The sequence below is a fragment of the Xenopus tropicalis genome, chromosome 7 (assembly GCF_000004195.4).
Source record: "Xenopus tropicalis strain Nigerian chromosome 7, UCB_Xtro_10.0, whole genome shotgun sequence".
NCBI lineage: Eukaryota > Metazoa > Chordata > Amphibia > Anura > Pipidae > Xenopus > Xenopus tropicalis.
Window position 1 is genome coordinate 40,770,215 of NC_030683.2, and position 72,089 is coordinate 40,842,303.

Consider the following 72,089-nt stretch of genomic DNA (forward strand, 5'->3'; position numbering starts at 1 on the left):
GGTGAGACACTGGAATATGAATAGGAAGATATGGATTAAAAAGTAATAATAAAATTGTAGCCTTGAGAAGCAATTATCTTTTTTTGGCCTCATGTTTGTAATCATTATCCTGCTGAAAGATTTACTTTCACTCCTGCTGATGTAGAGCAGCCCCATAAGATGCTACCATATAGCGAACTGAAGGCTTGGGTCAAGCATATCAAAAACAGTGTATATGTAAAACAGTGGCCTGTAAAAAAAAAAAAAGCAGAGAAAGAACCATGTTTTCTGGAGATGCCAAAAACCATTAGAATGACTCGGATGCAATGTGCAAAAAGGTGACATAAAAAAAAAGCTTTTTTAGGTCAAAATTCCTAGAAATGCGTGTGGTGCAAATCTACCTCTGCCATCAAATCAAAAACACAAGTAATAATGTTTTTGTCTGCTAAAAACTCATAGGGGAAAGTTTCTCTTCCAGCGGTAGTAATCTAGAATGCAGAGCTCAGGAACAAAACGTGATTGTCCTGCAATAGCCCAATCAAAGCTCTGATCTCCAATCCACCTAGAAGAGAAGCTAAACCAGTAACCCCAAACCAGTGGTTTATGAGCATGAACATGTTGCTCACCATCCCCTTTAGGACCCCTCTAAAGTTGTTCCCAGTGGCCTCAAAGTAGGTGCCCATGTTCATGCTCATAATCCACTGGTTGGGGATTACTGGTTTAGCTTCTTAGCTGGATTGGAGATCAGAGCTTTGATTGGGCTATTGCAGGGCAATCACCTTTGTTCCTGAGCTTTTTGTTCTAGATAACTCTCTCTTGCTTGGGGGCAAGTTTGCAGAGACACAATTTTACTCCAAGCAGGGCCTCCTGCAGACTAGCAGTCCACATGGGGTTCCCCAAAACTTTTTACAAAAAGGTTGGGGATCCCTGCTCTAAACCATTTAAAAACGAAGGTGCACAAGTGTCATCTAACCTGGAGCTAAAGTGACTGGAAGAATGGGCTAAAAATCCCTCCCAAGCCATGAACGTACCCTAATAGAGTTAAAGCTGTTATTGCTGCAACTGGTGGTTCTCAAATACAGGTATCTGGATAAAGGGTCTTTCAGTAAATAAACCCAATAGGAGTGTTTTGCCCCAATAAGGATTAATTGTATCTTAGTTGGGATCAAGTACAAGGTACTGTTTTATTATTACAGAGAAAAATTAAACCATTTTTAAAAATTAGAATTATTTGATTAAAATGGAGTCTATGGGAGATGGCCTTTTTGTAATTCGGAACTTTCTAGATAAAAGCTTTGCAGATAATGGATCTCAAACCTGTATCGAATATTGCAATATGTATCCAAACAGCAGATTGATTTGTTTTTTTCTAACAAAAAACTTAAATCACAAAAATCTTTCAGGCTGCAAATAATTTCTGGTGCGAAAAGTTTAAGAAGCAATGCTAGTTTTCAAGCTAAAAACCTCTTAAATGTAGAATCAGAGAAAAAAACATTGGTATTTTCTAATGGACAGTTACATATATTAGAATGTAATAATAGAAAAGAATAGACAAGCAAATTGATTTTATGATTTTAATAGAAATATAATTTGGGGAAGAATGCAGCACATGGCATTAGGAAATGGTATTGTGATCATAACAGGGACGTAATCTCAATATCCTTCAGTTATGTGTTATAATGCAGCAAACTTCATTTCCCCCCAAACTACAACAATACAAAAAAAAAAAAAATAAAATAAAAAAGCATTTAAATTGGATTATAAATAGGTCAAATTTCATTGCCACAAAATGCTCTGAAATACAAATAAGATCTGTTCTCTGATGGAATGAAGAAAAAAATGGCTGTATTCAATCAAAGCTCAGTTAAAGGAACAGTAACACTAGAAATTGAAAAGTGTTAAAGTAATTAAATATAATGTAAGATTGTCCTGCACTGGTAAAACTCAGAAAGAGAACTTATGCAAATAATCTGCTGTGTAGCCACGGGGTAGCCATTCAAGATGAAAAAAGGTACAGGTTACACAGCAGATAACAGATAAGCTCTATAGGATACTAAGGTATTTTACAGAGCTTACCCATTATATGCTATGTTACCTTGGCCATTCTATCTCAATTTGAATAGCTACCCACATGGCTACACAGAAGATGTTTATAAAACCATACTTGGATTTTTTAAACTAACACACAGCAGGGCAACAGTACTTATTTTTATTACCTTGTTACATTTTCATTATTTTGTGTTACTTTTCCTTTAAGTCGATGGAACACGCGTAATTTAGAATAATGAAGGATCCATTGAAAGGTGCAACAAAAGGAAAATGTAATGAAAGGAATGGGTTTGTGGCCCAGTCTCAGGAAAGCTAAGGCACAGAATTGTAACAAATAGCAAAAAAGCCAGTAATCTGCACCAGTGCATTCCCTTGTTGCCAAATAGCAATACAAATGTATCACTGAGTATTTATAAGTAAACTGGATTCCCTTAAATATGTGATTGGGCTTTGTTTGGCATTTGGCTGGTCATATGTCTCAACCAAAAGCATTGAACAACGCTTCCCGCTGGCCACGGAACATGCACATTGCAGGTTATTGGCTCTTTAAAACTAATGTACAGAAAGGGATGCTTTCCATTATAGCAGACTGGAGCTTGCACGGGACAGCTTTATAGATTGCACATTATTTAGGCTGACACAAACTTCAGAGCACTTTAACAAGCAGAAGTCTCCTGGCAGTGAGTAACACAACAGTAACTTGCCTGGCCTTTTTCCATTTTTCTTTAAATGCTGCACCATTACATAGCAGATCCCTACTCAGAGTTAAAGCTGCAAAAATGCAAAAGCAATAAAGTCCTATGGAAGGTACAGGGGAGTAGAGAAATTAGATGTGCAAATGACCAATATACTGTTGAAGTCCAATTCTCATGGCAAATTGCTTCAAGCCTCATAAAATCAAAATCCTGGTTTGCAACGGTCTCTTGGACAGAGAGCTGAGCAATACACAAGCCTGTGTTTCCTAAAGGCAGACTATTCCTTGTTTATGAATAGGGATTGCTTTGACCCTTATGATTTCTCTATATCTTGACTACAATGTGGCCATAGCTCTCTGGCATGAAATAATTGATTAGTATAGTATAACTTTTTGATTTTTTCAATTTAGAATGAAATTTAAACATTTCATTTTTCTAATTAAGTAGTAACTCAATGACCATCACATAAGACCTGAGGCTATAATTAATTTCTGACTGATTCTTGTCCTTGTTGCTATTTCCTTTTCAGCTGGAATTATCTGGCACCCTTCAGCAATAGTCTCTTGGAGAAGAAGCAGGTTTCCATCACTAGAGAAATACAGATCAGAGAAAGGAATTTCGTATCCAGTCGTATCCAACACATTTCTCCCTTTTTGGACACAAAATAGAAGATTCGGGCTCTTTATTCTACATAATTGTCTTTCCCCACAAAGTTTTTAGGACTAGTAGACTGTGGACTTGCTTGAAAACTGTGCAAACTTTGAATGTATGGGAAGTTTGAAGAATGCAAAAATGTTTTTCCCAGAAAAAAAAAAAAAAAAGCTTGTATCATTCCAACTCTGATAAATTACACGGCCTTCGGAACTCCTGACCCCGCTCATGTATCCATTTATTGGACACTGCAAAAACAAGATAAAGCATGTTAATACCTAGAACACATCATTATCATACAACATTCAGTTTATTTTAAAGTAGAATAAAAGGCAGGGTCCCCTCCACAACACCCCCCTGCAGAATAAGCCCAGCAAAAAGAAGAGAGAAGAACTTCTGAAGAAATACTCCAGGCTGGTTCAGTGTTCTGCTAACAGAAGCATCGGCCCGGGGGAGACGTTAGTTCTCCTTTAACACCTTTTAAAAGTGTCAGCAGAGGGATTAAGCAGCAAGTAGTAGTTCTCATAAGAAGGGTTACAAATATGACAACCTCTGAATCAATTAACCACGCGTGGACCCAAACAAATGCAGTTTATGCAGAAGGCACTGTAACACTTACCCCATTTATTTCCAACTAATACAGGGCAGGCTGCATGCCTTGTGCTGTAATCACCTTCACCGCTCTCAAAAAGATTGTACCAGAAGACCGCTGTCCCCTAAAGATAAAAAAAAACAAAGTTATATTAAAGTACTTCCTAGATAACAAAGCAGACAGTGTTGTTGCTTACCACTTTAACACTAATGGGAAATTTTCCGGAGGAAGAAGCCAGATTGTAAGATTTAGAGTGTAAGTTCTTGTGGGAAGGCTCTATGTTTGGGCCTATGATGTGGCTTTAAAGGCATGGTATATACCTTAAAACAACTTTGCTATAAATAAACACAAAAATCAGAACTTGCACTGAAATTACATTGTGTGTATAGTTTTAACAAATATTAAAAATATCAATATTTGCCTATTTTTTGCCATTATATAGCACTAATTTTGGCATCTGGGCTATTTTCAATAAACTGTTTTTTTCTCTTTATAAATAAGTCACTTTGTTCAGAGCTCCTCATCTAACTGAACAAAAAACCCTTTCTCTAAGCAGCAGCCTTTGAGCAGCTCCTTATCAGGGGCTTCTCAGTGGACCGGTACTTAGTTTCATCAGTTTTTAAAGTTTATAGGAATCAGGAAGACACAGGAAGTGCTAAAGTGAAACCGGCTTTACATTCTTGTTTAGTACCAGAAGTAACAGAAACAATAGATATTTCTTAATTAAAACACTAGGCAAAAGTATGTTTGGCAGGAGCCCTATTCATTCAGCTCTATTTGAAAAGGGTGTGTGTTGTCTTTTTGATGTAAGTGGGCAAACAGGGGGCCCGAGCTAATTATCCTACACCTGTAAGTACTAACACTTCATTTTTCGAAAAATTAAAAGCAAAATGAGCAATATCTCTCCTTGTGTACAAATAATGGCTTTTTTATTGTTTCTAGCAGTCAGTCAATGGGGGTTAGACCGAGTGCTGGCACAAAGGTGCTTCTAGCAGCTGATCAGTGCTACAATGTGGGTTTGACTGAGTGCTGGTGATTTCATAGACAGGTCCTGCTTTCAATATTGCAGTTACATTCAAAAATTACTTTACCAAGTAATTTGAAACTACTGTAAAAAGACTAATATTTCTTTATGTATATTGTTAAGTTTCCTAAAATAACATTTTGATGTGTGAAGGGAAGTGCTTGTGTAAACATTTTAAATATGCATTTGAAAAAAAAAATCAGAAGTAACACTTTGACTTATTAATACAGAAGAGAACTTCAGAAGGCTGTACCTTTTTGGGATATACAGCTGCGCCTACTTCTGGAAATACTGTAGCGCCACCTGCTTCCACATCGCTCATCTGCAAGCACAGGGTGGTTTCCAAAGATGTGTTACGTTTGTACAGTAAAATAAAGATATTGCAATCAAAGGCCTTGCTTCGTGACATTACCAATATCAATTGTATTTAAAGGACAAGTAAAGGTTAAAAATAAAGCTCTAATTATTGCCAATCAGATGTACATTTACTTACTCTTAATGATTTCCTTTGTTTCTGTGGCTTTTTCTAGGTGCTCATTTGTTTTGAGCACCTAGAGAATGCATTTGCATTTAAATGTACAGGAGCCCTGTGCATGCGCAGTTGTCCTTATTCATTTTCCTGATGTAGCGATGATGCTCTGGTCATGTGACATTCCCGTGTGCCATCATTGACGCTTCCGTTCAGGGAGTTACTATAGCAACACTCTGAACAGAAGCAACACTTTAAAGCTCCTCCTCTCACATTTCTTTACAGTGTCACAGAGCAGAGCAGCAGTTAAGACACAGAGCAAGTGACGCAGCGAAGATTAAAATGGCGGCTGCAAAGGCTGACACTAAACAGTTCATCTTTGTAGGCGTCCATTCATATGGTAGGGAAAATTTAAAAATGAATATGGTGCGAGGGGGGGTTTTACAAAGAACATTTTTAACTAGTTTAGAAAATACGGGTTTCTTTCTTCTTTAAAAACTGCAGAAAGAAACGATTCCTAACAAGTCCATTATAATAATCCGTTGCCCCCTCTAAATGTTTGAAATTAGGTATTTATCTCAATCACAATCAATATCAACAGCCAAATGTAATGAGGAATTAATTCACTGTAATCAGATATATTCCACTTGTGGCTCCTCGTGTGCAAAGCAGTGAAGGGAAGCCATCAACCGCTGAGAATTATGGTTCAACTCCATTTAAGAAGCAAGCAGTATTAATACCTCTACATTATGAATATATGCTATTTTATTTGCGGACCATTTCCCTTTTTTCTGCATAATTTAGTTTGCAAATGCTTGTTTTCTGCTTTTAACTAAAGCAGTGGTGTAATTAGATGCTACTGGGCCCCAAAGCAAATTGAATTTAGGGCTCCAAATTGCTGGCCAGATTCACCAAGATATTTAGTTTATGGGCATCAACAATTTTTTTTCTGAGGTCCTCAGACACCTCCTTTGTTCGAGCCATGATACACATCCACAGGTTGAGCGCTTACCCTCCCCGCCCACACCCTTACACTGCCGGTTTCCTATTCCAGCTTACTAATTTATAGGTGCATGCCCAGCCCTCCCCACCGCCTTTTGTGATGTCATTGCGGGGTGGGCGAGTCTATAAATAGAGGGAGAAAGCCAGGTCAGGTAGGGTACGGGTCGAGTATTTCTTGACCCGCACATCACTAGTATGTGTGATCAGGCTTTACTGGATTGTTGTTCTTTAAATAAAACAGGGCCTCTTATTCACAGCTGGTTGTCATCCCATTGACTGAAAACACCAGACTCTGATTTCACCTTCAAGTTATACAATAATTCTAAGGAATTAAAAATACTTTTGGCACATGCAGTTATGTTATTGGATAATTTTTTTCAATAAATACATGACCAATTATTATAATTTTTGTTTCAGTTTAACTAGGTTTGCTTCATCTGCTTTTAGGACTTGTTTAAGAATCAGATGATGGTTTAGGTCACATTCATATAAAAATATAGAAAATTTTAAAGGATACACAAACTTTTGAGAACCACCGTATAAGCAATTTTATGTAATGCTCGGGAGCATCGTTTCCCATTCATGCTTGCTCAAGATAGGCACTATTACTATATAGTTTTTAAGAAAAGAATATTGCAAAAACATCTGTCTGGTTCAACTTACATAAAATAGCCAAGTAGCAACTCTGTTGCCTGTTCCAAGTTCTTTAAAGGCATCTGGCTCATCTTTCTGTGGAATATACATTAAAAGGTTAAGTAAGCAATAATACCAGAAGAGCTGGGAAACAAACTGGAATTAAGACATGCATATTAATTGGAGCAAATTGGAGTAATGTTAAGTTGCTTTCACAGAGAACATTACTGCCCACACTGTTGCACCGTGATATTTACAGCTTTATTTGTAAGTGCAATGACCTATAGTAAGTCATCCATTCTTTTGGATATCGGCTGTTACAAAAAACATGCCAATGGGCCGTCACTCTATCTGTAGTAGCTTACTGAGAGTTACAAACCAAAAACATGCATGGAAAAATTATTTCAATGTTAGTCAAGTCAGCTCACATGCCACAGAAGTTACAGGAGTTAGCCTTTCAAAATCACCAGGAGTTTGTTTAATGCAGATTATCTGGTAAATCAAAAATGTAGCCCATTATCTATCTTTATTTTGGTGCAAAGTCCCCAGCCAGAAAAAGATAACTAAATTCCCTTTCCCATTGCCTCTTTTTACTTAAAACAAACTTATGGTGATTCAGGAATGTGTACATTAGGAAACGTAACTGGTTACAAGTAGTTTTGGACACACAATAATGAAGGCATCATTAAAGCAGCAATCCTTCCAACTTGTTTATTTCTGTTAGGATGAGTGTTTCCCTGTCTCTTTCAGACAGTTACATACAGGGATCCGTGCGCGGCAACACATTATCCAGAAAGCTTTGAATTATGGAAGGCCATCTCCCATAAACTCCATTTTAATAAAATTATTTATATTTCTTAAAAATTATTTCCTTTTTCTCTGTAATAAAACAGTACCTTGTACTTGATTCCAATTCAGATATAATGAATTCTAATTAGAGGCAAAACAATCCTATTGGGTTAAATTAATGTTAAAATTATTTTTTAGTAGCCCTAAGGCATGGTGATTCAAATTACAGCGAGATCCCTTATCCTGAAAACACCAGGTCCCAAACATCTGGATAATAGGTCCCATACCTATGATAACATTCTCATCTTTTCATATTAAACAGCAGTAAACACAGAGCTGAAGAGAAATGCTGCTACAATGTGGTCCTTGCCCAACACATTACTTGCCCGTGCAAAGTCAAAGTGTGGTTCATATTGTCCTCCCATTCCATAATTTGCAACCTGAAAAGACAAAGATACAAGGCATGGGAAATATTTCAGTAAAATGCTAAACTTACCCTTAAAAAAATCAACGTGGGGCTCATACTGACCTCCAATTCCATAATTGCCCACCTAAGAAAAGCAAAACATAGCAAGTAGTAAAAGGCAAAGTGGCACCGGCCACCAAACGCTGTATACAGCTAATAAAAGCTGCAGTGAAGAAATTCTAGCAGCAGTGAAGTGGAGAGAAATGGGCTTGAAGGCTGATCAGAAAGTTTATGGTTTGACATCCTTGTAGCCGTTTCTACTGAACTGCTTTTTAAACTTTTTCATTGCCAGTCCTATGAGTTATAAAGTATATTGTTGGACAGCAATATATAAAAAATAAAAGTAAGTCCAGCTTACTAGCGTCAGTATGCCTACATTTTAATGTAGAGCTAGTTTAAAACATGACATGAAATTACATGTGTAACGATACCTGGTGGCCTAGTGGGGCAGAAGAAACGTCTGCCATCTTCTTGTTAGGCGCACGCGTCATTTTGGCATGAAGTTCAAATATTTAAAGTGCTTACTGCCCTGTGTTCATTGCCCAACGTAGGTCTACTGATAGTTCCTGGGTGCGGTCTTTGTACTGTTTTGCCGTGTTCTGACTCCTGCCTGTTCCTATTCCTGTATTGCTACCTGAACCAACCTTTGCCTGTTTTTCGATTATTCTTCTGGATTCTGATTCTGTACTGCACTGACTGATCGTTGCTGACCCAGGCCTGAACTCTGACTGCGCCGACTCGTTCCCCTTCTTCCTGCCACACGGTTTGGTTCCCCTGCCTGCTCAGAACTCTCTCCTTGGATCTCTCACTATAAGTCCTGGCTGCATCCGAGTAGCGAAGGGCTCTTCCCAAACTGAAAGGCAGCTGTTATAAGCAGAAGCGTGAGCCGTGACCGGACCCTTGGTGCCCGAGTTTTGGGATACCAATCGTGACAACATGGTTGCATACACTGGTTTATACCAGCACTGGCTGGAGAGTGGATCAGGTGTGCAACCAGATAATTAGTGATAGTTACAAATCAAATTGTGCTTCCCCCTTATTACCTTTCTATATTAGCTAGTACTTCCATTAGTCAGTAGGCTTTAGCTATAGCAAACTAACCTTGTTTAAAAATGTAAATGTAGCTGTGTAGAAGCACAAGTTTTTTTTAACAAGCAAATGTAGATCTCTTGCTGGCTAATTTCCTTACAAGGCAGGAGCAAAAATACTCAGCTTTTCTTGTGACTTCCCCTGATATTATTATCACAATTTTGCTTTGAAATGCAGCAACTCATCTGACCCCACATCCATAATATTTCCTCTTACCTGTAATTCTTCTGCTGTGGACATGTCCAGTCCTGTTACTCCTTCGATTCTTCGGTTGAGACGTGCGACCACTGGATCTTCATACGCAGACAGCCAGGCACTGGGGTAAAAAAATAAAAATAAAAAAAATTACAAAACTATAGGAATGTTTAAACCTCAGTGGCATATTAAAGCATGCAACTATGCTATATTGATTTATTGATGATAAAACTCATTAACAATGTTCAAGTTGATGTGATTGCATAAAACCCCTGTTCACATTTACGATTTTTTAGATATTGCTACTACTAGAAATACTATTGCTATCAGGGCCGCCATCAGGGGGGCACAGGGGGTACAGTCGTCCCGGGCCCGGATGTTTTTAACTTTAAAGGGGGCCCGGCCGTACTAGAGTTTTCCTAGCTCGGGCCCCCTTTAATCAATTCCGGGCCCTCTCACTTGCCGGCATCCTTCGCTACGTCCTGGTGTTCCCCGCTACATCAGCGCTTATATAAGGTTGCGCCCCGTGTGTAGTGACGTCACACGTACGGGGCGCAACCTTATATAAGCGCAGATGGAGCTGGGAGCTGCAGGACATAGCGGAGTCTTCCTCATAAACAGCGGCCGCTGGTCTGCGGGGCCCCAATGGGAAAGTAACGCAAGGGGGCCCCAAAAGTGGTTCTTCTCTTCCTTCTCTTCTCACATTTTGCTGGGATGGGGGGAAGGGGGGGCTGCTATAAAATCTGCACCTCTGTAAGGAGTAACGGGACATTAGCTGCTCTGCTTGTGGGCTGAACCCCGGCCATGGCTAGGGAGATGTCAGTGGGGGGACTGGAGGATGCTTGGGGGGCCCTGGGGGGAGCTGAAGGATGCTTTGGGGCCCTGGAGGATGTTGGGGGGAGCTGAAGGATGCTTTGAGGGGGTGCAGGGGGACGCTGGGGCGGGGGACTGGAGGATGCTGGGGGGGGGGACTGGAGGATGCTTCGGAGGCCCTGGGGGGAGCTGAAGGATACTTTGGGGCCCTGGAGGATGTTGGGGGGAGCTGAAGGATGCTTTGGGGGGGCAGGAGGACGCTGGGGCAGGGGACTGGAGGATGCTTGGGGGGCCCTGGAGGAAGCAGGAGGAAATGGGGGGAGCCGGAGGATACTGGCGGGGGAGCTGAAGGATGCGTGGGGGGAGCGGGCCATAGTATTTGGGGGAGGACCACCAATGTTTTAGGGGGCCCTGGGCTGGCTAGCAATGTTCTGGCACCAATGCAAAATGTAGCCCCTGGCCACAAATGTTTTAGGGGGCCCTGGCTACCAAAGTCTCTGTATCGTTTGTATTGATGGGAGGGGTCACTGGGGGAGGGGCTATTGGGGGCGTGGGAGGGCCCAGAAAATTTTGTTGTGAGGGGCCCCGTGATTTCTGATGGCGGCCCTGATTGCTATCCTAAGGAAAAATGTAAACCCTGAAAACAAATTCATGTAAAAGTGCATGCTCTGACCCCTTCTCAATTTATATTATTTATTTTCTGGTTTTAAAGATATGAGCAGTTTTAAACGGATCACACAATAAATCTGAAATAACCGCACCATCTGTCTTTCATTTTTGCAGACAGGCCAGTGTTGTATAAAATTAATTTTGTGAGAAAAGGAATGTCTTGTGATGTTGCACTACTTGTAAGTGACCAGATAACTTTATTTTCTAAGCAGAGCAACATCACAAGATGCTTCTATTCTCCATAAATTCATGTTTAGCTGACTAGCAGGCAAAATGAACACCAGATGGCACTGTTGTTTTTAAATTCATTACATTAGTAGCACCAGAGGACCACTGACACCGACAGTCCAGCTAAAATCCCAAGGACATGGAATAAAAGGATCATTTTGATTTAAACCCATTCCCAAACAAAGTATATTTTGGGCATCTTACAGCATCATCTCTTCACTCATGGCTTATATCCACATCATGATATCTATTCAGCCTACATGTGCTTACTGCTTATAATATTTCATATAATTTCACAAAACAAATTTGGTAGTTTTATACATATAGCCTTTTACAGTCCATAATATGTATTTCATAGACAAATAAGAAAAATAATTGTTTCAAGGCACTATAGCAATAGACAAAAATCAGACAAAACTGAAATCAGATATATGAACATTGTTCTGTGCATAATTTACATCCCAAATGTGTGCTACTTTGATTTACAGTAGCCTTACAATAGCTCTAGGAAATCCCATCACATGCTAAAGAAAAAAAAAAAAAAAAAAATTTCCTTCTTTGGATGTGTCAGAGGCATCATAAATTTTGAGAATGGTTACGGTTTAATTCAAGAAAGAAAGAGAGGCCCACTTAGTAACCACTGTGTTTGCTCTGCATCTCTCTGCATTCAATGGAACACACTTCCTTACCTCTTAGAGACTCTGTATTGAGCAGTGGTCAACTTTCCTGTTTGAGGGTCATGCACTGTAGCCCGTCTCAGCTACAAAAAGAGAAAGGACTAAGGTTTAATTTGGGAGCAGGCTTGTGTGTGTGCCATGCCAGGAGTTCTGATTGGTTTGGGTAGAATGCTGTTTTTTTTACATTCAAACTTTGTTCCTTAGGTAGAATAATGAATATCAGTTAGTTCTGTCCATACCTGGTTGTCCTTTCACTTTTTATTGGAGACATTTCAACTCCCCTAATGCTGCAGAGTTTCACCAAAGCCTTTTTATTTTTAGAAGAAGGTATTTCTTTGAACAATGAAAGTTAAAGAAAATGCTATTTGGAAAATAAAGGCTCTTTTTATTTTAACAGAAAAATCTGTGGGTCAGTTGTGAATTTTTATTTCTTTATTTTTAACAGTTTAGATGGCCATTGCTGTTCTTAACAGTTTTTGTGGTGATTAACAATAGCAGCAGCTACAAAATGCTTTACGCCTAAAACATTCTTTGGAAAAAATAGAGGAAAAAAAAAAAAAGTATAGCAATGCATTAAAATAAAAATGGTAATATCTGGCCAAATAGTTTAAGACTGTAATAGGTACAAAGTAGGTAATAAGTAAATTTTCTTTCATTCAAATCGAAATTGGGGCTTTTCTAATGTAATAAATTAAAAACTTTAAAATAAAAAGAAATGCCACTCAGCAGCACGAGGGTTGTTTAGGGAATGACAGATCAGGAGAACGTATTTCTGTTCCCAGTGCATCCCAAGTTACCTGTTCATGCAAATACGTGTATAGTATAAAATCCTTTGTTCTTACCTTTTGCTAATTCTGTATTGAGCTGTCTCCAGGACTCCTGTGATAGGGTTTGAAATGGTGGCTCGCCTCAGCTGTGAAGCCAACCAATCACAACAGTTGTCATAAAAAAAAAACTAGCATTCATCCAACCAATCAGAATCCCTCTTAAGGGCAGTGGCAGACAGGGAGATTAGTGGCCCCACAACAAATCTTCGTTACCGCAGGCAGCTAATCTCCCCACAATGCCATCCCACCGGCAAGAATGTAAAGCACCAGTGGGATGGCATACACATTGCTATGCTACGAAGTTGCCTGAAGTTACCTCTCAAGGCGACTTTGGCAAATCGTAGGGACGCGTATGCCATCCCACCGGCGCTTTACATTCTTGTCGGTGGGATGGCATTGTGGGGAGATTAGTTGTCTGCGGTAACGAAGATTTGTCGCGGGGCAACTAATCTTCCTGTCTGCCACTGCCCTAAAGTAAAAATACAGAATTGCAACAAAGCAGATAATGGTTACTTACTGGCATCCAAACACAAATAAGGAACATACCTCTCATCAGTATTACAAGACATAAAAATAAAAGCCTTATGCAATCTTCTCTGCAAACATATATTAAACATATTAATAATAAAAATAATAAATAAACAGGATCAGAGGCAAAACAAGACCTTCTTTGGTTCTGCAAGCTGATGTGTATCCAAGTAGGATAGCAATAACAAACATGAGTTTTACACTTTCACACTGGGGTCACAGAGGACATCCCAGCTGAATAGATTTACTAGATGCACATGCAATTATTACTTGAGATGCAAACGACAATAGCAACTAGTGCTGGGCGGTATGACCAAAAATTTATATCACAGTATTTTTTTTATTATATCGGTATCACGGTATTTGACGGTATTTTTTTTTCCCCATGCATGATTAGGTGACCACCCCAAACACCCCCCCATCCCCTTCACATAAATATAACTTACTGGCCAGGCAGCCGCAGGCACCCCCGACAGCTCACAGAGCCTCCTGGCAATTTTTCTTACTATTTCCGGGTTGCGCGCGTGACGTCAGCGCGCACGTAACGTCAGCGCGCACAACCCGGAAATAGTAAGAAAAATTGCCAGGAGGCTCTGTGAGCTGTCGGGGGTGCCTGCGGCTGCCTGGCCAGTTAAAAATTTTTATCATTTTTTTTAAAAAAACGGTGTTCGGTATATACCGGTATACCGCCCAGCACTAATAGCAACTATTACAGACATACAGCGTTATACTGCTGCTCAAGTTGTAAAGCTGATACACAAAAGCATAAGGGAAACACTCACTCTTGGCTTTGCTAACTCCTTAACCTTTGAAATCTCCTCATCAGAAATAATATCATGGTAGCGCACAATGCGTGGCTTGTCCCATTCATCTTCTTGCTTTGTGGGAGACAGGATGAGCAATGGATCTTTGTTACCATCAAAATACCGGCAGAAAAGTCTCTTTTGTCTGCGGGAAGTCTGAAAAAGAATGCAAAGGACAAAATATTAGAAGCAATGACAAATCATATATCCCTTTCCTATCTTCACAAATATCTGAAGATAAGCATTTATGCATGCTATTTTTATTAGCAACACCCTAGGCCACTTTTTGCTTAGGATAAGTGTAACTTTTACCCTATCCGTTTTGTGTGAAATCCTACTAGTACATTATAGAAGGAAAGTTTAATCACAGGGGGGTGCAAAATGTTAGCACCCCACTCCATTATAATCGCTTACCTGATACCCTGGCCAGTGCTCCTGTTAGCAGAAAGCTGCACAAGCCTGGGGAACTTCTATGTTAGCAACACAGAGTTCTGTTCTTTCATGTCTGCTCTGGGTGTGCATGCGCAGTAAAATGAAAAGCTGAAAATTAAGCAAAAAGCGGACCTTTTCACTCTACTGATGTGTTGGCCCTGGGCCATCTAAGTTTTCAGCTAAGAGAATCACTAGCTTGGGGTTTCAGGTAAGTGGTTATAATCACTCACGGGTGCCAAACATTTGGCAGTGATTTTAAATTTTCTTCTCCTTTATAGTTACTACTACTGTAGTAACAAAGAACACTGGTCATTAAGACACACATCATAAATATACACAGCTAATACCATTTTGACACCCTCTCCACGACACAGCTTCTCATATTTCTGTCTCTCAGGAAGGTGATCTTTGGGCCGACCTTTCCTTGTTCCGAGTTCTGCACCCTCGGAAGGGCTAGAGCTAGATTTATTACTTTCTTTTGACATGATATATTCAAAGTATCTCAGATTCCCATTCCCTCTTTGATGCTCAGGATCTGTTAATTGAAAGAAAAAGACAAAAGCTGAAAGGAGGAGGATTACACTCAATTTAACAAGTCCCTTAGAATACATTATGTCATCATTTTTTAGAGATATTGATGGTGATGGTGATCTTGGAGTCCAAGCGATCACTTAATGTGATGATTTTATAGAGGCATTTGGAGACTTTTGTTGAATCAAGTGAGCTTTATGTGTATGGCTATCTTTAAAAGTATTCTTCAAGTTGCAGGTAAATTGAAGTATGTTAACAGAATATTATACACTAGGCAACACTTTTCAGTTGGTTTTCATGTTTTGTTTTTTTTTTTAATTTTTCGCTTTGCTAAAAATACAAACTGGGGAGAGATTTAAATAAAATAAACAAATTATTCACAGAATATGAAGACCAACTGCTAATTGTCAACATCATTCTAAAAGTAAGTTAAAGGTAAACTAACTCTTTAAGGTGTTGGGCATATTATTAGACACATTCCTCATGTGAGAACAAATAAAAGTAAAAGATTGCACCTTCCCCGAAGACACTCTACAGTATCATGGATCAAGAGAGAAAAACCTATAACATACATTACATTTCTTCACTGCCGACAAAAAGCTAAATCTTTGCCAATCAGACAGATACTGCACAGAAAGCAGTAAAAATGGCCATACATTATAAGATTTACTAGTTTGGCGAGGTCACTAAACAATCAAATCTTTCCACTGATATGCCCACATAAAATGGGCGACAATGGAATAATCTGGTCTGGGGTCAAACAATTAAATTACAACAATGGAAATAGGATCCTTCCAGGAAAACAGGAAAATCAAACCTGTCCAATTGTCATTTGGTCAATTTTAGGCCAGATATCGGTCGGGTCCCCATACACGGGCAGATAAGCTGCCAAATCTGTCTGAAGGACTCAAATTAGCATCTTAAATCTGCCTGTACATGGCCACCTTAAAAAGATACTGACATCTAAAATTAAACTTTTTAAAAAATATACATATATTATAACATTGTTTTTGCATGAGCTGTATCATTTGGCCATAAAAGTATTTCCTGATGCTTTTAAATTCCCTATCAGATACCAGGTTCCTTCATGAGGGGGCTGCCATATTTGTGCAGCAGGAGTCAGAAGCTATAACTGACAGGTTGAGAAGGGACAGTCAGGTTGGCAAAACAGGTTTGAAACTTCAAGTACTTACACAAGTAAGGGTTGCTTGGGAAAAATCATCAACATGACCTATAGGTTACTTTTTATAAACATTCATACTTTGTAAAGTATTTTTCTGTGTCAGGCTGATGCCACACGAGGCGTAGGGCTGAAATTTTCGGCAAGCGGAAAAACGCTTGCCGAAAATTCAGCCCTACGCCTGCTACTTGTGCCTGCACCCGAATGAATGGGATACGCTCGGGTGCAGGCACATGTAGCCGATATACGCACGAAAACACGAGAGAATGCAAATTCTTGCGTTTTCATGCGTATATCGGCTACATGTGCCTGCACCCGAGCATATGCCATTCATTCGGGTGCAGGCACAAGTAGCAGGCGTAGGGCTGAATTTTCGGCAAGCGTTTTTCCGCTTGCCGAAAATTTCAGCCCTACGCCTCGTGTGGCATCAGCCTCAGTATCACTTTAAGGGGAATATTAGGCAGACAAAATATATTAAGAATAGGGTGCATTTCTTCACCCTTAGATATATCACAGAATTTGTTTTCATTCTGTGGCAGGGAAGCATCACACACAGTTGAAATACAATCTGATGAATCCTACCTGCATTTGGCACTTATCTGAGGCAGAGTAACAACTACAGTTAACTCAAGCAGTCCCCTGTGGTAGAACCCATGACAAATCAACCACAGGGGAGCATAGGAAAATCTGTAAGAGCCCTAAACCAAACCAGCTGGGGGTTGGTAGATGTGGCGTGGCAAAGAAAAAGGCATGATATAAATTTCACTGGATAGGGTTAATATGAAATATAAATTAAAAATACTCCATCGTGAAATCTTACCCAGCTCTAGTAACAGTTTGGTTAGGGTCAGCGCTTTGTCCAAGTCCCCTTGTTGGTACACAGCATAACTAAGATAATCTAGGACCATGACCTTGTCAAGAGAAGACTCTTCTCCTGCATCCAACTGGCTCAAAGCTTGCTCCATCCATAGCTCAGTGTGGTAGTAGTCAGCATCTGTGTAAGCAGTTTTACCCAAATCAAAACAGTCTTCAGCTGTTAATGATGTTTTGTGCTTAACACCTATAGAAAGTAAAATAATAAAAAGACAGGTTCACCGAGACAAATCCTAAAAGTAAAATCTTACTCACACTAAAAATAAAATATCAAGAACCAAAATAGCTGTTATCTGGGCTGCACTTGACAAACACATTAAGAGTGATTAATTACCAGTCTGAATTTTTCCAGATACTGGTGATGTAAAGGGTATGATGTAAAACAGAACTGATTTAACAGCCTAGCTTTTAGGTGCCTTGGGAGGAATCTTCAGGTGACTTTGGAAAGCCAAAGCTACACTTTTACATTTACTAATCCACGAACGGTCCGAAGGCGGCCGAATGCGTTTTTTTCATAATGATCGGTATTTTGCGATTTTTCCGGAAATTGTAGCGACTTTTTCGTAGCCATTACGAATGTTTCGCAAAATGTCGCAACTTTCTCGTAGCACTATGACTTGCACGAAAAGTCGCGACTTTCTCGCAGCTTTCGCGCCGAGTACGAAAGTTTCGGATTCATTCAAGCTTCAGTATGGTGACTTTTCTTGGGCCAGGTTGGAGCTGCAGAGTGCCATTGAGTCCTATGGGAGGCTTCCAAAATCATGCTAAGTCTGAATGTTTCGCCCGCCGCTTACGAGCGATCAATCCGAAAAAGTCGCAACAAGATACGAGCAAATCGTAACGGCTACGAAAAAGTCGCGACTTTTCGCGTGAGTCGTAATGGTTACGAAAAAGTCGCGTCAATTTACGAAAAGTCGTAACGGCGGCGAAAAAAATCGCAAAAAATATGAAAAAGTCACAAAATATTCGTTTTCCAATCGGAATTTTTCCAATTCGGATTCGGATTCGTGGGTTAGTAAATCAGCCCCTTAGGGGCCCATTCATTAAAGCACGATTGACCACAAATGAGAAAAAAAAAAAAAAAAATCGTATTTTTTCTAATTGTTAGAACTTTTAATACAATAATAATACAATAATATTGTTAAAATAATATGACTTTTTCGTGGTTTTCGTTAAATTCCATAAAAAAGTCTACTACGACCATTTTGGAATTCATTCAAGCTTTGGTATTGTGACTTTCTTTTGGGCAGGTTGGAGCTGTAGAGTGCCATTTAGTCCTATGGAAGGCTCAAAGCCAGAAAGGGGTTCGCGTCGTTTACGATCGTTCGGATACGAAAATTTTGTGACGTTCGGATCGCAACCATGTTATTTTCATATGACCAAGAAAAGAATTTTTGCACATTAGAAATTATTGTGGTTACTCCGAAGGTAGGAAAGCAGAGGAGATTATTTGCCACTACTAGAGGAAATGAATTGTGGCAACTAATCTTTTTGTGTGCTGTCAGTCGAGCTTACAGTGCCCACAGGTGATAATTGCTTAAAGGAGAAAGAAAGGTAAAAACTAAGTAAGCTTTAACAGAAAGGTCGATGTAAATACAGCCATAAGCACTCACAGAAACGCTGTACTGACTTCTCTGTGAAAAGATTTCTTGTGTCGGTAATTCCTGTGCTACAGACACGCAGCTTTCTGCTGTCACCTCTCTCCTGCTCCCCCCCTTAGGAATGTGGATCTGAACCAATCAGCGGGAAGCTGACTCATAGTCTTACTAACGGAGCATGTTCACTTGGTCTGGGTGTCTGTGCAGAAGTGAGGCATTATGGGAACTTTCTTTACACAGCTCAGCGCTTTTTCTTCCTGTTTGGCTTCTGATCCTTCTGAACAGGTGAAATTTGGGGAGACTTAAGGGAACTATTGAGACAACTGAAAGTATGCCTGCAGCTTGAGATTAACTCTTTATTAGCCTTTTCTACTCCTTTAAAGGAGACAAGCACTTTCGATCCATTATCTTGTTTCTTGTGCAGTAAGCAGAGAAAAGATACAGAGACAAAACATCATGAAATGCACCATGCTCCATTAGGCTTAGATCCCCTAGTGACAGCAACTTCATATGAACAAGGAAGATGCAGAACTTGTTTCCCTTTAACATAATTAGTCCTTATCAGCACAGGGTTGTTAAGGGGCATCATTTCAGTTATTTGATTCATTTATAAGGTACATATCAGAATCTTTGGCTTTAGAGTAATAACTTTTACATTTAATTTTTTAAATTTCTTTCCAATACTTATTTCTACTCATAATTCAGAACATTATATAAATACATTCACTTTGTGTATGTCCAGATTATGCAGTTATGGGATCCCTTATCCAGAAACACTTTTCTCCCAAAAATCTCTGAATTACAGTAAGAGCATGCTCCCCGTCCATTTAAAGCAAATTATTTTAATTTTTAAAAACAAATTCTCTGCAATATTAAAACAGTACCTTGTACTTCATCTGAACTAAGCAAAACAATCCTACTGGGTTCATTTAATGTTTCGATTAATTTTAGAAAACTTAAAGGTATGGTGAGCCACATAACCGAAGATCCCTTATCCCTGGTCCCCAGCACTCCAGATAACAAAGCCTGTATTAATACTCCTTACAAACAACACTGCTCTTCTGAAATGATTTTTTCCTCTTGATCAAGCTTTTCAGAATACAGTAGGTCTCTGTTATATGGGATACAATTGTGGTCTCTGAGCCCTACAAAGCCCAGAATGGCAGGTTGCATTGTTTCTGGCAAATTATTTTGCACAAGTGAAAAGGGATAGTACATTATATTCAAATATCCATGTAACATTTGCAGTATATGGTTTCTGGTCCTTTAAATAGGATTTGGAATATCAGATGAAGAGCAACCACAGGATGACAAATGACTGGATCTCTTGTTTAAATATGTATGGTATGTCAAGGACCAGGTCTGTTATCAAAACAGGTTTTATTACCTGGAAGGTTTCCCTTAGAGATAGTATCTGTGTCAAGGTTATAAGTGTCCTGCAAACGAAGTAGAGCTTTGGCAGCACCAGTCTGGTCCTCATCATTCGGGAAATACTGGCGCTGAATAGTTAAGTTAGAGATAAATCCTAGAAACACAAAAGGAACACAATATTTATTATGCGCTAAGCTTCACTCAACACAAGCATAGAAACACTGAAAAAAAACACACAAATGGGGTTGCTGCTTTTTTTTTTTTTTTAATATGAAACATTTCATTCCCAATGTTAAGCCCTGCCACTTGCTGGCTTTCCCAGCATGATCTGAGGGAAGACATTCACCAACAGGATTTTCATTAGACTGATCCACCCAAACTGCACACAACAGACAGGGAATCATTCCCAGTCACATTATTTTGGAGATTTCACACTGTTCGAACATACACAAACTGGAGAAATATTGGCTTGGTCAGCCAAAATTACAAAAGAGCTTAAAACACCACATTTCCAACAGCAGCTAGTAAATATTACATATTGCATATAAAATGAAGAAAAAACGACAACTAAAACAGTGGGAATGAGCTATAGTCAAATTGTGAACAACCAAAAGCACACACACACACACACACACATATATATACACACACACACACACACACACAAGTAATGCTGCTGAACCTCCTTATGGGCACAAAAAGAAGCCTTATGATGTAAAGTGAAGCCCTAAACAATATTTCATATTTAGCATATTACCCTAATGATACAGCTAGAAGATGCCTTACCATCAGATATATCTTTAAGTATCAAATTCTCTAATTTAACCCATTCTGTGTTGAGCCTCTTCATCAGCTTGAAGGCATTCACTGGATGTCCCAAGAATCCCTCTGGGTCCTTTGTTGCAGTGTCTGTCAGATGATCTAATTTATCTGCCCATCTGGAGAGATAACAGTAATTAACTTTGAACAGGATAGAAAAAGATAATGAAAATGAAGGCAAAGTTTTGACTGGTTGCTATAAGTAACTGTAGTATTGCAGTTTAGCACTGTTGTAAATCAGCCCATGACCTTTTGCAAAACGTTTGGCACAGTTTTTTTTTTTTTTTTTTAAATAAAAATAAGGACTTGCATAGCTTTAAATAAAATGACAAATTAAACTGTTTTGTACAAACCGGATAACAAGTAAGAAGAGTAAGAACAAATAAGCCCCTTGTGTTTTGCTTACTTAGAAATAGTGGTATAATTAGGGTCACATGGGCCCAGGTGCACACAACTTTTTCAGGCTGAGCTGAGACAATGTATTTTTCACCCTCTGTAATGCTTAGGCCACTGCAACTTGGTTTATGGTGTGTCTGCACCCAGAGATGCTGAGTTAGCCAGTGTTTCTAAAGCGAACACTTAGGTGCAGACACAGATTTGGCGCCAAACCACACAAGTGTGAAATCCCCTCTGTATCTGCACCAAGTTGACACAGCATCTGAGTGCAGACACACAATAAAGCAAAATCAGACTGGAATGTTGGTTTAGTGCAGGCTGTGTGGCTGTAGCCTTATGAAAAGGACTTCCTGATCACTTTAACAATGTCAAAGTTTTGAGTCAGTTATCCTATATGTAACATATTTCAGGCCAGATTACCATAACATTTTATGGCCCAGAGCCTTCATCATGTTATCATATCATAAATGACCAAATACATTATCCTCCAGTTCTGATCTAACACAACATACAGTTCTGAATACATTTGGGAAATTTAACATACTTCTAAGTAACTTCCAAATAAAGCAGTTTATATATTTCCTTTAGACTTAATTTTGGCTTGACTTCTGAATGTATTCATTCCACGCGCACTGTAAACATCACACCAGTCTGAAAGTGCTAGAGCATTTTTAGAAAATGAGCACACTGTATAGTTATAATTAAATACCTAGACATCTTACAGAGTCATGGAACTTAATGATACAAATGTCTGCTTCTATTTGCCCCGACTGTGCCCTAACTGGTATGAAAGGAACTTCTTCTTGCATAAAACACTGATGGCATTTACTCACTTTTTGATCTGTGCCAATTTCTGCTCCTCTGCCTTAATATAATCTTTCAGTGACGTAACCAAGTCCTTTTCTGTGTTTAGCAAATCTGTCATGTGACCTAGAATTTGAAAACAAAATTATTAAATATTATAACCCTTTCTGTCACAGAGAATACAGAGGGGGGGGAAAAAAAAAAAAAAAAAAAAAGGTCCAGTTTTGTTGCAGACAGATAAAGGACCAAAACTGACATTTTGCATCCAGAAATGTGCAGAATATGTTCAGTGTCTTCTCCCTCCCCCCCCCACCCCATATCTATGGAATACGCTGTAAAAACAGCACAACTACATTATATTTTGGAAAAAGTAAAAAAAAAGTATAATGTATAACGTACAGCAGACAAGTTGCATCACTGGAATTCTCAAATAAATACTTTGGCTGCCTGACTGCCAAGCGAGCGGCTGGCTATGTAAATCAACATATAACCCAGAACCTACCAATTGAGGTGAAGAAGTCTGCGTGTGCACAAGAGAAAAGCCCCAAGAGGGGCAATACTAGGTGAATTTTCATTGTGCAGAGTGATGAACTGGGAAACTGTGGAGAAAGATCAAAATATTATATAAGTAAACAAATAATATATAGTGCATAGAAACATTAGTATATTTATTTCATATATAGATTAGATCATAGATTATAGAGCTATGTATTTAATTTCATTATCTGTAAAACAAAACATTAGCCCTCTGAATGAATTTTAGGAGTTGACCAATTAATTCAAAAGCATTTAATGGTGACCAACCTTTTGGATTGACCAATTTTAATTCTAAAAAAAAAAAAAAATTCTGGATCATGCATTTAAACAGGGATTTATTGCTCCCACATATACATTCTTATTGTATATATTGATCCATCACATTAAATATACAGGTAGACAGCAACAGATTGAAAACACAAGCAAGAGAAGAATTGTGCCCATACACTATCTTCTGCTGACTGTGTCCAATGACATGGTCCCTAAATTAAAATATACGGTGCATTGCCCATCCAGCACCTATCAAGAATCGAAACAGTAATTACTGAATCTTTTTCTTTTTATCACTTATCACTAATCTTTCTTACAACTAGGTAACTAGTATATCCCAAAATATACCTGAAGCGCATAACCTGACCCTAAAGTGCAAGGGAACTGCTTTATAGTAAATGGTTGTTGCACACTTAGGGGCACATTTATCAAAGTAAATACAAAAAAAATCGTATTTTTTCTAATTTATATTTTTTTCTAATTTTGCATGACTTTTTCGTACAAATACGATTTTGTCGTGTAAGTTTTGTCGCAACGAGTACGAAAGTTTCGGATTCATTCAAGCTTCGGTATCGTGACTTTCCTTGGGCCAGGTTGGAGCTGCAGAGTGCCACTGAGTCCTATGGGAGGCTTCTAAAATCATGCACAGAAGGATCAAAGTCAGAAACGATTTCCCGCCGTTTACGATTGTTCAGATACGAACATTTTGTGACTTTCGGATCGCCAATACGATATTATCGTGACTATTGCACTTTTTTTCACAAGCATTTTTGTGACATTTCCGGTCATCAGAAATTATCGTATCTAATCCAAATTTTACCCACTTGTACTTTGATGAATCTGCCCCATTGTTTTAGCATTACATTAGGGATGGATGGAATCAACTTTTTTCGGATTCGGACGAACCCTGAATCCTTCATAAAAGATTTGGCTGAATACCAAACTGAATCTGAATTAGCATGTGCTATTTAGGCTACATAAGGGTTAAACATCATGTTTACATGAGAAAGTCACATGATTTTTAGGATTCGGATTTGGTTTGGCCAGGAACGTGGATTCAGCCGAATCGGAATCCTGCCGAAAAAGGTTGAATGCCTACATAATTTAATATTAGAATTATATATAAATTAAGTATTAGGGTTCAGGCTTCAGTTGAGATGATAAAATGTTAAAAAGAAAAAACAAGGTAGATGTTAATTATACTGGATCAAAAATGACAAACACTTCTCAGTTCTTCTCCCTGGCATCATGTCAGCATTAGTCAGAAAATCCTTCATTTCTAGTTAAACAGAATGAATGAGAATGCCCCCACAACCTTCATGCTTTCCAAGCAAATGTTCAGTTGGCAGATTACCAATTCTACCCTTTAACATTACAGTCAAAAAGACAGGAAAATTGGTATTTTTCTTTCCCACTGGAGCTGCTCGGCTTCTTTATGGAAGTGATATAACAAAAAAGCAGGTTTCTCTGAAAAGTGCAATGCATATCTGCCCTTCATTTAGTAAGCTCATGAATAGAAGTCTTTGCAGTCCTCTGTCATTCAATGTAGCTACAAGCTTGCAACTGCCTCCCAAGGGTATTGAAGTATGAAAAGAAATTTTTTTTTTTTCAAATGCTGAAATCCAAGAAGTATTTGGTGTTAAATTCTACCAAGGTATATCTACTACATTTTCCATGTGCCCTCCCTTAGTAGGTATCCTTCTGCATTTTGAAGAGTCATCGTGGAAAGAGGATCAAAATGAGTTAGACATCAGATAGAGGAAGGGTTTAATTTAAAGGAAAGGTAACACTAAAAAATGAAAGCATTTTAAAAGTAATTAAAATATAATATACCGTTACCCTGAACTGGTAAAGCGGTTGTGTTTGCTTCACTATAGTTTTTATAAATAAGTTGTTGTGTAGCCATTGTGTTGGGCAGCCATTCAAGATGGAAAAAGGATAAAAGGCACAGGTAAGCAGATAGATAAAAAAAAACATTGTATTCTACTAAGATTGCATAAATCCATGCTGGTAGCAAATCAATTCTACTACATTTTTTCTACACTTGTAAAGGTTTTTAGTAGCCTTCAGTTGCCAATACTATAGAAATAAAAAAATAACCCTTATACAGAAGCTCCAAGTCCCAAGCATTCTGGACAATCCTGCCTATATTAGTTTTTAACAAAGCATGTCAAATCTTTATAAAGCAACAAGCTGTGAAACAATTCAAAAGCAGGGTTAAATGATTAAGCTTCCTTGGAAAGGCAGCACATATTTGCACATGACACCCAGCCAAACTTGCCTGCTTGTGCCAGGATGCTTTTCAACAAACTTCAGCAGCAGCAACCATATAAATGGCAAAGAATTCCATATAACTAGTTATCCTAAAACAGGTGTTAGCCACCAGTAGTGTTTTGAGGGAACTGACTGCCAACCCAACATCTTTCAGCCACATGCAATTCATCCCTGTGTAGGAAAAGCTGGCTGTTCCTGGCAAGACCATGTAAGGGTCCAGAGCAGAGGTCTTGGATTGCAGATTACAGGTGCTTGCAAACTGTAGTTGTAATAGTAGTAACCAAACAATTGCAATGCAGTGTTTTGGCACTTTATACGTAGGCTGCTGCCACATGTGAGGCTTAAGGGGGCCATACACAGGCAGATTTCAGCTGGCGATTCAGCAGCTTATCTGCCTGTGTATGAGCATCCCCAACTGATATCTGGCCTAAAATTGTCCAGATCTTGATCAGGAAGGTTTGATTTTCCTTCAGATCGAGGATCGCATTGGCTCCTTGATGTGGTCCTCGGTCCGACGCCACCGTAGGTGGGCATATCAGGAGAAGATTCACCTATTTTGGCGACCTTGACAAACAAGTAGATTGCAGTGTGAATGGCTACCTTTAGTCAATTCTCCCAATTTTGAGAGACCTGTGAAAAGTGCTGTTGCTTTGGAGTCTTAACCCAAACACTCAATCCTAAAGCCTCTTCCTAAACCCAATTAACCTCTAGAATTCCATCAATGAGCAGGCTCATTAATATCTGACAGTTTCAGCTATTTATTATTGCATTTATTGAAAGCTTTACATTTACCATTATAGACTGTCCTATTCTTGGCAACTTGTCAGTTGGCCATCATTTTTGTACAGTAGAACTACAATTTTATGTACCTGGATTTAAAATTTTCCCGTAACGCTGCTTTTTTTGCGGTCCCATACAGGCAAGTGTAGGGAGTGTGTGGGGGGGGGGGTCATAATATTATATCTGATAATATAAGTAATATAACACAAGGAGTACACTACATAACTGTGCAGTTGTGTCATTGAATTGTACATAGTTTACATTGTCAGGGGGTTGCATGCAATTTGTTTGTGCGTAAACAGCAGTGTAAAACATCAAAGCCTCCTTTTCTGAGGTGTGATTTTCACAGGAAAAAGGTGGATAAGAGACCCTGGATGTTTGGACTTAGCAGACAGTCAGGATTGAGGGACAGCCTTGCAACATCTTATGTTGATTCTATTTTTAACTGTGTCTATGCTGTATCTTGTTCATTTAACAAGGAATATACCTATTTTTATATAAATACTACGAGCCTAAAGATTATCATCATACCCCTAGACACACAAGTGAGTCCGCACTTGTATCAGTTGTTTTATACTGCTAAATTGGTAAGCAGTAGCATTAAACACTTCCGACAGCAAGTACCTTCGTTTTCTCCTGTTCTCGTTTTGACGCTGTCCCCTAGGAAATATAAATTGGGGGTTCTACTGTATGGGTTTTAAATTATTTTTCTTTCTTACTCTTTCTTGCTTTTAAATGGGGGTCTAAATCTTAAGCTACTGGGCTGCGAGGCTACAAACTTATATCTTTATTGTTGCATATCTCTCCATTTAGACATTTTCCAATTCATCTTACCAGTGGCAGGCCAACATCTAATGATACCCCCAACAGGCCCGACCCCCCTTCTCCATCAGGGCTGCTTCCCTTGCCTGCTTACAGATGCCCTGAACAACTCAGGCCTGCTTCCCCCCTCCTTTGCTGCACACTGGACTGGCTGGAAATAGATGAAGTCATGCAGGAGAGGTATTCAATTTGGTGACAGGTCCCAGCACAACATTGGCAGTTGTAATAAGGTATAAAATAAAGCCACTCAGAGGAATTTTGTACCACTGCAAGGCACTGAAAAAGGCCACTGACTTATTGTGCTAAACAAAGTGTTGCTCTAAACAAGATGCTTCATATTTTGGTACCAATACACAACCCATTCCTCCTCCCACCCCTTTGTTGTGACTGTTTTGTTAGCAAATGTGCAGGGGGATAATCTGTGCACTAATAATCTGCCTCGCAAGGTCCAGACATGGACTAATTTCAACTTCCCTGTTTATATTAAAAAAAAAAAAAAAATGTTCAGGACAAGCCTATACTGCCCTTCTAATCTATCCATACAAACAACCAGAGTTACATTTATACCCCCACATGAAATATTTGTCTTACAAGGAAACTGATGTGTACAGGAAAAAAAAAAAAACTATTTACAGCACCCTGATTATTATTAACCCTTATAAGGTATCAACAAGCTATAAGCTCTGGCTAAAAAAAAAAAAAAAGAGGGAGCACATGAGATATGAAATGAAACCAATCTGCATACTCATATGCAATGATTTTTTTTTATGCTCTATAAAACCCTTTTATTAAAAAACACAAAAGCAAGGAAAACCCCTCAATGAATAATTGTCATATTAGCAACAAAATAAATAAAACTCACTGCCTATCTGGAGGGCTATGTTTATATTACTTTTGCAGAGAAGTACATGCTATAAATCAGAACAGCAGTGGAAACAACATGTTTGGGGAAGTCATGGAGTGGATAAGATACAGTAGGTTGGTTTAGGAATGTGCTGCCACGTATTTAAGTGAACGCTCCCCTCCCCCAGCCGGAGAATGTCATTCAGATTCCCCACTCTCATCCACTCTCATTCCGCAGTACAAAAAGGGGAACACATCCTAAAATCTAACTGGCTCAAACACTGCTGGTTTGTTTTAAATTCTAGCAAACCCCTCTCTATGACTTCCTATACAGCAGAACCCTGGGCTGCTTCTACTACAGTTCCTGGCAAGCTTCATTTCAGCTCTGCACACAGCCCCTTTCCCACATGACACAAGAGAGATCAGACTAGAAATTTCTACTGACTTCTAGAACCCCCTTGAACAGGGAAAGCAAAAACAAATATACGACTGCACTTAGCACTTAACTCTGAGATAGACTAAACAAATATTTACCGGATTACAGAACTGCCAATCAGAAGAAACCCTTTACACTAAAGAAGGAATCATAAATCTAAGTACAGAAGTAAGGAGGGTATAGGATACTGGTGCAACTCCCATCAGCTAGGGCAGTGCTGTGCAGCAATTATGTGCCAAACCACATGTTCTTTGATCAGATTGTATTAAAATGAATAGTCATACATACTCTGACTGGGGGCCACCTCTGCACCAAAGGCCTTAAGTTGAAAAGCCTTAAGGTGGAATATTAACCAAAAAGTAACAAAGGTTAGTAAACGGGGCAATACTCATTGTAGTTCATGACCAGGTGAAGGGCCCATGAAGGATCACTTCAGTAACAATCCAAGCATCTGTGGCTAGGGTTTCCTCCTAGCTGGTATTTCCCAGTTGCAATAGGAAGGTACATTACAGAAGCAGCAAGACCAACATTTTATTCCAAAAAGTAACAAGCCTACGCATGACAGGCTGAGAGCAAGTTGTGTGATCAGATTTTGGCTTTAGCTCATTAATGTCACTGCATAGAAATGACAATTACCTACAGGCAAACTGAACCAATGACAAGTTGTATTTCAAAAGCTGGGAGCCACAATTTTGGGATTTGGTCACTACACTTGGGTCATTTAGGCTTATGACAGAGCACTCAGCTTGAATCTCACCTAACAGCTCTTGAATCTCAACTCACAATTCACTCACTATAACTTACAACATAGACGTCCCCAGAGAGTTTAGCTGTTGTATAATGCACAGAAATGTTTGCGTGAAATGTGTGAAGTCCCTTCACACACAAATGTATAAAAATAAATTTTATTTAACACACACAGCTCTACAAAAGCACTAAATTCTATAAGCAAAGAGTTCTCCATAAAAGCACAGCAGTAAAAGCAAATTCAGCCAAAAGCCGGTTTTCCTTCAAGAAAATGCTGCACTGCGTAATTATCAACGTGGCTTCCATGCTTCTATAAATGGTTACATTGTAGCACCAAATTACCATGTGCTGGGACAACTTTGATGGAAAGGAAGTCAGAGAAACCAAAGTGATGCACAAAGGTGCTGCAGAACCCCAACAGAAATGGAGCCCCCACATTAGGTAATGCAATAGCTGCACTAAAATCAACACTTACTGCCAGGATTACCCCAGATGTGGACGTCTCACACTCATCACCAGTGGGGGACAGGGACTGGCCATAGGGCTACATGCAACCCCTGTGCTGCTACTAAAGCAGAAGTGACAAATAGTGACAGTGACAGAGGGGCTGCAATTGGTTATAATCAGCCCTGACCCCAAACACTAGAATTCAGTTTAAAAGAAATTCTTAACCTATGGTTGGGTCTCCTGCTGTATAAGGTGGTTCTCTATATAACCTCATTAATAATGTGACATTTCCTCCAATAAAAAAATTTAATTTTAGTAATGAGGTTCTAAAGTAACTTTTGGGTCATAAAACTGTTTCAGAAACTCAAGTCCCCTGGGAAAAGAATCACTGTTTTAAAGAAACCTTTTAGCACTGCAGTTCTGCAAAACTATAACTCCCAAATTCCCAAGTGGAAAAGTTATGGCTTGGGATGCTGGAAGTCAGGGTCCTACGACAGCTTGAAAGCCACAGCTATCGCCAATAAACTAGGGAAGACGTACCTCTACCCACTTGTCGCAATGACCACTGATATCCGCCTTTTACGTCCGTCCTTATACTCCGGATCCAGCAAGTGTGAGCCCCTAGGCTCCGGCCGGTATTTTATACGTGCAATCTTTGCCTTCTCCGCCCCCCTAGTGCAGCTATTTATCCAGCCCCCCCAGCTAGTTTTCTACGTGAGACTCCTCACACAGCCAGTCGAACGCGCAAGCGCAGAAAGCACGTACTCTACTGCCCATGCGCAGAGAATGCACGGCTCACTTCTTACGAAGATTGAAAAAAAAGTTAGCGGAATTTGGTGGCACTTTTGCTGATTGGCTTGTGGGAACTTTTGGCTTCCAGTTTCATAGGCGGATTTTCAATAAAGCTAAGCCTCCCCAAACTTGCTTTGGCACCTTGGAAAAAAAAAAACCTTGCTCCGTTTTTGCACTGTCCTGGATATCTTCTCTTGCTCCTGCAAGCTTCGATTCTGCTGTAATCAGCTGTGCTCTGATTGGATCTTTCTTTTTGTGGATTCTCCAATTAGAGTACAGCTTTCTTGACAGACAGTAAAATTGACCAATCAAGGCACAGATGCAGACAGGGCTCGGGAGATATTACTAAAAAGGACAATCTGTGGCTGTAACCTTACCTAAGAACCATCTCTGAACTTTTGTTTCAGTTTTCATCCCACAGATACTATACTGCATATGTTCTAAAGGCTGAATCACTAGCTGAAATTAAATTGTTTTTTGTCACCTGACATCTATAATATCCCTATCCCCTACCCTAACACATGGATGGTAAGTTAACTCTCTCCCCCTAAAAAAGTTCATATACTTTTATATACTTGTTGTTGTTTTTTGCACTTTCCATTTTTTTTTTTTACTTTTGTCATTGGTTTGTTCTTTTCTAGTTAGTTACAATGGAGCCAATGTGTCAGTGCCAGTGTTATAGTGCCAGTGCCTAAATATCTACCGTCTCTACCCACTGCATCTCACAGCAAATAATGTGCTGGTTTTGTAAATACAGACTGCGTCTCACTGTATATAATGTGCCTGGGATGTCAGTACCCACTGCCTCTCTCGATAAAACTTAACACTAATCCATGCCCTTATCCTTTCCCGCTTAGATTACTGCAATCTCCTACTAACCGGCCTCCCAGACTCCCACCTCTCTCCCCTGCAATCAATTTTAAACTCTGCTAACAGGATCCTCCTGCTCTCTCTGAAGAGGGAACCTGTTCAGCCTCACTTAAGCTCTCTTGCATGGTTACCTGTTAAGCAAAGGATAGCTTACAAAATCCTTCTGCTAACATTCAAAGCCCTTCACTCCTCTGCTCCTCACTACATTTCTTCACTGGTCTCTCTGCATTGTTCCTGGTCGTCTCCTCCACTCTCTCAGAGCCTCCGTCTCTTTACACCATCCACACCCATTGCGCTATCTCGTCTGAAACCTTTCTATCTCGCTGCTCCTTACCTCTGGAACTCTATCCCTGAATCCCTCCGTAGGGAACACTCACCCACTCTCTTGAAGAAAAAGCTCAGCTGTTACCTTCTGGAGTGCTAAAACATTATTTTGCCCAGTCCTGCGCTTAAGGGCAAATGCCCATACTTGGTGCACTCTTACCTTCCAATTTGTGCCTGTATGTTACCCAACCACTTAGATAGTAAGCTCTACGGGGCAGGGACCTCCTTCCTACTGTGTCTTATTCCACATGGCACCTGTGGAGAGGGTGCCGATCCCTGTGAGCATTGTGCACCGGGCGGTGAGTAATGATTGGAGAGCTGAGGGTGTGCGGGTGAAGGTTCAAATTCTATTCCTAGCAACTTTGCAATTGGTCTTACTAATGTTAAGACACTCACTTATGACGGGTAAGTTCTGCATAAAAGGACACATACAATCCCCCAGTGTCCCCTATAAAGACAACTCAAGGCAGGTGAGGTAGGAGATAAAGGTATATAAATATGTTATATATGCAAAATATAAAATAGAATATAAAAGCCTAGTATACCATCTTATGAAGTCACAAGCGCCAGACATGATAATGCTGACTAGCTAAGACCCCACATGCACTTTGTTATTTGCACAGCTGTAACCACAGAGCACACAGAAAGTTGTAAAAGGGGTGTCCTATACTTTTGAGATAAGGTATGCCATCTTATATAAAAGACTGAAACTTTCAGGGTCTCATTTGAAGCTGTTAGTGACACATTTCAGCTGATGTTCTGTGTTGCTGATAGCTTCCACAAGACTCTGTGTTTGATTAATAAAGAAATAATTTGATATACTGAGAACCTTGTCTCAGGGTCTTGTTGTGTAATAAGGTTCTGGTCGGTAAAAATTACCAACACTAATTAATTTTTTTTAAATTTTTGAATAATTTGCCTTTTTCTTCTGCCTCTTTCCAGCTTTCAAATGGGGGTCACTGACCCCAGCAGCCAAAAAGTATTGCTCTGTGAGGTTACAGTTTTATTTTTCCATGCAGGCCCCTAACTATTCATATTCCCATCTCTTGTTTAAACCACTACCTGGTTGCTAGGGTAAATAAGACCCTAACAACCAGATAGCTGCTGAAATACCAAATGGAGAGCTGCTGAACAAAAAGCTAAATAACTGAAAAAACATTAAAAATAAAAGAGGATCAATTGCAAATTGTTTCAGAATATCAATGTCTACATCATATTAAAAGTTAATTTATAAGTGAACTACCCCTTTTAAGCTAACTGATCACATACACAAATGTATGGAGAACCCCTAACAGAAGTGCAGGTATGAATACTTTTACATTCTAAGCATTTTAGGGTGGAAAAAACACTCCCACCCGCACTTTTGCACAGTATCCCTGGAAGTCAGTGGGAACCGCAAGAGGTAGTTGGGAGTTCATTTTTTACACCAGCAGCAAATCCACTTTTTATGAAATTAGTTTTTCTAGATGAAGAAGGGCTTTACATATTGAGCTGGTTTATGCAAAGTATTTTTATAGTGACCTACATTGTTCAAGGGTATAGTTTCCTTTAACAATGTTTTGGGGGCCTGAATAAATTTGCAGTGGGGCCCTGTAACATCTGGTTACTCCATGTTTATCAGTAGAAGCCACATTCACCCTTTTGCACAGAGCCATTCCCCAGTTACAGTGGCTTGCAAAAGTATTCGGCCCCCTTGAACTTTTCCACATTTTATCACATTACAGCCACAAACATGAATACATTTTATTGGAATTCCACATGAAAGACCAATACAGAGTGGTGTACACGTGAGAAGTGGAACGAAAATCATACATGATTCCAAACATTTTTTACAAATAAATAACTGCAAAGTGGGGTGTGCGTAATTATTCAGCCCCCTTTGGTCTGAGTGCAGTCAGTTGCCCATAGACATTGCCTGATGAGTGCTAATGACTAAATAGAGTGCACCTGTGTGTAATCTAATGTCAGTACAAATACAGCTGCTCTGTGACGGCCTCAGAGGTTGTCTAAGAGAATATTGGGAGCAACAACACCATGAAGTCCAAAGAACACACCAGACAGGTCAGGGATAAAGTTATTGAGAAATTTAAAGCAGGCTTAGGCTACAAAAAGATTTCCAAAGCCTTGAACATCCCACGGAGCACTGTTTAAGCAATCATTCAGAAATGGAAGGAGTATGGCACAACTGTAAACCTACCAAGACAAGGCTGTCCACCTAAACTCACAGGCCGAACAAGGAGAGCGCTGATCAGAAATGCAGCCAAGAGGCCCATGGTGACTCTGGACGAGCTGCAGAGATCTACAGCTCAGGTGGGGGAATCTGTCCATAGGACAACTATTAGTCGTGCACTGCACAAAGTTGGCCTTTATGGAAGAGTGGCAAGAAGAAAGCCATTGTTAACAGAAAACCATAAGAAGTCCCGTTTGCAGTTTGCCACAAGCAATGCTGTCCATCTAATCTGACTGAGCTGGAGCTGTTTTGCAAAGAAGAATGGGCAAGGATTTCAGTCTCTAGATGTGCAAAGCTGGTAGAGACATACCCTAAAAGACTGGCAGCTGTAATTGCAGCAAAAGGTGGTTCTACAAAGTATTGAGGGGGCTGAATAATTACGCAAACCCCACTTTGCAGTTATTTATTTGTAAAAAATGTTTGGAATCATGTATGATTTTCGTTCCACTTCTCACGTGTACACCACTTTGTATTGGTCTTTCACGTGGAATTCCAATAAAATTTATTCATGTTTGTGGCTGTAATGTGACAAAATGTGGAAAAGTTCAAGGGGGCCGAATACTTTTGCAATCCACTGTATGTATAGACCTGAATGACAGACTATGGAGAAAGTCATTATGTACTGAAGCAAAGACAATTAAATAAACAGCGTTATTGGTAAGAGTCACAAGTTTGCAAATATTTTTTCTCCTATGTGGTGCCAATGCCAGGTAAATAAAATAGGTGCAAAGCAAATGCAGCCACTTACAAGTTTCTGCCCCATTCTGTTCTCACACTGACACTCTATTACAATGACCCATTTCAGTAAAGGAATTATTTTCCCTAACAAGCAGGGGTGACATGCCATAAGAGGAAATCTCCCAGTTATTTTGCAAAATATTTTCTTAAACCTGAACCTTATCTCTCATTCAGTATTTGTATGTAATCTGTATATTTGATTTATAAACCCTTCTTTTGTACAGCACTGCAGAGTTTGCTGGTGCGTTATAAAAACTTGTGAATAAAACAGGCTCAGCTTGGAATGCCTGGTTATGCATTCTTTTGGGTTGATTTTCACTCTGTGTAACTGCACAAGGCCAAGTTGTGTCTGTCAGAGCAAGTGGATCCAACACTCTTTGTGACTTTAGCCTAAGGGCCACTCTTCTGGTGATGTAAATCGTGTTGCTTTCCTTTAGCCCCTTAACCAGATCTCCCATTTTACTGAATTATGGGCCAAATTACCCTAGCAACCAGGCAGTGGTTTGGATGAGACACATGGGACTTGTAAGCTGGATTAAATATTGTTTGCCTAAAATAGTAGACCAAAGCTGGGTGAAAAATAATGGCCACAGCTTGTTTATTAAATATCACAAAAAATAAACACAAAATAAACCAAGCACGCCAAAATAATAACTCTTCCAGCTGCCTTATTTTTAAAACCACCTTATTGCCAGGCCAGGAGCATCTCAAATTTGTTTCAACTCTCCCATTAATTTTAAAATCAACAAAACACCTCGAAGCTGCGACAATAAATTTTTTTTTTTACTTAACAATTAATGAATTGCAATGATTATAAAGTAAACATTAAAGGGGGTAAGGGGTTGGGAATGTCTTGAGACCGTTCCTGATGAAAGGTGAGCCTGTGCCCTTGATCTTGGCATTTATACCCCACTAACCATATACATGTGACCCATTATAGACAATCTTTTGTTAGTGCCTTTTTTTGCCAGGACCCCCTGCCCAGCTGTTGCCCAATTTATTAGAACCCCCATTACAAACCAGGTGCATTATCGTGAATGCTGCTCCCCCAGCTACATTCCCATAATACTGTTTGCAGGAATATGAATTGGAGAGGGTCTGAATAGAAAGATAAGGAATAAAAAGTAATAACAATAAAACTGTAGCCTTGAGAAGCAATTATTTTTTTACACTGCAACCCCCATTTGCAAGCTGAAGAGTCAGAAGAATGCAGATATTTCAAAAACGATAAAAAATTAAGACCAAATTAAGAGTTGCCATGGAAAGCAACAATGTCCCAGCTTTGCACATTGCTTAGGAATGAATCGGGACTATTATTCCTAGCAGACTTTCTTCATGTTATTCAGTTCAGCAGAATGACACCTGTGCAACTGCCACAGATTCTCAGCGAGAATTTTAATTGGGCCACTGCAGGACATTAACTTTTTTGTCCTTGAGCCACTCCAAGGTTATTTGGCTTCATGTTTGGGATCATTATCCTGCTGAAAGATGTACTTTCACTCCTGCTCATGTAGAGCAGCCCCACAAGATGCTACCATATAGCGAACTGAAGGCTTGGGTCAAACATATCAAAAACTAAGTATAACAGCGGCCTGTAAAAAAAAGCAGCCATGGCTGAGAAAGTACCATGTTTTCTGGAGATGCCAAAAACCATGAGAATGTGCAAAATGGTGAAAGTGCAAATCTACCTCAAATAAAAAACTCAAGTAATACTGTTTTTGTCTGCTAAAAACTCATGGGGGAAAGTGGGGGTAGCGGTAGCGTTATCTAGAATGCTGAGCTTGGGAACAAAGGTGATTGTCCTGGAATAGCCCAATCAAAACTCCAATCCAGCTGAGAAGTTTAACCAGTGATCCCCAACCAGTGGCTTGTGGGCAACATGTTGCTCATCATCCCCTTTAAAGTTGTTCCCAGTGGACTCAAAGTAGGCTCTGGCTTGGAGGCAAGTTTTGAAAGCAGAGAGACACAGTCTTACTCCAAGCAGGGCCTCCTGCGGACTAGCAGTCCACATGGGGTTCCCCAACACTTTTTACATCTGAGTGTGGCTCACAAGAAAAAAAGGTTGGGGATCCCTGCTCTAATAGAAAAATTGTTACACCAGCACACCCTTACCTCCTCCAACAGGTTAACTATTTGGTGCACAGCCCAGAGAGTCGGCACTCTCAGCAAAGTCCAGTAGAAATTATTTCAGCCGGCACAACAAGTAAAGTGCCATTTGAACCATTTGAAAACTGAGGTGCACAAGTGTAATCTAACCTGAAGCTAAAGTGACTGGAAGAATGGGCTAAAAATCCCTCCCAAGCCATGAACGTACCCTAATAGAGTTAAAGCTGTTATTGCTGCAAACGTTGGTTATCTGGATAAGGGGTCTTTCAGTAAATAAATAGGATTGTTTTGCCTCCAATAAGGAATAATTGTATCTTAGTTGGGATCAAGTACAAGGTACTGTTTTATAATTACAGAGAAAAAGGAAACCATTTTTAAAAATTTTAATTATTTGATTAAAATTGAGTCTATGGGAAATGACCTTTTTGTAATTTGGAACTTTCTAGATAAAAGGTTTCCAGATAATGGATCTCATACCTGTATCTAATATTGCAATATGTATCCAAACAGCACATTGATTTGTTTTTTTTCCAACAAAAATTTCTTTCAGGCTGCCAATAATTTCTGGTGCAAAAAGTTTAAGAAGCAACGCTAGTTTTCAAGCTAAAAGCCTGTTAAATGTAGAATTAGAGAAAAAAAAAGCACCAGTATTTCCTAATGGACAGTTACATATAATAGAATAAACAAAGTAAGTCCATACACTCACGGTTCCTTGTAAACTCAGTCCATTATCCACTGGTGCAGATCCTCCTGATGCACCTGGCCCAGTGCAACAGTGTGATTAGAAAGTTGGGTGTTATACATCCTGGCACAGGAAAAGCAATCCCGATCTTTGGGTACCATACCTGCTTAAAGGACATGTAAACCCCCACACGCAAAAATTTAATCAGTGAACAGCCTCTTTGAAATCTGTCAATACCTGCCACTCTGGTTGTCCAGAGGTTATTAGTAAGGCTGCAACATCTCCTTAATCACTTAGGTTTCTTTCTCCTCCTGTAACCCACTCGCCCCCCTCCTTCGGGAATTTGCTTTAGCTGTTGGTTTGTGGGCATGCTCAGTAGTTCTAAGCTCAGATTACTAAACACGCCCCCCAGTCTAGCAGCCAGTGAATAGATGGCATTGCTGGTTCCCATAGAAACTCAGTTCTAGCTGTCTGCTTCAGTTTTTTTTCTCCTTTCTCTCCAGAGCTCAGCTTAAACAAAGCAGAACTTTGATAAAAGACAGTTCTGTCTGCGTGAGCCTGTATTCTTGATGAAACATATGCTGAATAAGGGTCTGTGTGTGTGTATGCTGTTTGCAGATTTAATTGTAACTGATTATGTATCAGAGGGAAAATGGCCACCGGGTGAAAGCTGCTATTTGCTTTAGGAAAATGTGATGGTGCTGGCAAACGGAGGGGATATATGCAGTACAAATGATGCTATTTGGGGGGGGGGGGGAGACATGCCCAACTGATATACATTGTAGGCAAATGTAGGCTTTACATGTCCTTTAAGTACTTTTGTAGTATACTATTTGAAATGCCCACGTAGCCTTGGTTATGTAGATAAAACTATACAATGTATTAAAGACAGAATAGCAAAGCATAAGTCGGATTTTACTTCAAAAAGAAATACCTCAATTGCCAGGCATTTCAAAGAGAAAAATCATAATGCATCCCAATTGAGATTCCAAATTTTGGAGCATGTTCCAAGACCAAAAAGAGGTGGAAATAGAGAAAACATTTTGCTATAACATGAAGCCAGATGGACATATAGACATGGGCGTCCACAGAAGGGGGCAAGAGGGGGCACTTGCCCCCCCCTGGAAAAGTAGCAAAAAAACAAAAACCTTACTCCGTTTCTGCACTTTCCCCTCAAGCCCGTTTTTGCTGTGCTCCGATTGGATCTTTCTTCTTGTGGATTCTCCAATCAGAGCACAGCTTCCTTGACAGACAGTAAAATTGACCAATCAGAGCACAGATGCACACAGGGATCGGGAGATTTTGCAAACTGGAAACAGAAATGAAGACTGAAAAGAACAATCTGCAGCTGTAACTTTACCTAAGAACCAACTCTCAACTTTTGCTGCAGTTTTCATCCCACAGGTACTATACACAGGCACTATACACAGGCACTATACCCAGGCACTATACCCAGGTACTATACACAGGTACTATATACACAGGCACTATACACAGGTACTATACCCAGGTACTATACCCAGGCACTATACACAGGCACTATACACAGGTACTATACCCAGGCACTATACCCAGGCACTATACCCAGGTACTATACCCAGGTACTATACCCAGGCACTATACCCAGGCACTATACCCAGGTACTATACCCAGGTACTATACCCAGGCACTATACCCAGGTACTATACCCAGGCACTATACACAGGCACTATACACAGGTACTATATACACAGGTACTATACCCAGGTACTATACCCAGGCACTATACCCAGGTACTATACCCAGGCACTATACACAGGCACTATACACAGGTACTATACCCAGGCACTATACCCAGGCACTATACCCAGGTACTATACACAGGTACTATACCCAGGCACTATACCCAGGTACTATACACAGGCGCTATACACAGGCGCTATACCCAGGCACTATACCCAGGCACTATACACAGGCACTATACCCAGGTACTATACCCAGGCACTATACCCAGGCACTATACCCAGGTACTATACCCAGGCACTATACCCAGGCACTATACCCAGGCACTATACACAGGTACTATACCCAGGTACTATACCCAGGCACTATACCCAGGCACTATACCCAGGTACTATACCCAGGCACTATACCCAGGCACTATACACAGGTACTATACACAGGTACTATACCCAGGCACTATACCCAGGCACTATACACAGGTACTATACACAGGCACTATACACAGGTACTATACCCAGGCACTATACCCAGGCACTATACCCAGGTACTATACACAGGTACTATACCCAGGCACTATACCCAGGCACTATACCCAGGCACTATACACAGGCACTATACCCAGGTACTATACAGTTCTAAAGAATCACTAGCTGACATTAAATTGTTTTTTGCCTGACCTGACATCTATAATAATTTATAATCTATCCCCTACCCTAACACATGGAGGGTAAGTTAACTCTTTCCCTCTGAAAAAGCTCATTGTGTGTTTATATATTTGTTGTTGTTTTTTGCACTTACTATTTTTTTTTTTTTTTGTCATTGTTTTGTTCATTTATAGTAAGTTACAGTGGGGCCAATGTTGTGTATCAGTGCCAGTGTTATAGTGCCAGGGCCTGAATATCTGCCATCAGTACCCACTGCTTCTCACTGTATATAATGTGCTGGGTTTGTAAATACGGACTGCGTCTCACTGTATATAATGGGGAGTCAGTACCCACTGCCTTTCTTGCTATAAAACTAACATAAACACATCTAAAGGGGTGGTTCACTTTTAAGTTAACCTTTAGTATGTTATAAAATGGCCTATTCCTAGCAACTTTGCAATTGGTCTTTCTAATTAATTTTTTTGAATAATTTGCCTTTCTCTTCTGCCTCTATACAGATTTCAAATGGGGGCCAAAAAATATTGCTCTGTGAGGCTACAATTTTATTATTATTATAATTTTGTATTACTTATTTTTCTAAGTAGGCCCCTTAACTATTCATATTCCCATCTCTTGTTTAAACCACTACCTGGTTGCTAGGGTAAATAAGACCCTAGCAACCAGATAGCTGCTGAAATACCAAATGGAGAGCTGCTGAACAAAAAGCTAAATAACTGAAAAACCATTAAAAATAAAAGTGAATTCGAATGCGAACTACCCCTTTAAGCTAACTGATCACAAACACAAATGTTTGCAGATCCCCTAACAGAAGTGCGCGTATGAATACTTTTACATACTAAACATTTTAGGGTAAAAAAAAAAAAGCACCCCCACCCGCACTTTTGTACAGTATCCCTGGGAGTCAGTGGGAACGGCAAGAGGTAGTTGGGAGGTTAACTTTTTACGCCAGCAGCGAATCCACTAAGTGTCACATTAGCTGTAGGTCAGTCTGTGTATGGGCCATCTTTAGCCTCCCCTAGTATCATCCTGCAAAAAAAAAAAAATATATTTTTATATATATATATATATATATATATATACAGTGGTGTGAAAAACTATTTGCCCCCTTCCTGATTACTTATTCTTTTGCATGTTTGTCACACTTAAATGTTTCTGATCATCAAACACATTTAACTATTAGTCAAAGATAACACAAGTAAACACAAAATGCAGTTTTTAAATGAGGGTTTTTATTATTTAGGGAGAAAAAAAATCCAAACCTACATGGCCCTGTGTACAAGTAATTGCCCCCTGAACCTAATAACTGGTTGGGCCACCCTTAGCAGCAATAACTGCAATCAAGCGTTTGCGATAACTTGCAACGAGTCTTTTGCAGCGCTCTGGAGGAATTTTGGCCCACTCATCTTTGCAGAATTGTTGTAATTCAGCTTTATCTGAGGGTTTTCTAGCATGAACCGCCTTTTTAAGGTCATGCCACAACATCTCAATAGGATTCAGGTCAGGACTTTGACTAGGCCACTCCAAAGTCTTCATTTTGTTTTTCTTCAGCCATTCAGAGGTGGATTTGCTGGTGTGTTTTGGGTCATTGTCCTGCTGCAGCACCCAAGATCGCTTCAGCTTGAGTTGACGAACAGATGGCCGGACATTCTCCTTCAGGATTTTTTGGTAGACAGTAGAATTCATGGTTCCATCTATCACAGCAAGCCTTCCAGGTCCTGAAGCAGCAAAACAACCCCAGACCATCACACTACCACCACCATATTTTACTGTTGGTATGATGTTCTTTTTCTGAAATGCTGTGTTACTTTTACGCCAGATGTAACGGGACACGCACCTTCCAAAAAGTTCAACTTTTGTCTCGTCGGTCCACAAGGTATTTTCCCAAAAGTCTTGGCAATCATTGAGATGTTTTTTAGCAAAATTGAGATGAGCCTTAATGTTCTTTTTGCTTAAAAGTGGTTTGCGCCTTGGAAATCTGCCATGCAGGCCGTTTTTGCCCAGTCTCTTTCTTATGGTGGAGTCGTGAACACTGACCTTAATTGAGGCAAGTGAGGCCTGCAGTTCTTTAGATGTTGTCCTGGGGTCTTTTGTGGCCTCTCGGATGAGTTGTCTCTGCGCTCTTGGGGTAATTTTGGTTGGCCGGCCACTCCAGGGAAGGTTCACCACTGTTCCATGTTTTTGCCATTTGTGGATAATGGCTCTCACTGTGGTTCGCTGGAGTCCCAAAGCTTTAGAAATGGCTTTATAACCTTTACCAGACTGATAGATCTCAATTACTTTTGTTCTCATTTGTTCCTGAATTTCTTTGGATCTTGGCATGATGTCTAGCTTTTGAGGTGCTTTTGGTCTACTTCTCTGTGTCAGGTAGCTCCTATTTAAGTGATTTCTTGATTGAAACAGGTGTGGCAGTAATCAGGTCTGGGGGTGACTACAGAAAAAAAACTCAGGTGTGATAAACCACAGTTAAGTTATTTTTTAACAAGGGGGGCAATCACTTTTTCACACAGGGCCATGTAGATTTGGAGTTTTTTTTTTCTCCCTTAATAACGTAAACCTTCATTTAAAAACTGCATTTTGTGTTCAATTATGTTATCTTTGACTAATAGTTAACGGTTTTTGATGAGCAGAAACATTTAAGTGTGACAAACATGCAAAAGAATAAGAAATCAGGAAGGGGGCAAATAGTTTTTCACACCACTGTATATATATATATATATATTTGTCTGTTGCAGGATGATGCTAGCTTACTTGCCCTCCCTTGGAAAATTTTCTGCGGACGCCCATGCATATAGACTCAATACGGTATCACCTAATGGCCTCAATGAACAAATTGAATAGGTATTGAACGTACTGATCATTTTCACAATGTGGTTGGCACTGAATTATATTCATGTGGGCGTTTTGACGCCAATTACGTAGATACGCACGCAGACATTTCTTCTCGGGAGATTAAGTTACACACATTGTAATTAATGCACGTTTTTTCGGCGTGACTTAGCGTATTACATCAGACGCCTATACGGAGGTGGGGGGTGGTGCCTAGGGGTATGTACTAGGGGTGTGTACTTTTTCCACTGATGAAGAGAGCATGTAGCTCTTGAAACCTTTGGTCTGTATGTGCAGTATGCAATAAACAGGTTGGAGGTATTTTTTTACACCAGCAAGTTGTTTTGTGTACATATAATAGAATGTCTGACAGAAAAGGAGACAAGCAAATTGATTTTATGATTTTAATAGAAATATGAATTGGAGTTTAAGAATGCAGCACATGGCATTAGGAAATGGTATTGTGATCATAACAGGGAAGTAATCTCAATATATCCTTCAGTTATGTGTTATAATGCAGCAAACCCCTTAATTTCTACCCAAACTACAACAATTAAAAAAATAAGCATTTAAATTGGATTTTAAATAGGTCAAATTTCCACAAAATGCTCTGAAATACAAATAAGATCTGTTCTCTGAAGGAATGAAATGTAACAAAATGACTTTTTTGGTTACTTTTCATTGGACATGTGTAGTTTAGAATAATGAAGGATCCATTGAAAGGTGCAACAAAAGGAAAATGTAAAATGGGTTTGTGGCCCAGTCTCAGGGAAGCTAAGGCACAGAATTGTAACAAATAGCAAAAAAGCCAGTAATCTGCACCAGTGCATTCCCTTGTTGCCAAATAGCAATACAAATGTATCACTGAGTATTTATACGTAAACTGGATTCCCTTAAATATGTGATTGGGCTTTGTTTGGCATGTGGATGGTCATTTGTCTCAACCAAAAGCATTGTACAATGCTTCCCGCTGGCCAAGAAACATGCACATTGCAGGTTATTGGCTCTTTAAAACTAATGTACAGAAAGGGATGCTTTCCTTTATAGCAGACTGGAGCTTGCACAGGACAGCTTTATAGATTGCACATTATTTAGGCTGACACAAACTTCAGAGCACTTTAACAAGCAGAAGTCTCCTGGCAGTGAGTAACACAACAGTAACTTGCCTGGCCTTTTTCCATTTTTTTTTAAATGCTGCACCATTACATAGCAGATCCCTACTCAGAGTTAAAGCTGCAAAAATGCAAAAGCAATAAAGTCCTATGGAAGGTACAGGGGAGTAGAGAAATTAGATGTGCAAATGACTAATATACTGTTGAAGTCCAATTCTCATGGCAAATTGCTTCAAGCCTCATAAAATCAAAAGCCTGGTTTGCAACGGTCTCTTGGACAGAGAGCTGAGCAATACACAAGCCTGTGTTTCCTAAAGGCAGAGTTATTCCTTGTTTATGAATAGGGATTGCTTTGACCCTTATAATTTCTCTATATCTTGACTACAATGTGGCCATAGCTCTCTGGCATGAAATAATAGTGACACTTAGGGGCATATTTACAAAAGCACGAACGCTCCGAGCGTATTTTCGCTGATTTTTTCGGGCGTCCACGCGACTTTTTCATACGCCGCACGACTTTTTCAGACGCCGCACGACTTTTTCGGACGCCACACGAATTAATTGGAAAGGTTTTACCGCTGTTTACAATTGTTCGGTATGAAAATTTCGTGACTTTCGGATCGCCGATACGATATTATCGTGACTAATACGATTTTTTCGTAAGCATTTTTGTGATATTTGCGATCTTACGAAATTTTTTTCCCATTCGTGATTCGGATTCGTGGATTAGTAAATGTGCCAATTTAGAAAGAAATTTAAACATTTCATTTTTCTAATTAAGTAGTAACTCAATGACCATCACATAAGACCTGAGGCTATAATTAATTTCTGGCTGATTCTTGTCCTTGTTGCTATTTCCTTTTCAGCTGGAATTATCTGGCACCCTTCAGCAATAGTCTCTTGGAGAAGAAGCAGGTTTCTATCACTAGAGAAATACAGATCAGAGCAAGAAATTTCGTATCCAGTCGTATCCAACACATTTCTCCATTTTTGGACACAAAATAGGAGACTTGGGCTCTTTATTCTACATAATTGTCTTTTCCCCAAAAAGTTCTTAGGACTAGTAGACGGTGGACTTGCTTGAAAACTGTGCAAACTTTGAACGGATGGGAAGTTTGAAGAATGCAAAAATGTTTTTCCCAGATAAAAAAAAAGCTTGTATCATTCCAACTCTGATAAATTACACGGCCTTCGGAACTCCTGACCCCGCTCATGTATCCATTTATTGGACACTGCAAAAACAAGATAAGGCATGTTAATACCTAGAACACATCATTATCATCATCCAACATTCAGCTATTTTAAAGTAGAATAAAAGTCAGGATTTCCCTCCACGACACCCCCCGCAGAATAAGCCCAGCAAAAAGAAGAGAGACGAAATACTCCGGGCTGGTTCAGTGTTCTGCTAACAGAAGCATCGGCCCGGGATATCAGGTAAGCTATTACAATTGAGACGTTAGTTCTCCTTTAACACCTTGTGTCAGCAGAGGGATTATGCAGCAACTAGTACATAGTTACATAGTTAGTTACATAGGGGTGAAAAAAGACCAGAGTTCATCAAGTTCAACCCATCCAAGTAAACCCAGCACCCACAACCTATACTTACCTATCTATACACTCACATACATAAACTATATATACAACAACTAATACTAAATGTAGATATTAGTATCACAATAGCCTTGGATATTCTGCTTGTTCAATAACTCATCCAGGCCCCTCTTAAAGTCATTAACAGAATCGGCCATTACCACATCTCTAGGAAGGGCATTCCCCAACCTCACCGCATGCGGCCCGCGACCCCCCTCTGTGTGGCCCCCCACCTGTCTGGCTGCTTTGATGGCTTACTCTTGTGTAAGCTTTAAATGGTATCAGTACTGAGATTAACTGCCCCCCCTGCATGGTTCTCACCTCAGATTCAGGCTGTAATCAGGTTGTATTGTTTAAATATGTAATCCCCTGTACTGTTCACACCTTTTAATCTCTGCATTGTTCACCCCCTGCGGTGTTCACACCTCAGGCTCAGGCTGTAATCACCCCCATTGTTCCCCTGTTCACACCTCAGGAGCAGTAGAAACTCACAAATAATCCCTGCATACTACAAAAAGAACATATGCTGAGGTGGTACTGCAATTAAAAAGTTTTTTAATATATAGAAGGCAGAGTATGGCACACACAGGCAGGGTAGGGAAGGCAGAGTATGGCACACACAGGCAGGGTAGGGAAGGCAGAGTATGGCACACACAGGCAGGGTAGGGAAGGCAGAGTATGGCACACACAGGTAGAGTAGGGCAGGCAGAGTATGGCGCACACAGGCCAAGTTTGGCACAAACCAGCCAAGAATGGCACACACAGTGAAAGTATGGCACACGCAGGCAGGGTAGGGAAGGCAGAGTATGGCACACACAGGCCAAGTTTGGCACAAACCAGCCAAGAATGGCACACACAGTGAAAGTATGGCCCACACAGGCAGGGTAGGGAAGGCAGAGTATGGCACATACAGGCAGAGTAGGGCAAGCAGAGTATGGCACACACAGGCCAAGTTTGGCACAAACCAGCCAAGAATGGCACAAACAGTGAAAGTATGGCACACGCAGGCAGGGTAGGGAAGGCAGAGTATGGCACACACAGGCAGGGTAGGGAAGGCAGAGTATGGCACACACAGGCAGGGTAGGGCAGGCAGAGTATGGCACACACAGGCCAAGTATGGCACAAACCAGCCAAGAATGGCACACACAGTGAAAGTATGGCATGCAGGCAGGGTAGGGCAGGCAGAGTATGGCACACACAAAGGCAGGGTAGGGCAGGCAGAGTATGGCACACAGGCAGGGTAGGGCAGGCAGAGTATGGCAGGTTTTTGCTGTACTACAACCATTAATATGGGTATGGTCATGTGATAACATGGGTGTGGTTTCAAGTGGGTGCGGTTTCAAAAAGGGGAGTTGTCGAAACTGGCTTCCATTATCGGCCCTCCACCACGTAGGTCGGAAAAATTCCGGCCCTCGGTACAACAGAAGTTGGACAGCACTGCTCTAATCTAAAGGGGTGGCCTCTGGTGCGTTGATTGTTTTTATGGGAAAAAAGAACATCCCCTATCTGCCTATAATCCCCTCTAATGTACTTGTACAGAGTAATCATGTCCCCTCGCAAGCCCCTCTTTTTCAGAGAAAACAACCCCAACCTCGACAGTCTCACCTCATAGCTTAAATCTTCCATCCCCTTTACCAGTTTAGTTGCACGTCTCTGCACTCTCTCCAGCTCATTAATATCCTTCTTAAGGACTGGAGCCCAAAACTGCACTGCATACTCAAGGTGAGGCCTTACCAGGGACTTATAAAGAGACAAAATTATGTTTTCATCCCTTGAGTCAATGCCCTTTTTTATACAAGACAGCACTTTATTTGCTTTAGTAGCCACAGAATGACACTGCCTGGAATTAGACAACTTGTTATCTACAAAAACCCCAGATCCTTCTCCATTAAGGAAACCCCCAACGCACTACCATTCAGTAGATAGTTTACGTTTATATTATTTCTACCAAAATGCATAACTTTGCACTTGTCAACATTGAACCTCATTTTCCAGTTTGCTGCCCAGTTTTCCAATTTTGTCAAATTGCTCTGCAAAGCGGCAGCATCCTGCATGGAACAATTTGCAAAGTGTCGTCAGCAAAAATAGAAACAGGACTCTCTATTCCCACCTCCAGGTCATTAATAAACAAGTTAAAAAGCAAAGGACCAATGGCTGACCCCTGCGGTACTCCACTATCAACACTGGTCCATTTACCACCACTCTTTGTAATCTATCCTTCAGCCAGTTCTCTATTCAATTACAAATATTATGTTCTAGGCCAAGATTCCTCAATTTGATTATTAACCTTCTGTGAGGTACTGTATCAAACGCTTTAGCAAAGTCCAAGTAGACAACATCAACTGCCATTCCAGCATCAAGGTTCCTGCTCACCTCCTCCTAAAAAGGCGACTAAATTAGTCTGGCAAGATCTGTTACGCATAAAACCATGCTGGCACAAACTTAGACTATTGCAAACTGCAATGTATTCAAGACCCTATCCCTTATTACCCCTTCCAAAAGCTTTCCTACTACTGATGTCAGACTAACAGGCCTATAGTTTTCAGGCTGAGAACGGGATCCTTTTATAAATAAAGGCACCACATTAGCAAGTCGCCAGTCTCTCGGCACCATGCCAGACCTCAACGAATCCTGAAAAATTAAGTGAACAGGCTTGGCAATCACAGCGCTCAGCTCATTTAATACCCTGGGATGAATCCCATCCGGTCCTGGACCTTTGTTTACCTTTACATTAGCTTCATTAGCTGGCTCCTCAGATGTATAGACAGATGAAAAATAAGATTTCAAAATTTCTGCTTTTTCCCTGTTTTCATCAACCAACTTACCCCCCAGTGATAATAAGGTTCCCACCCCTTCTTGCTTCAGTTTATTTTACTATTCACATAATTAAAAAATAATTTTGGATTCTTTTTACTCCTAGCTGCAATATCCCTTTCCATCTCTATTTTAGCTTGCCTAAAGTAGTAGTTCTCATAAGAAGGGTTACAAATATGACATCCTCTGCATCAATAAACCACGTGTGGTCCAAGATAAATGCAGTTTATGCAGAAGGCACTGTAACACTTACCCCATTTATTTCCAACTAATACAGGGCAGGCTGCATGCCTTGTGCTGTAATCACCTTCACCGCTCTCAAGAAGATTGTACCAGAAGACCGCTGTCCCCTAGAGATAAAAAAAACCAAATTAATATTAAAGTACTTCCTAGATAACAAAGCAGACAGTGTTGTTGCTTAGCACTTTACCACTAATGGGAAATTTTCCTGAAGAAGAAGCCAGATTGTAAGATTTAGTGCGTAAGTTCTTGTGGGAAGGCTCTATGTTTGGGCCTATGATGTGGTTTTAAAGGCATAGTATATACCTTTAAACACCTTTGCTATAAATAAACACAAAAATCAGAACTTGTACTGAAATTACATTGTGTGAATAGTTTTAACAAATATTAAAAATATCAATATTTGCCTATTTTTTGCCATTATATAGCACTAATTTTGGAATCTGGGCTATTTTTAATAAACTGTTTTTTTCTCTTTATAAATAAGTCACTTTGTTCAGAGCTCCTCATCTAACTGAAAAAAAAAACCCTTTCTCTAAGCAGCAGCCTTTGAGCAGCTCCTTATCAGGGGCTTCTCAGTGGACCGGTACTTAGTTTCATCAGTTTTTAAAGTTTATAGGAATCAGGAAGACACAGGAAGTGCTAAAGTGAAACCGGCTTTACATTCTTGTTTAGTACCAGAAGTAACAGAAACTATTTCTTAATTAAAACACTAGGCAAAAGTATGCTTGGTAGGAGCCCTATTCATTCAGCTCTATTTGAAAAGGGGTGTGTATTGTCTGTAATGTTTTGGTACTAACACTTCATTTTTATCGAAAAATTAAAAGCAAAAGGAGCAATGGTAATATGTCAATGGGGGTTAGACCGAGTGCTGGCACAAAGGTGCTTCTAGCAGCTGATCAGTGCTACAGTGTGGGTTTGACTGAGCGCTGGTGATTTCATAGACAGGTCCTGCTTTCAATATTGCAGTTACATTCAAAAATTACTTTACCAAGTAATTTTAAACTACTGTAAAACCACTAATATTTCTTTATGTATATTGTAAAGTTTCCTAAAATAACATTTTGATGTGTGAAGGGAAGTGCTTGTATAAATATTTTAAATAAGCATTTGAAAAAAAATCAGAAGTAACACTTTGACTTATTAATACAGAAGAGAAATACTTCAGAAGGCTGTACCTTTTTGGGATATACAGCTGCGCCTACTTCTGGAAATACTGTAGCGCCACCTGCTTCCACATCGCTCATCTGCAAACACAGGGTGGTTTCCAAAGTTGTGTTACATTTGTACAGTAAAATAAAGATATTGCAATCAAAGGCCTTGCTTTGTGACATTACCAATATCAATTGTATTTAAAGGACAAGTAAAGGTTAAAAATAAAGCTCTAATTATTGTCAATTAGATGTACATTTACTTACTCTTAATGATTTCCTTTATGTTTTTGTGGCTTTTTCTAGGTGATCATTTGTTTTGAGCACCTAGAAAATGCATTCGCATTTAAATGTACAGGAGCCCTGTGCATGCGCAGTTGTCCTTATTCATTTTCCTGATGTAGCGATGATGCTCTGGTCACGTGACATTTCCGTCTGCCATCATTGACGCTTCCGTTCAGGGAGTTACTATAGCAACACTCTGAACAGAAGCGACACTTTAAAGGACAAGGAAAGTCTAAACACAATAATGGGTCTATAGAAAGGCATACCTTAATACTCAGTTATAGTTCGACTCTCAGTAGGCGCCTGCGCAGACAATCTTCTTGGTGTGCGCACTTTCTCCATTCAAGCAGGATCACTCGCATACATTCCCCCTGCTCAGTCCCTCCTCTCTAATATGCCAACCAAACGCTTATAGCGGGTGCTATGGTAACCCATGCTCAGAGCTTAACTATATACACCAATCGCAACAGAATAGCATTCACTGATGTTCTATGTGGATCGGTGTATTTTATTCTGTCATAATACAGTTTGCAAACAGAAGCTTTTACATGCAAAGTCAGAAGGTGGGGCGGGTCGCACATGTGCACTACGTTAAACTCGGTCATGTTGATGATGTTGGCTAAGTAAACATGGTGGCCGCAAAAGAACTGCGCATTGGAAGATTACAGAGTGGATCAGAGAATCAAATACTCTCTTAAAATAAACATAGTGATCTAGTAGCTGAAGGGGTGGCAAGTTATATAGTTAATTGTTGAAAAGTTGGTTTCCTTGTTCTTTAAAGCTCCTCCTCTCACATTTCTTTACAGTGTCAGAGAGCAGAGGAGCAGTTAAGCCACAGAGCAAGTGGCTGACAATAAACAGTTCATCTTTGTAGGCGTACATGCATAAGGTAGGGAAAATTAAAAAATTAATATGGCGCTTTATGAGGGGAGGTTTACAAAGAACATTTTTAACTGGTTTATAAAAATACGGGTTTCTTTCCGTTGATCCGTTGCCCCCTGTAAATGTTTGAAATTAGGTATTTATCTCAATCACAATTAATATCAAAAGCCAAATGTAATAAAGAATTAATTCACTGCAACCAGATATATTCCATTCTGGCTCCTCCTGTGCAAAGCAGTGAAAGGAAGCCATCCACTTATGGTTCAACTCCATTTAAGAAGCAAGCAGTATTAAAGCTCTACATTATGAATATATGCTATTTTATTTTCAGACCATTTCCCTTTTTTTCTGCATAATTTAGTTTGAAAATGCTTGTTTTCTGCTTTTAACTAAAGCAGTGGTGTAATTAGATGCTACTGGGCCCCAAAGCAAATTGAATTTAGGGCTCCAAAAAATTGCTGGCCAGTTTTACTGAGATATTTTGGAAATGCTCATTACTTATGGCTGTGCACGACTATCTCTTTAGAGAAAGTCTTGTGGCCTTTTTCAGCTTTATGAGGTCCTCAGACACCTCCTTTGTTTGAGCCATGATACACATCCACAAATGTGTCGCCACATCAACTGCAGGTTGCGGGCGGGTTTGGGTTGAGTGCTTCTGCTTACCCTCCCCGCCCACAACCTTACACTGTCGGTTTCCTCTCCTGGCTTTCTGATTTATAAGCGCGCACCCGGCCCGCCACATTGCCTTTTGTGATGTCATTGCGGGGTGGGCGGGTCTATAAATAGAGGGAGGAAGCCGGGTCGGGTAGGGTTCGGTTTGGGAGCGGGCAGGTTAAGGTCGGGTGTGGGTCGAGTATTTCTTGACCCGCACATCACTAGTATGTGTGATCAGGCTTTACTGGATTGTTGTTCTTTAAGTAAAACAGGGTCTCTTATTCACAGCTGGTTGTCATCCCATTGACTGAAAACACCAGTGATTTCACCTTCAAGTTATACGATAATTCTAAGGAATCACTTACTTTTGCCTCATGCAGTTATGTTATTGGATCATTTTTTTCAATAAATACATGACCAAAGATAATAATTTTTGTTTCAGTTTAACTAGGTTTTCTTCATCTGCTTTTAGGACTTGTTTGAAAATCAGATGATGTTTTCGGTCACATTTATTTAAAAATCTAGAAAATTTTAAAGGGTACACAACCACCGTATAAGCAATTTTATGTAATGTTTAGGGGTATTGTTTCCCATTCATGCTTGCTCAAGATAGGCACTATTACTATATAGTTTTTAATAAAAGAATATTGCAAAAACATCTGTCTGGGTCAACTTACATAAAATAGCCAAGTAGCAACTCTGTTGCCTGTTCCAAGTTTTTTAAAGGCATCTGGCTCATATTTCTGAGGAATATACATTAAAAGGTTAAGTAAGCAATAATAACAGTAGAGCTGGGAAACAAACTGGAATTAAGACATGCATATTAATTGGAGCAAATTGGAGTAATGTCAAGTTGCTTTCACAGAGAACATTACTGCCCACACTGTTGCACCATGATATTTACAGCTTTAATTTTAAGTGCAATGACCTATAGTAAGTCATCCATTCTTTTGGATATCGGCTGTTACAAAAAACATGCCAATGGGCCGTCACTCTATCTGAGAGTTACAAACCAAAAACATGCATGGAAAATTATTTCAATGTTAGTCAAGTCAGCTCACATGCCACAGAAGTTACAGGAGTTAGCCTTTCAAAATCACCAGGAGTTTGTTTAATGCAGATTATCTGGTAAATCAAAAATGTAGCCCATTATCTATCTTTATTCTGCTGCAAAGTCCCCAGCCAGAAAAAGATAACTAAATTCCCTTTCCCATTGCCTCTTTTTACTTAAAACAAACTTATGGTGATTCAGGAATGTGTACATTAGGAAACGTAACTGGTTACAAGTAGTTTTGGACACACAAGAATGAAGGCATCATTAAAGCAGCAATCCTTCCAACTTGTTTATTTCTGTTAGGATGAGTGTTTCCTGTCTCTTTCAGACAGTTACATACAGGGATCCGTAAGCGGCAACACATTATCCAGAAAGCTCTGAATTATGGAAGGCCATCTCCCATAAACTCCATTTTAATTCTAATTAGAGGCAAAACAATCTTACTGGGTTAAATTAATGTTTAAATTATTTTTTAGTAGCCCTAAGGTATGGTGATTCAAATTATCCTGAAAACACCAGGTCCCGAGCATTCTGGATAATAGGTCCCATACCTATGCTAACGTTCTCATCTTTTCATATTAAACAGCAGTAAACACAGAGCTGAAGAGAAATGCTGCTACAATGTGGCCCTTGCCCAACACATTACTTGCCCGTGCAAAGTCAGTGGTTCATATTGTCCTCCCATTCCATAATTTGCAACCTGAAAAGACAAAGATACAAGGCATGGGAAATATTTCAGTAAAATGCTGAACTTACCCTTAAAAAATCAAAGTGGGGCTCATACTGACCTCCAATTCCATAATTGGCCACCTAAGAAAAGCAAAACATAGCAAGTAGTAAAAGGCAAAGTGGCACCAGCCACCAACCGTTGTATACAGCTAATAAAAGCTGCAATGAAGTGGAGAGAAATGGGCTTGAAGGCTGATCACAAAGTTTATGGTTTGACATCCTTTTAGCAGTTTCTCTCTACTGAACTGTTATTTAAACATTGCCAATCCTATGAGTTATCAAGTAAATTGTTGGACAGCAATATATAAAAAATAAAGGTAAGTCTAGCTTACTAGCATCAGTAGGCCTACATTTTAATGTAAAGCTGGTTCTCCCTGTCACAAGTTTAAAAGATGACATGAAATTACATGTGTAATGATACCTGGTAGTCTAGTGGGGTGGCGGGGACGCCCGCCATCTTCTTCTGTTAGCCGCACCCGTCCGTTTCCTTTTTGACGCCTGTGCATGCGTGTTCTTTCGTCCGGCGCGTGTGTGACATCATTTTGGAGCAAAATCCAAATATGTAAAGTGCTTACTGCCCTGTGTTCATTGCCCAACGTAGGTCTACTGATAGTTCCTGGGTGCGGTCTTTGTACTGTTTTGCTGTGTTCTGACTCCTGCCTGTTCCTATTCCTGTATTGCTACCTGAACCAACCTTTGCCTGTTTTAACTATTCTTCTGGATTCTGATTTGGTACTGCACTGACTGATCGTTGCTGACCCCGGCCTGAACTCTGACTGCACCGAATCGTTCTCCTTCTTCCTGCCATACGGTTTGGTTCCCCTGCCTGCTCAGAACTCTCTCCTTGGATCTCTCACTATAAGTCCTGGCTGCATCCGAGTAGCGAAGGGCTCTTCCCAAACTGAAAGGCGGCCGTTATAGGCAGAAGCGTGAGCCGTGACCGGACCCTTGGTGCCCGAGTTTTGGGATACCAATCGTGACAACATGGTTGCATACACTGGTTTATACCAGCACTGGCTGGAGAGTGGATCAGGTGTGCAACCAGATAATTAGTGATAGTTACAAATCAAATTGTGCTTCCCCCTTATTACCTTTCTATATTAGCTAGTACTTGGGGCCCCCTTTCCATTAGTCAGTAGGCTTTAGCTATAGCAAACTAACCTTGTTTTAAAATGTAAATTTAGCTGTGTAGAAGTACAAGTTTTTTTTAACAAACAAATGTAGATCTCTTGCTGGCTAATTTGCCTACAAGGCAGGAGCAAAAATACTCAGCTTTCCTTGTGACTTCCCCTGATATCCATTATAGTTACATTGATTCCTTAAACTATCACAATTTTGCTTTGAAATGCAGCAACTCATCTGACCCCACATCCATAATATTTCCTTTTACCTGTAATTCTTCTGCTGTGGACATGTCCAGTCCTGTTACTCCTTCGATTCTTCGGTTGAGACGTGCGACCACTGGATCTTCATACCCAGACAGCCAGGCACTGGGGCCAAAAAAAAAAAAAAATTACAAAACTATAGGAATGTTTAAACCTCAGTGGCATATTAAAGCATGCAACTATGCTATATTGATTTATTTATGATAAAACTCATATTAACAATGTTCAAGTTGATGTGATTGCATAAAACCCCTGTTCACATTTACAATTTTTTAGATATTGCTACTACTACTTAGATATATACTACCCTCGAGTATAAGCCGAGGGTTAATTTTTCATCACATTTTGGGTGCTAAAAAACTCGGCTTATACTCGAGTATATACGGTATTTTGAATTACAGTAGCCTTACAATAGCACTTTAGGAAATCCCATCACTTGCTAAAGAAAAAAAAATGAAAACATTTTCCTTCTTTGGATGTGTCAGAGGCATCTGCAGCTACAAAATTCTTTACGCCTAAAATACTCTTTGGAAAAAATAGAGAAAAAAAAGATTATAGCAATGCATGAAAATAAAAATGGTAATATTTGGCCAAATAGTTTAAGACTGTAATAGGTACAAAGTAGGTATAAGTATAAAGTAAATTTTCTTTTTATTTAATCAAAATTTGGGCTTTTCTAATGTACTAAATTACAATCTTTAAAATAAAAAGAAATGCGACTCAGCTGCACGAGGGTTGTTTAGGGAATGACAGATCAGGAGAACGTATTTCTGTTCCCAGTGCATCCCAAGTTACCTGTTCATGCAAATAAGTGTATAGTATAAAATCCTTTGTTCTTACCTTTTGGTAATTCTGTATTGAGCTGTCTCCAGGACTCCTGTGATAGGGTTTGAAATAGTGGCTCGCCTCAGCTGTGAAGCCAACCAATCACAACAGTTGTCATAAAAATTAAAGTTATAAAGCTGATACACAAAAGCATAAGGGAAACACTCACTCTTGGCTTTGCCAACTCCTTAACCTTTGAAATCTCTTCATCAGAAATAATATCATGGTAGCGCACAATGCGTGGCTTGTCCCATTCATCTTCTTGCTTTGTGGGAGACAGGATGAGCAATGGATCTTTTTTACCATCAAAATACCGACAGAAAAGTCTCTTTTGTCGGCGGGAAGTCTGAAAAAGAATGCAAAGGACAAAATATTAGAAGCAATGACAAATCATATATCCCTTTCCTCTCTTCAAATATCTGAAGAAAAGCATTTATGCATGCTATTTTTATTAGCAACACCCTAGGCCACTTTTTGCTTAGGATAAGTGTAACTTTTACCCTATCCGTTTTGTGTGAAATCCTACTAGTACATTATAGAAGGAAAGTTTAATCACAGGGGGGTGCAAAATGTTAGCACCCCACTCCATTATAATCGCTTACCTGATACCCTGGCCAGTGCTCCTGTTAGCAGAAAGCTGCACAAGCCTGGGGAACTTCTATGTTAGCAACACAGAGTGATCATCTGTTCTTTCATGTCTGCTCTGGGTGTGCATGCACAGTAAAATGAAAAGCTGAAAATTAAGCAAAAAGCGGGCCTTTTCACTCTAATGTGTTGGCCCTGGGCCATCTAAGAATAAACACACAGAAGATGATGACTGCTCGTATATAAATACCCTGGGCCATCCATTATTGAGTTCTCCGGTTTTTTTTTTTGTTTTATTTTTTGTATTGTTGTTTAAGTTAGTTCATATATATATGCACCAGTAACAGAATGTCACAGCTTTATATTACCATAAAAAAAGGATTACTCATTACAAACAGATGAGTTACAGAGTTTATTGTTAATAAACGGGATCATTTTGTTGGAACCGGAATTATATGTACAAGGGGCTTTGCCCCAAAAGACAATGGGCCTGATTCACTAAAGTGCGATTTAACGTGCGCTATTTATAGCGTGCGTTAAAAATTTTACCGCGTCTTAATTTTGGCGATTTTTCGCACGATTCACTATAAGCATACTCGCGTTTTTTTACGCGCGATATTGCATGCGTTATTTAACTCGCGAAGACTATTTCAATGCGGTATTTGCTGGTACATGTGCTAAATTACGCCCGCGAATAGTCACCGCATATGAATGGTAGCTTAGAAATAGTGTATAAAAATTGTTGCCGCATATAAATGGTGTATATAAATATTAGCCACATATAAATGGTAGCATATAAATGGTATCATATAAATAGTAGATGCTTATAAACAGTGATGAGCAAATGTGTTCTGGTTATCTTTAGTGAAAATTAGCAAATCTTTCGAAAGATCCACGAAACGGCAAAAAAATTGTTGCTGTGACTATTATTTTTGGACGCTTGTATAAATTTTTGTATGTGCGGTGAATTTTTGCGTGGCAAATTTTTTCAGGCGTTTTGCCATTGGCGGATTGTTTTGCGAAACGCATGAAAAAATCCGCTGCAAAAAAATTCAACGCACGTCCAAAAATTCGCTGCAAATCCATGCCTGGCGAAACATTTCATCACTTGTAGCCAAATATAAATAGTCGCGCAAATGAACGCATGCCATGTTAGCCATACATGCCAATACATTTCCCTGCAAACTGGCGGCTGCGTCACTCTAGGGGAAACACATACTTGAATAAATAACACTGTAAGTCCATATTTTATTGCAAAAAATCATTTACTGTACTTTTGTATAATTTTTCGCCTGCCTGTAGTAGGTGTTAATTTTCGCATAGCCGAAAGCGATATTTAGCGCGCAAAAGTTATAGTGAATCATGCGATCATATTCTTTTCAGCACGGAAATGAACGTATGCGGTAAAACTAGCGCGAGAAATACTGCATGCGAAAATGCGACTTATCGCATGCGGTAATGCTGCAGTGAATGCTAATTGTCGCGTCTTTTTTACCGCAAAAAAGCGTGCAATAAACTTTAGTGAATCAGGCCCAATATGTGTACGGATAAAAGTAAAAAACAAATGTTACGGTTAAGATGATCTTTACAAGATGTAACCATTGATGACACTGTTACATTATAATATGCAATTTATATGTATGTTGAAAAATATTTTAAAAATAAAAAGGTTAAAAAAAAAAATACCCTGGGCCAGTGCTGTTTTCAGCTAACAGAATCACTAGCTTGGTGTTTCAGGTAAGTGGTTTTAACTTTTCTTCTCCTTTATAGTTACTACTACTGTAGTAACAAAGAACACTGTCATTCAGACACACAGATCATAAATATACACAGCTAATACCATTTTGACACCCTCTCCACGGCACAGCTTCTCATATTTTTCTTTCTCAAGGTGATCTTTGGGCCGACCTTTCCTTGTTCTGAGTTCTGCACCCTCGGAAGGGCTAGAGCTAGATTTATTACTTTCTTTTGACATGATATGTCTCAGATTCCCATTCCCTCTTTGATGTTCAGGATCTATTAATCGAAAGAAAAAGACAAAAGCTGAAAAGGGGGGGGATTCCACTTAATTTAACATTACCCAAAGTCCTTTAGAATACATAATGTCATACTTTATTACAGAGATATTGATGGTGATCTTGGAGTCCAAACAATCACTTCATTTGATGATTTTGTAGAGGGATTCAGTAAAAAAAAGAAATCATTTAAAGTCAGCATTTCTTAACATTAATGGTGCTTGGTCTGGCCATCCCTTGGTTAGTCATATCTGTCAAAAATATTCTCATTTGGAGACTTTGGTTGAATCAAGTGAGCTTTATGTGTATGGCTATCTTTAAAGGTATTATTCATGTTGAAGTTAAATTGAAGTATGTTAACAGAATATTATACACTAGGCAACTTTTCAGTTGGTTTTCATGTTTTGTTTTGTTTTTTTAAAATTATTCCCTTTCTGCCACTTTCCAGCTTGCAATTTAAGGTCTGGTTGTTGGAGGGTCACTGACGACATCTAGTCAAACCACTGCACCCAGTTAATGTAAGCCCAAACTGTTAAAAATAAAAGAAACAAATTATTCACAGAATATAAAGACCAACTGCTAATTGTCAACATCATTCTAAAAGTAACTTAAAGGTAAACTAACCCTTTAAGGAGTTGGGCATATTATTAGACACATTCCTCGTGTGAGAACAAATGAAAGTAAAAGAGATTGGTGGCAGTACTACTTTACATGCACCTTCCCCTAAGACACTCTACAGTATCATGGATCAAGAGAGAAAAACCTATAACATGCATTACATTTCTTCACTGCTGACAAAAATCTAAATCTTTGCCAATCAGACAGATACTGCACAGAAAGCAGTAAAAATGGCCATACATTATAAGATTTACTAGTTTGGCGAGGCTACTAAACAACTGAATCTTTCCACTGATATGCCCACATAAAATTGGCGATAATGGAATAATCTGGTCTTTTGGCCCTGGGGGTCAAACAATTAAATTACAACAATGGAAATAGGATCCTTCGAGGAAAACAGGAAAATCAAACCTGTCTAACTGTCATCTTGTCAATTTTAGGCCAGATATCTGTGGGGCCCCATACACGGCCAGATAAGCTGCCAAATCTGTCTGAAGGACTCAAATCAACATCTTAAATCTGCCTGTGCATGGCCACCTTAAAAAGATATTGACATCTAAAATTAAACTTTTTAAAAAATATATATATATTATAACATTGTTTTTGTGTGAGCTTTATCATTTGGCGATAAAAGTATTTCCTGATGCTTTTAAATCAGATACCAGGTTCCTTTATGAGGGGGTTGCCATATTTGTGCAGCAGGAGTCAGAAGCTCCAGGTTGAGAAGGTCAGGTTGGAAAAGCAATCAGGTTTGAAACTTCAAGTACTTACACAAGTAAGGGTTGCTTGGGAAAAATGATCAACATGACCTATAGGTTTCTTTTTATAAACATTCATATTTTGAAAAATATTTTTCTGTGTCAGTATCACTTTAAGGGGAATATTAGGCAGACAAAATATATTATATCTAAGAGTGAAGAAATGCACCCTATTCTTAACACAGAATTTGTTTTCATTCTGCTGCAGGGAAGCATCAAACACAATACAATCTGATGTATCCCACCTGCATTTGGCACTTATCTGAGGCAGAGTAACAACTACAGTTAACTCCAGCAGTCCCCCGTGGTAGGACATATGAAAAATCAACCACAGGGGAGCATAGGAAAAAAACTCATCTGTAAGAGCCCTAAACCAAACCAGCTGGGGGTTGGTAGATGTGGCGTGGCAAAGAAAAAGGCATATGATATAAATTTCACTGGATAGGGTTAATATGAAATATAAATTAAAAATACTGAATCGTGAAATCTTACCCAGCTCTAGTGACCGCTTGGTTAGGGTCAGCGCTTTGTCCAAGTCCCCTTGTTGGTACACAGCATAACTAAGATAATCTAGGACCATGACCTTGTCAAGAGAAGACTCTTCTCCTGCATCCAACTGGCTCAAAGCTTGCTCCATCCATAGCTCAGTGTGGTAGTAGTCAGCATCTGTGTAAGCAGTTTTACCCAAATCAAAACAGTCTTCAGCTGTTAATGATGTTTTGTGCTTAACACCTATAGAAAGTAAAACAATAAAAAGACAGGTTCACTGAGACAAATCCTAAAAGTAAAACCTTACTCACACTAAAAATAAAATATCAAGAACCAAAATAGCTATCTGTTATCTGGGCTGCACTTAACTAACACATTAATTACCAGTCTGAATTTTTCCAAAGCCAGATACTGGTGATGTAAAGGGTATGATGTTAAACAGAACTGATTTAACAGCCTAGCTTTTAGGTGCTTCACGAGAAATCTTCAGGTGACTTTGGAAAACCAAAGCTACACTTTGGGGGGAAATTTATTAATACACGAACACTCCGAGCGTATTTTCTGCGACTTTTTCATACTTTGAGACAAACTTTGTGCAACACATTCGTACTGTCATGCCGAGTACGAAAGTTTCGGATTCATTTAAACTTCGTTATTGTGACTTTCCTTGGGCCAGGTTGGAGCTGCACAGTGCCATTGATTCCTATCGGAGGCTTCCAAAATTATGCACAGAAGGATCAAAGTCGGAAAGGTTTTCCCACTATTTACAATCGGATCACCAATACGATATTATTGTGACTAATACGATTTTTTGTAGGCATTTTCGTGATATTTGCAATCTTCAGAAATTATTGTATCCAATCCGAATTTTTCCCATTCGGGATTCGAACTCTTGATTTCATGAATGTGCCCCTTAATGTTTTCAACTGGTAGGAAAACAGAGGAGATTAATTGTGGGGCAACTAATCTTTTTGTGTGCCGTTAGTCCTGCTTACAGTGCCCATGGGTGATAATTGCTTAAAAGAGGAAACAAGCACTTTAGATCCATTATCTGGTTTCTTGTGCAGTAAGCAGAATGTCTTTTAAGACTGAGAAAAGATACAGAGTCAAAACATCATGAAATGCACCATGCTCCATTAGGCTTAGATCTCCTAGTGACAGCAACTTCAATTAGTCCTTTTCAGCACAGGATTGTTAAGGGGCGTCATTTCAGTTATTTGATTCATTTATAAGGTACATAGCAGAATCTTTGGCTTTAGAGTAATAACTTTTACATTTAATTTTTTAAATTTCTTTCCAATACTTATTTCTATTCATAATTTAGAACATTACATAAATACATTCACTTTGTGTCTGTCCAGATTATGCAGGTCCCCCTTATCCCTTATCCAGAAACTCTTTTTTTTCAAAAAGCTCTGAATTACAGTAAGAGCATCCTCCCCTGTCCATTTCAAGTAAATTATTTTAATTTTTAAAAATCAATTTTGTTTCTCATCAATAATAAAACAGTACCTTGTACTTCATCTGAACTAAGCTGCATGAAACCATATTGGTGGCAAAACAATCCTACTGGGTTAGTTATCTAAACAGTTTTTATTACCTGGAAGGTTTCCCTTAGAGATAGTATCTGTGTCAAGGTTATAAGTGTCCTGCAAACGAAGTAGAGCTTTGGCAGCACCAGTCTGGTCCTCATCATTTGGGAAATACTGGCGCTGAATAGTTAAGTTAGAGATAAATCCTAGAAGCACAAAAGGAACGCAATATTTAGGGGCTGATTTACTTACCCACGAACGGGTCGAATGGAGTCCGATTGCGTTTTTTTCGTAATGATCGGTACTTTGCGATTTTTTCGTATGTTTTGCGATTTTTTCGGATTCTTTACGAATTTTTCGGATCCAATACGATTTTTGCGTAAAAACGCGAGTTTTCCTATCCATTACGAAAGTTGCGTAAAAAGTTGCGCATTTTGCGTAGCGTTAAAACTTACGCGAAAAGTTGCGCATTTTTCGTAGCGTTAAGTTTTAACGCTACGAAAAATGCGCAACTTTTCGCGTAAGTTTTAACGCTACGCAAAATGCGCAACTTTTTACGCAACTTTCGTAATGGATACGAAAAACTCGCGTTTTTACGCAAAAATCGTATTGGATCCGAAAAATTCGTACAGAATCCGAAAAAATCGCAAAACATACGAAAAAGTCGCAAAATATTCGTTTTCAAGTCGGAACTTTTCCAATTCGGGTCGGATTCGTGGGTTAGTAAATCAGCCCCTTAGTCTGCGCAAAACTTCACTGAACACAAGCATAAAAAATCTGAAAAAAAAGCGCAAATGGGGTTGCTGCTTTTTTTTTTTTTTTTTTTTTATAACCACATACAAACTAATATGAAACGTAACATTTCATTCCCGATGTTAACATACATAGTGGAGGGCCGCTAATGAAAGCTGGTTTTGACCAATCCCCCTTTAAGCCACACCCACTTCAAACTACACCCATGTTATCACAAGAACTTTTAAGACCATGCTCACATTAAAGGTGGTAGTGCAGCAAAAACCCAAATGGTTGATGCTCCCTGCAGGGATATCAGCCTTCATCAAATGTGAAAGAATTATATTATGTAATATTAAGACATACCCTTAAATCTATATGCCTCTTCATCCCCTGTGGGTATCACAGCAACCCCCAGCACATAATTACACACCTTAGGGACCATTTAATGGCTATATCCAACTGCTAACAAACTCCCAGAATAAACCCCTGCCAGGCTCACCTCCCAAAGGCAACATAGGGCAGGCAGAGTATGACACACAGGTAGCATAGGGCAGGCAGCATATGGCATACACAGACAGCTTAGGGCAGCCAGAGTATGGCACACACAGGCGGCATAGGGCAGGAAAAGTATGGCACACACAGGTAATACTCTGCCTACCCTATGCTGCCTGTGTGTGTCATACTCTGCCTGCCCTATGCTGCCTGTGTGTGCCATACTCTGCCTGCCCTATGCTGCCTGTGTGTGCCATACTCTGCCTGCCCTACGCTGCCTGTGTGTGCCATACACACAGGCAACATAGGGCAGGTAATACATACAGTGACGCAATGCTGGCACATCTCCTACAGTCTGAGGTGTGAACAGGGGAACAATGTGGGTGATTACAGCCTGAGCCTGAGGTGTGAACACTGCAGGGGGGGAATAATGCAGAAACTAAATGGTGTTAATAGTACAGGGGATTTAATGTTTAAACAATACAGGGGGATTACAGCCTGAATCTGAGCTGTGAGCTATGCAGGGGACCAGTTAATGTCAGTACTGATACCATTTGAAGCTTACACAAAGGTAAGCCATCAAAGCAGCCAGACAGGTATGGGGCCACACAGAGGGGGGGCGCCAGTTGGACAGCACTGAGCTAGAAGATGCCTTACCATCAGATATATCTTTAAGTATCAGATTCTCTAATTTAACCCATTCTGTGTTGAGCCTCTTCATCAGCTTGAAGGCATTCACTGGATGTCCCAAGTATCCCTCTGGGTCCTTTGTTGCAGTGTCTGTCAGATGATCTAATTTATCTGCCCATCTGGAGAGATAACAGCAATTAACTTTGAACAGGATAGAAAAAGATAACGAAAATGAAGGCAAAGTTTTGACTGGTTGCTATAAGTAACTGCAGTATTGCAGTTTAGCACTGTTGTAAATCAGCCCATGATCTTTTGCAAAAAGTTTGGCACAGGTTTTTTTTTTTAATAAAAAAAAAGGATAAATCAAATAGACAAATCAAATACTTTGTACAAACTGGATAACAAGTAAAAAGAGTAAGAACAAATAAGCCAACTTTTTCAGGCTGAGCTGAGACAATGTATTTTTCACCCTCTGTAATGCTTAGGCCACTGCAATTTGGTTTATGGTGTGTCTGCACCCAGAGATGCTGAGTTAGCCAGTGTTACTAAAGCGAACACCTAGGTGCAGACACACTTTAACAGTCAGTTAACCTATATGTAACATGTTTCAAGCAAGATTACCATAACATTTTATAACCCAGAGCCTTCATCATGTTATCATATCATAAATGACCAAATACATTATCCTCCAGTCTGCAAGTTCTGATCTAACACAACATACATTCAGTTCTGAATACATTTGGGAAATTTAACATACTCAGGGCCGGAACTAGGGGTAGGCAGAAGAGGCAGCTGCCTAGGGCGCAACGATTGGGGGGCGCAAGGCAGCCGCTCCTGCCTACCCCTAGCCCGCTCACTTTAGTCATTGCCCCCACCGCTTGTCATTACGCGGTGGGGGCAATGATCTAGCCACTAGCACATTGCGACCCCCCTCCTGCGACTGCGCGCTAAAGCACACGCACGGGGGGGGGGGGGAATCAGCGAGGTTGCCGACCGGGTTGCCTAGGGCGCCCAGTCAGCTTGGCCCGCCCCTGAACATACTTCTAAGTAACTTCCAAATAAAGCAGTTTGTATATTTTGGCTTGACTTCTGAATGTATTCATTCCACACGCACTGTAAACATCACACCAGTCTGAAAGTGCTAGAGCATTTTTAAAAAATGAGCACACTGTATATTTATAATTAAATTAGGGATGCACCGAACCCACTTTTTTGAGTTCTGCCGAACCCCCGAACCCACCCTGATGGATTCTGACGAATCTTGAACAGAATCCTTATTAGCATATGCTAATTAGGATTGGGAAGGGTTAAAATTTGCAGCGCGTGGCTAAAAATTTTCCCCCCCTAAATTTTAACCCTTTCCGAATGCTAATTAGCAAAAGCTAATTTCTGCTAATTGGGATTCAGATTCGGTTCGGCCGGGTCCATGGATTCGGCCGAAAACCGAATCCATCAAAAAAAGGCTGGATTCGCCCCAAACCCTGAACTGAATCCGGGATTCGGTGCATCCCTAAATTAAATACCTAGACCTCTTACAGAATCATGGAACTTAATGATACGAATGTCTGCATCTATTTTCCCCGACTGTGCCCTAACTGGTTTGAAAGGAACTTTATGTATTCTTCTGCATAAAACACTGATGGCATTTACTCACTTTTTGATCTGTGCCAATTTCTGCTCCTCTGCCTTAATATAATCTTTCAGTGACGTAACCAAGTCCTTTTCTGTGTTTAGCAAATCTATCATGTGACCTAGAATTTGAAAACAAAAATTAAATATTATAACCCATTCCGTTACTAAGAAAACAGAGAAAAAAATATATATAACACCACGTACGAGGCTATGCAAACATGTACTATATAACCTTTGAAACAGATACTACACTGTTGGTGAGTTTACTTAGATGGAATGTCCAGTTTTCTTGCAGACAGATAACGGACCAAATGTGCATAATATGTTCAGTGTCTTCTCCCTCCCTACCCCCCCCCATATCTATGGAATACGCTGTAAAAACAGCACAACTACATTATATTTCGGAAAAAGTAGGGCTCCGGTATAACATACAGCAGACAAGTTGCATCACTGGAATTCTCAAATAAATACTTTGGCTGCCTGACTGCCAAGCGAGCGGGTGGCTATGTAAATCAACATATAACCCAGAACCTACCAATTGAGGTGAAGAAGTCTGCGTGTGCACAAGAGAAAAGCCCCAAGAGGGGCAATACTAGGTGAATTTTCATTGTGCAGAGTGATGAACTGGGAAACTGTGGAGAAAGATCAAAATATTATATAAGTAAACAAATAATATATAGTGCATAGAAACATTAGTATATTTATTTCATATATAGATTAGACCATAGATTATAGAGCTATGTATTTAATTTCATTAGCCCTTTGAATGAATTTTAGGAGTTGACCAATTATTTCAAAAGCATTTAATGGTGACCAACCTTTTGGTTGACCAATTTTAATTCTAAAAAAAAAATCTGGACCATGCATTTAAACAGGGATTTATTGCTCCCACATATGCATTCTTATTGTATATATTGATACATCACATTAAATATATAGGTAGACAGCAACAGATTGAAAACACAAGCAATAGAAGAATTGTGCCCATACACCATCCCTTCTGCTGACTGCTGAATACGGTGCATTGCCCATCCAGCACCTATAAAGAATCGAAACACTAATTACTGAATCTTTTTCTTTTTATCACTAATGCTTCTAATTAGGGTGGCTTGGACAAAGTACGCAAAATACCACTTTTTTGTGGAATAACCAACATATCACGAAAAAGTTGTACAGGTATCGGACCCCTTATCCGGAAACCCGTTATCCAGAAAGCTCCGAATTACGGAATGCCCGTCTCCCATAGACTCCATTTTAATCAAATAATTCAGAATTTTAAAACTGATTTCCTTTTTCTATGTAGAAATAAAACAGAACCTTGTGATTGATTCCAACTAAGATATAATTAATCCTTATTGGATGGAAAACAATCCTATTGGATTTAATTAATGTTTTATTGATTTTTTAGTAGACTTAAGGTATGGAGATCCAAATTACGGAAAGACCCCTTATCCGGAATACCCTTGGTCCCGAGCATTCTGGATAATGGGTCCTATACCTGTACTATTTTAACGTTATTACCGTTAACAATACGAATAATTCTATACAAATCTTTTCCAATTGTGGTCATCGTGCTTTAATGAATGGGACCCTTATTCTTAGCATTATATTAGGGATGGATGGAATCCACTTTATTCAGATTCGGATGAAACCCTGAATCCTTCATAAAAGATTTGGCCAAATACCGAACCGAACCTGCAACATAAGGGTTAAACGTCATGTTTACATGAAAAGGTCACATGATTTTTAGGATTCGGATTTGGTTTGGCCAGGAACGTGGATTCAGCCGAATCTGAATCCTGCCGAAAAAGGCCGAATCCCTACATTATATATAATTTATATAAATTACTTATTAGGGTTCAGGCTTCAGTTGAGACAATAAAATGTTAAAAAGAAAAAACAAGGTAGATGTTAATTATACTGGATCAAGAATGACAAACACTTCTCAGTTCTTCTCCCTGGCATCATGTCAGCATTAGTCAGAAAACCAATTTTCCTGTCTTTTTGACTGTAATGTTAAAGGGTAGAATTGGTAATCTGTAAACTAAACATTTGCTTGGAAAGCATGAAGGTTGTGGGGGCATTCTTATTCATTGTTTAACTAGAAATTAAGGATATTTTTCTTTCCAACTGGAGCTGCTCGGCTTCTTTGTTTAAGTGATATAACAAAAAAGCAGTTTTCTCCGAAAAGTACAATGCATATCTGCCCTTCATTTAGTAAGCTAATGAATAGAAGTCTCTGCAGTCCTCTGTCATTCAATGTAGCTACAAGCTTGCAACTGCCTCCCAAGGGTAATCAAGTAAGTATGAGAAGACATTTTCTTTTTCAAAAGAGCATGAATGCTAAAATCCAAGAAGCCTTTGGCGTTAAATTCTACCAAGGTATAATTTATCTACAACATTTTCCATGTGCCCTCCCTTAGTAGGAACAATACATCTCCAAATACAAACTCGGTCAACTGAAGAAAAGTGGTATCCTTCTGCATTTTGAAGAGTCATTGTGGGAAGAGAGGATCAAAATGAGTTAGACATCAGATAGAGGGAAGGGTTTCATTTAAAGAAGGAAAGGCTAAGTCACTTGGGGGTGCCAAAATGTTAGGCACCCCCAGTGACTTTAATTGCTTACCTTTTACCCCGGGCTGGTGCTCCTGTTAGGGCTGTGACACAGGGGGACTAATTTCCCCGAAATTCCATCCCACCGGCTAGAATGTAAATCGCCGGTGGTGGGATGGCATTTCAGGGAGATTAGTCGCCCCGTGACAAGGAGATTTGTTGCGCAGCAACTAATCTCCCCATGTGTCACAGCCCATAGGAGAAAACCACACCAGCCCGGGGTAGCTGCAGCGAGTGTTTCCTCTTCCTTATTTCTTCGGAATCCCTGGGCCGCCGCCTTTCTTGTTAAAGTTTGGCTCTTCACTCTACTGCGCATGCGCAAGCACGGCAGAAGGAAAAGGAGACATTTGCTCGCAGCTACCCTGGGCTGGTGTGGTTTTCTCCTAACAGGGGCACCAGCCCAGGGTACAAGGTAAGCAAATAAATCACTGGGGTGCTTAACATTTTGGCTCCCCCAAGTGACTTAGCCTTTCCTTCTCCTTTAAAGCAACGGTAACACCAAAAAATGAAAGTGTTTTAAAGAAATTAAAATATAATATACCGTTGCCCTGAAGCGGTTGTGTTTGATTCAGGAATGCTACTATAGTTTTTATAAATAAGCTGTTGTGTAGCCATGGGGGCAGCCATTCAAGATGGAAAAATGATAAAAGGCACAGGTGTAAGATAGCGTGAATCCATGCTGGTAGCAAATCAATCCTACTACATTTTTTTAGTAGGGCTTTTAGTAGCCTTCAGTTGCCAATACTATAGAAATAAAAAAATAACCCTTATACAGAAGCTCCAAGTCCCAAGCATTCTGGACAATCATGCCTATATTAGTTTTTAACAAAGCATGTCAAATCTTCATAAAACAACAAGCTGTGAAACAATTCAAAAGCAGGGTTAAATGATTAAGCTTCCTTGGAAAGGCAGCATATATTTGCACATGACACCCAGCCAAACTTGCCTGCTTGTGCCAGGATGCTTTTCAACAAACTTCAGCAGCAGCAACCATATAAATGGCAAAGAATTCCATATAACTAGTTATCCTAAAACAGGTGTTAGCCACCAGTAGTGTTTTCAGGGAACCGACTGCCAACCCAACATCTTTCAGCCACATGCAATTCATCTCTGAGTAGGAAAAGCTGGCTGTTCCTGGCAAGACCATGTAAGGGATTGCAAACTGTAATGTTACATCACATCTGTAGTTATAGTAGTAACCAAACAATTGCAATGCAGTGTTTTGGCACTTTATACGTAGGCTGCTGCCACATGTGAGGCTTAAGGGGGCCAAACACAGGCAGATTTCAGCTGGTGATTTGGCAGCTTATCTGCCTGTGTATGGGCATCCCAAACTGACATAGTCTTTTTAAAACTAAACTTAAAGACTACCTTTTGGAGCACTTGCCCAGCACCTGATCTGGAACTAGCACTTATATTGTAGAGTCACCCACTGTGACCTACAGCACTTATATTTGCCTATTTGTGTCTGTAAGTTACCCTCCCATATAGATTGTAAGCTCTACGGGGCAGGGACCTCCATCCTCTTGTGTCTTTGACTCTTAACATAGTAAGTTGGGTTGAAAAAAGACATACGTCCATCACGTTCAAACATAATGCCTATATATAACCTGCCTAACTACTAGTTGATCCAGAGGAAGGCAAAAAACCCCATCTGAAGCCTCTCTAATTTGCCACAGAGGGGAAAAAATTCCTTCCTGACTCCAAGATGGCAATCGAACCAGTCCCTGGATCAACTTGTACTAAGAGCTATCCCCCATACCCCTGTATTCCCTCACTTGTACTGAGAGCTATCTCCCATAACCCTGTATTCTCCCACTTGCTAAGAATCCATCCAGCCCCTTCTTAAAGCTATATAATGTATCAGCCAGTACAACTGATTCGGGGAGGGAATTCCACAACTTCACAGCTCTCACAGTAAAAAAATATTTCCGAATATTTAAACAGAACCTCCTTTCTTCTAAATGGAGTGGGTGCCCTCGTGTCCGTTGGAAGGACCTACTGGTAAATAAAACATTAGAAAGGTTATTATATGATCCCCTTATATATTTATACATAGTTATCATGTCACCCCTTAAGCACCTCTTCTCCAGCGTAAACAGACCCAACTTGGCCAGTCTTTCTTCATAACTGAGACTTCCCATACCCTTTACCAGCTTAGTTGCCCTTCTCTGGACCCTCTCTAACTCAATCATGTCCTGTTTGAGCACTGGAGACCAGAACTGAACAGCATATTCTAGATGGGGCCTTACCAGTGCTCTGTAAAGGGGAAGAATAACCCCCTCCTCCCGTGAATCTATACCCCTTTTAATACAGCTCAAAACCTTGTTTGCCCTTGCAGCTGCTGCCTGGCATTGCTTGCTACAGCCAAGTTTATAATCTACAAGGACTCCAAGGTCCTTCTCCATTATGGATTTGCCTAGTGCAGTCCCATTAAGGGTATAAGTGGCTTGCATATTTTTACATCCCAGGTGCATGACCTTACATTTATCCACATTAAATCTCATCTGCCACTTAGCCGCCCAGATTGTCAGTTGGCCAAGATCCTGCTGCAAGGATGCCACATCCTGGATAGAATTGACTGGTCTGCAGAGTTTTGTATCATCTGCAAACACTGATACATTACTTATAATACCCTCCCCTAAGTCATTTATGAACAAGTTAAACAAAAGTGGACCCAGTACAGAACCCGGAGGGACCCCACTGAGAACCTTACTCCAAGTAGAGAATGTACCATTAACAACCACCCTCTGTACCCGATCCTGTAGCCAGTTTTCTATCCATGTGCAAATGACTTCACTAAGACCAATAGACCTTAGTTTAGAAAGTAGTCGTTTGTGGGGAACGGTATCAAATGCTTTGGCAAAATCTTGCTTTTAAATGGGGGTCTAAATCTTAAGCTACTGGGCTACGAGGCTACAAACTTTTAACTTATTGTTACATACATTTTATTACATATCTCTCCATTCAGACATTTTCCAATTCATCTTCCCAGTGGCAGGCCAATACCTAACGACACCCCAATAGGCCCCGACCCCCCTTCTCCATCAGGGCTGCTTCCCTTGCTTGATCACAGATGCCCTGAACAACTCAGGCCTGCTTCCCCCCTCCTTTGCTGCACACTGGACTGGCTGGAAATAGATGAAGTCATGCAGGGGAGGTATTCAATTTGCTTGACAAACCCAATAGAAAAAAATCTTAGGGTGACAGGTCCCAGCACAACATTGGCAGTTGTAATAAGGTATAAAATAAAACCACTCAGCACCATTTTGTACCACTGCAAAGCACTGAAAAAGGCCACTGATTATTCTGCTAAACAAAATATTGCTCTAAACAGGGAAACTAAAGATGCTTCATATTTTGGTACCAATACACAACCCATTCCTCCCCCCATCCCTTTGTTGTGACTGTTTTGTATGTTGTGACTGTTTTGTATTTTGTATATGCAGGGGGATAATCTATGCACTAATGATCTGCCTCGCAAGAAGGTCCAAGCATGGACTAACTTCAACTTCCCTGTTTATATTAAAAATAAAAAAAATTATATATATATTATATATTTAATTAAAAAAAAAATGTTCAGCACAAGCCTATTCATTGCACTCATGTTGGACAAGGGGTTATACTGCCCCTTTAATCTATCCACCCAAACAACCAAAGTTACATTTATACCCCCACATGAAATATTTGTCTTACTAGGAAACTGACGTGTACAGAAAAAAAAAAACTATTTACAGCACCCTGATTATTAGCACCAAATTACCATGTGCTGGGACAACTTTGACAGAAAGGAAGTCAGAGAAACCAAAGTGATGCACAAAGGTGCTGCAGAACCCCAACAGAAATGGAGCCCCCACATTAGGTAATGCAATAGCTGCACTAAAATCAACACTTACTGCCAGGATTACCCCAGATGTGGACGTCTCACACTCATCACCAGTGGGGGACAGGGACTGGCCATAGGGCTACATGCAACCCCTGTGCTGCTACTAAAGCAGAAGTGACAAATAGTGACAGTGACAGAGGGGCTGCAATTGGTTATAATCAGCCCTGACCCCAAACACTTGAATTCAGTTTAAAAGCAATTCTTAACCTTTGGGTGGGTCTCCTGCTGTATAAGGTGGTTCTCTATATAACCTCATTAATAATGTGACATTTCCTCCAATAAAAAAATGAATTTTAGTAATGAGGTTCTAAAGTAACTTTTGGGTCATAAAACTGTTTCAGAAACTCAAGTCCCCTGGGAAAAGAATCACTGTTTTAAAGAAACCTTTTAGCACTGCAGTTCTGCAAAACTATAACTCCCAAATTCCCAAGTGGAAAAGTTATGGCTTGGGATGCTGGAAGTCAGGGTCCTACGACAGCTTGAATGCCACAGCTATCGCCAATAAACTAGGGAAGACGTACCTCTACCCACTTGTCGCAATGACCACTGATATCCGCCTTTTATGTCCGTCCTTAAACGCCGGGTCCTGCAAGTGTGAGCCCCTAGGCTCCGGTCGGTAGTATTTTATACGTGCAATCTTTTTCTTCTCCGCCCCCCTAGTGCAGCTTCTTCTCCAGCCCCCCCAGCTAGTTTTCTACGTGAGACTCCTCAACCAGCCAGTCGAACGCGCAAGCGCAGAAAGCACTTTACTCTACCGCTCACTTCTAACGAGGAGTGGAAAACAATTAGCGGAATTTGGTGGCAGTCTTGCTGATTGGCTTGTGGCTTCCAGTCTTCAGGTCCCAACTCCATTACAGTAGGAGGTGTGATATATTAAGACATAATTTGTTTGCAGCTAGGAAATAAGGACATGCTGTTATCTTATAAAATATAACACATAGCTGCACTGCACACTGGATGCTGTGACAAATGCAAAGTTGTTATTGGCTCCTGAGTACTCATACAGAAGTTACCTTTTGTTGCATATTATGGGTTAACACTGCTAGCACCTACCACTACACACGGTGGGCTATATACCATAGGAACTCTT

General features: G+C 39.9%; 2 protein-coding genes across 7 annotated transcripts; both read right to left on the reverse strand.

Moving 5' to 3' along the window:
• Positions 1 to 1,539: 1,539 nt before the first annotated feature.
• Positions 1,540 to 30,257, reverse strand: LOC100492280 (prolyl 4-hydroxylase subunit alpha-1). 4 transcript variants are annotated; one of them, XM_031905487.1, is made up of 16 exons: positions 29,879 to 30,257; positions 22,685 to 22,781; positions 22,212 to 22,308; positions 20,950 to 21,101; positions 20,180 to 20,317; positions 17,142 to 17,381; positions 14,958 to 15,145; positions 14,158 to 14,334; positions 12,863 to 12,933; positions 12,033 to 12,098; positions 9,655 to 9,754; positions 8,270 to 8,323; positions 7,125 to 7,190; positions 5,244 to 5,312; positions 3,994 to 4,090; positions 1,540 to 3,622 (listed from the first exon to the last, which is right to left on the reverse strand). In XM_031905487.1, exons 2-16 carry the CDS (start codon positions 22,755 to 22,757, stop codon positions 3,552 to 3,554), a joined length of 1,659 nt encoding a protein of 552 aa, XP_031761347.1. In that variant the 5' UTR covers positions 22,758 to 22,781; positions 29,879 to 30,257; the 3' UTR covers positions 1,540 to 3,551. The 4 variants fall into 4 exon arrangements, with proteins under 4 accessions (XP_031761347.1, XP_004915845.1, XP_004915844.1 ...); XM_004915788.4 differs by lacking the exon at positions 12,863 to 12,933 and having other exon boundaries at positions 12,033 to 12,103; positions 29,879 to 30,256; XM_004915787.4 differs by lacking the exon at positions 12,033 to 12,098 and having other exon boundaries at positions 29,889 to 30,255.
• A 13,887-nt stretch (positions 30,258 to 44,144) lies between these two features.
• p4ha1 (prolyl 4-hydroxylase, alpha polypeptide 1) lies at positions 44,145 to 71,652 on the reverse strand. 3 transcript variants are annotated; one of them, XM_031906104.1, is made up of 15 exons: positions 71,531 to 71,652; positions 65,036 to 65,132; positions 64,523 to 64,619; positions 62,896 to 63,047; positions 61,080 to 61,217; positions 59,483 to 59,722; positions 57,440 to 57,615; positions 55,184 to 55,360; positions 55,030 to 55,100; positions 54,195 to 54,294; positions 52,832 to 52,885; positions 51,699 to 51,764; positions 49,228 to 49,296; positions 48,063 to 48,159; positions 44,145 to 44,637 (listed from the first exon to the last, which is right to left on the reverse strand). In XM_031906104.1, the coding sequence occupies exons 2-15, from the start codon at positions 65,106 to 65,108 to the stop codon at positions 44,567 to 44,569; spliced, it is 1,581 nt and encodes a 526-aa protein (XP_031761964.1). In that variant the 5' UTR covers positions 65,109 to 65,132; positions 71,531 to 71,652; the 3' UTR covers positions 44,145 to 44,566. The 3 variants fall into 3 exon arrangements, with proteins under 3 accessions (XP_031761964.1, XP_031761963.1, XP_031761965.1); XM_031906103.1 differs by having other exon boundaries at positions 71,521 to 71,650; XM_031906105.1 differs by lacking the exons at positions 44,145 to 44,637; positions 48,063 to 48,159; positions 52,832 to 52,885 and adding an exon at positions 52,726 to 52,775 and having other exon boundaries at positions 49,245 to 49,296; positions 71,521 to 71,649.
• Positions 71,653 to 72,089: the final 437 nt, after the last annotated feature.

Coding starts and splice junctions, on each gene's coding strand:
- LOC100492280 (XM_031905487.1), bottom strand. CDS start 22,757: ATGAAAATTCACCTAGTATTGCCCCTCTTGGGGCTTTTCTCTTGTGCA. Junction 12,934..14,157: donor AGGAGTTAGCAAAGCCAAGA/GTGAGTGTTTCC, acceptor TTGGCTTCACAG/CTGAGGCGAGCCACCATTTC. Junction 5,313..7,124: donor TTGCTACTTGGCTATTTTAT/GTAAGTTGAACC, acceptor CTGTGCTTGCAG/ATGAGCGATGTGGAAGCAGG.
- p4ha1 (XM_031906104.1), bottom strand. CDS start 65,108: ATGAAAATTCACCTAGTATTGCCCCTCTTGGGGCTTTTCTCTTGTGCA. Junction 59,723..61,079: donor CTCTAAGGGAAACCTTCCAG/GTAATAAAAACT, acceptor TACTTTCTATAG/GTGTTAAGCACAAAACATCA. Junction 57,616..59,482: donor CAAGCGGTCACTAGAGCTGG/GTAAGATTTCAC, acceptor TTCGATTAATAG/ATCCTGAACATCAAAGAGGG.